This window comes from Alnus glutinosa, chromosome 9 (assembly GCF_958979055.1).
Source record: "Alnus glutinosa chromosome 9, dhAlnGlut1.1, whole genome shotgun sequence".
NCBI classification, from domain to species: Eukaryota; Viridiplantae; Streptophyta; class Magnoliopsida; order Fagales; family Betulaceae; genus Alnus; species Alnus glutinosa.
This window is the reverse complement of record NC_084894.1, coordinates 5,448,795-5,520,883: the sequence shown is the minus strand read 5'-3', so window position 1 is coordinate 5,520,883 and position 72,089 is coordinate 5,448,795. Positions and strand designations below refer to the sequence as shown.

Below are 72,089 nucleotides of genomic sequence, written 5' to 3'. Positions count from 1 at the left end.
TCTTTCAGTTGGGCTGCCCAATTATAGGTGCCCATTAATTGCTACAATTACCCTAATTAAAACTGGCTCCTTTGACCTTATCTCGATCCTCTTAATCCTTTTCTTCCTTCTTTTTTTTTTTTTTTTAAATTAAAAATAAATAAATAAATCTACATTCTCCATTTGGTCGATCTGCTAACCTTCTTCAGTTTTTCAATAATCAGTTTTCCAAATGGAATTCTAGAAAAGTATAAAAGTTGACCCCGTGAGGCATATGTTGACTTTCAGAATCTGAAAGGAGCGAAAATCAAAGGGAAAGTAAATTTTTTTTTTTTTAATAAGAAGAATGAATTCATGTGACATAAAAGTGGGTTGATTTAATAAAAAATTAGGGAAGTTTTAAATTTTTTATAAGTTAAAAATGAAAAAAGTTGTTTGTCAACGTGAGAAAAGAAATTTAACTTTTTGGAATAAAAACAAGAAAGGATAAAATAAAAAATAAAAAATAAAAAAATAAAAATAAAAAGGAGATGGTTGCCTAAATAAACATAATTTTTCATAATAAAAATTGGTTTGTAAAATTTTTTTTACAAACAAGTAAACTGATAGAGTGAGAGATGAAGGTGAAGACTTGCACGAGATGAGAGTAAGAGATTGTGCAATGTGAAGTCTGAGAGAGATGGAGAGGCATGTTTTGTTTAAAGTTTAGAGTTTGAACCCTAAACATGAAATGATGTTCTTTCATAAATATACATAAAGGCGGTTGACGGTTTTTTCAGCTCTACCACCATACTCTAACACAGTACTCATATGGAGGTGTTGGATTTATTCGATCTCTAGTGATGGAGATAATTGGAAGGAAAATATATAACTTTTACCTCACAAAATTAATATCAGAGAAAATTGATTAAGAGGGTGCTTATTTTCACATCTTGTAGACCTATATATACATATGTAGGCTTCAGAAAAATCTTGAAAGATCAAGAAATAACCTTCTAAAATCGACCATCACCGGGCAATACAATAAGATCGATATTAATTAGGATGTTTGCTTTTGGACTAAAACACCATTAAAATCTTAAAAAATAGAAAATAAGAACTGGTGCTAAAAATATTCTGATATTACTAATTATTAGAAATGATAGCAGCCGTTAACTGATGATATATATATGATATTATATATATATATATATATATATATATAAGTCAAGTTAGTTAAATTTTCAAATTCAATGAAGTACGTCATTGCATCTTTTGCAATGATGTCCGAAAATTCAGCGGGATTGTGGAACTCGTTGGTTCCAAGTTTTCCTTCAAATATGACTGCAATCAATATTGCATAATTTTTTCAACAATCTTTACCTCGTGATCTTTGTTTACATAATCATTTACATCAATCTTAATTTCCAAGCAACTATATATATACTGTACGTCTTTGACTTTATTAATTGTAAACTTCGAGCAAAAATATTATCTTCAAAACTCAATATTAATGTTCAATTGTTTTGGATTTTGTAAACCTTAAAGTTATGTTCGGTATGCAGAATGGAGATATGATACGTGCGTTTACAACTTCTATACAATTATTGTACAACTTTAACAATTTTTATTTTTATTTTTTTTTCAATCAACCATTGAATATATATGACTTATATATAGGAAAACAAATCTAATAAAGTAATGGTTAGTTTGAAAAAAGTTGTTAGAATTATACAAGAGTTGTGTCAAAAATTGTATAACAATAATTTCTCTGCAGAATAATTGTTCTATTAGAAAATATATAAGTCGTTTACAACTTTTGTACAACCTTTTTTCAAACTAATAATTGGATCTGTTTTTCTACGTGTGGATCATATATATATATTCAATGATTGATTTTAATAAAAAGCTGTTGGGGTTGTACAAAGGTTGTAAACGTATCATATCTCATGAGAAAAATGAATAGTTTTTATTGTAATTGGAAGAATATGGAATAACCATTTCCATGGGCAAAGATAATGGTTATTTCAAGTACTAGATCCTTATCATATACTTTAATAACACTGGTATTATATTTCACATTCTTTCATTCCTATTATTATTATTATTATTTTCTAATTGAATAATCATTCTGCATGTCAAAATTAACCTAAAAATATTAATTAAAAAAAAAAGGAGGTAAAGTCAACGTACCCCACTCAAACTTGACAATGACCCTGTTCACTAAACCCCTTCCCCCTCTCCTCCCCTCCCCTCCACTCATTTTTTCCTGTTTGTGTCGATACGGATGATCAGACTACTGAATGTTTGGCTTCTTCTAGAAGCCAACATTTTACTTTATTCTCATTTTACCCCCCAACATTTCAGTTTATTCCCTTTTTTGGTTCTTCATATTAAAAGGTTGAGGGTAAAATGGGAATAGGCTAAAATGTTGGCTTCTTGAAGAAGTCAACATTTATTTCTATTCCCATTTTACCCCTAACCTTTCAGTTTATTCCTATTTTTTTTTTCCTTTTTTATATTCAAAGACTGGGGTAAAATGGGAATACAAAATAAATGTCGAATTTTTTTTGCAAACTTCACACTTTTCCGTACTGACACAAACATGAAAGAATGATTGGAGGGGAGGGGAAAGGGGTTAGTGAACGGGCCAATGTCTCCCTTCAAATTTTCAATTTAGACAATGTCCCCCTAAACTATAAAAAATTGTTAATGTTCCTCCAATGACGAAAATACCCTTAATTAAATAATAAAAATTAAAAAAACTAAAACTAAAAAAAATGAAAAAAGAAATACATAAAAATCAAGGATGGCCAAATTTAAAAATTAAAAGAAAGATTAAAAAGTTTTTTTTTTCTTTCAAAAATTAAAATTTGTGTGTTTTTTTTAAGAAATTAAAAAATATATATATATATCGTTTTTTTTTTTTAAATTAAAATTCACCTTTTTTTTTCTAAATAAAAATTTCTGTTTGTTATTTTATTTTTTATTTTTTAAAACTTATATGGGTTTTTGTCATTTTTGTTTTTTGTTGGCCTTGGAGGGTACATGGACAATATTTTAATAGTTTAGAAAGGACATTGTCTCAATTAAAAATTTGAAATGACTACTAATTTAGTGATAATTTGAGGGATACGGGGACTTTTCAAGAAAAAAAAAAAAAAAGACCTCACAATTCACGTATACTCAGCCTTAAAGAATATATGTGGTGTCCTCACTTGGTCTTAATTTGGACATCAAAATTCTCATTAATTAATTATTATCTCTTTGTAAGAATCGGAAAAGAAAAGAAAAACAATTGACTCGAATAAAAGAATATTTCATCAGAATGAATAACCGTTGTCGTTTTCACACATGTTTTTTTTTATTTTTTTGAAGTCATTTTCATACATAGTTATTTGAGCAAAAGAAAAACATCCTTTGCTTACCAGATCGCGTTTATAATATTAATTGTTTATCATCCTACGTACCCTTCTAGCACTACGCGCGTCCTACTCAAGCTCGTTTGGACCTTAGAAGTTTCATTTTTCTTCTTTAAATATTTTCACATTATCAAAACAATTTCGAGAATTAGATATCTTAATTATAAACTGTTCGCTATAAGATATTCCATTGAAGAATGGAATACATATGTGTGTGCGCGCGCGCATGCAATGGAACAAAATTTCTTTTAAATCGAGTTTGAGAAAATTTCCTTCAACTGATCAGGCTGAAATTTTGCTATGTCTCTCCTAGTAAGAGAGAAATACATACTTTTTTAATTAGCATGTGAGAAGCATATTTTTTGTTTTAATAGAACTATTAAAAAAAATATGTTTTTCACATGCTCAAAAGACACATGACAATTTTATAGGTTGAATTGGAGGAATTTCCTCCAACCCAGCCAATTTGGTGTAAACTCTTGTTCGCTTAAAAATTAGATGATCTTGAGTGTTATCTCTAACACAATCATTCTTGGTGTATGTACCCAAATAATTACAAGAGGCCCGTCAGGCCAAGAAACTAGGCATGTACCCTATGGCCCAATAACGATGTATATTGGCATATTGGCCAATTTGCCATTGTGAGATTAGTAAGAGATGTTACTGTGCACAACAATGATAAATAGTATAGAATGAAAAAGAGAGAGAATAAGAAAATTAAGACAAATATACGTGGTTCGGCAATGTGTTTATGTCCACAGGAGTGCGGTTATATTCAATGATTTAAGGTTACAGCATAATATATTTATAACAAAATTTTACTATACGGGTAGATACTAAAAACCCTAAAAATATCCTGCATGTATTGTACCATTCTATGTGTACGTCCACAAGTATGTCGCAATGATCCACCAATTAACTACTGTTTTGATACTCTCGTATTACTCTTTATATTAAAAAAAATATGAACCACTTGTTTTAACATAGGCATTACAAAGATCTTCACTTCGCCCTATCAAAATAATTGTCCACAAAATGAGGAGGGTGGCAGCTGTAGAATGTTAGGGAGTAAAGGGCATTTTTGTTGTAGAGTATGGGTGATTGGCAGACGACAGGTGGCAAATAGTCTAATTACACGACACGCATCATATAACCAAAGCTTACCCAATCTTAGGGTGACACCTTGCCAAAACGATTATATGACAAGGAAGTCATGTCCGATATAAGAGGAAAGAGGCTCGAAAAGCCACACATTGCAGGTAAGGATACTCTTTGAATATCTATTCCTTTTTTTAAAAAAAAAAAAAAAAAAAAAAAAAAAAAAAAAAAAAAAAAAAGAACTCCTTTTGCTCTATACTCTACAAAAGTACCCCAAAGAATTAAGCATCAGAGACATCTCTCGCCAGCATACCCAGCAAACACCCACGCTTACCTTTGACTCTTTTTGTAGGTATATATTCTCAACTGGGGTCTCGACATGTGGTGATCTACATCAACAATTCTCATCGCTTCCAAAACTCCTACTGCCATTGAAATATTCCATGAGCATGTTTTGGATTCATTTGGATGGAATTTAACACATTTATTCATAAATAGGATAAATATCTTAAGCAAATTTGAAATGAGAGAACTAAAATATGTTGAATCACCATCATTCTAAGTTAATCTTCTAACATCGATCACTCATCCTCATACGTGGACTCAACTTCTCTCTCAATAAGTAAGGCCCGGCCAACACCTAAAATATTTAACTAAAATTAAGATAAAATGTGAAGTCAAGGTGGATCTAATAATCCTAAATTAACATTCTAATAACCCCTCACATATGAACTCAAACTCACTTAGCCACTTGTTTTATTAATTGATTTGATTTGATTCTTTCATGACTTATGCTTTGTTTGTTTCGACGTAAAATATTTTCAATGAAATAATTTTTCAGAAAAAATGATTTTCCTAAAAATATTTTCTGGTGTTTGGCTCGTAAGAAAAAAAATCACCAACGACGTAAAATGAAATTGGCAACCGTCTCCAGAATCCGAAAACATCCAGCAGCCGTGGCCAGATTCTGACAAACCAAATTTTGGCCAAACTGGCCGGAATCTAACCTATACGGTTGGATTCCAACAGAAATGTCAAGATTTCAGCCAAATTAGCCAAAATCCAGACAAAACGGCCAGAGTCTAGCTATATTGGCCGGATTCCGACCGTAATTGTCAAATTTCGGCCAGATTGGCCAGAATCTGGTCTGCCGAAATCCAGTAGAAGTTTCAAGAGTCCAGCCGTATTGGTCAAATTCCAGCCAGTCTGGCTGGAATCTAGTCTGTCGGAATTCGGCTAGTGCCGCTGGATTCCAGCGATCGGATACTAAAATTCGAGGGTCTTCAACGGTAGAGTCGAGTTACAAACAAACTCTAGTCTCCGGCGGTGACAGATTCCCACAAACGTGAGTACAAGAATGAAGAGTTTAACTTCAAAAATCGATTTATTTACGGTTTTCAGAATAGTTTATCGTTTTTCAAAAATTAAAGAGGCTTTTACGATCAAATTAAAAAATGATTTCCGTTGACCATTATTTTCGCTTTCACCAAACACTGAAAAATGTGAAAAATATTTATTTTAAAATATTTTATCCTGAAACAATTAGAGTATTATTGGATTTTCATGTAGGAGGAGTATAACTGATTATTCGTGTATAACTAATTATTATTTAAAAAAAGAAAAAAAGAAAAGGCCTATTTAAACTTTTCGCCTTTAGGCATCTTAATCTATCGAGCCGCGCGCACCCTTCACACTCGTCACATAAATCTGCAAGGAAACTTCAAAGCAACACAAACAAGCTAGTAATGGTCCTACGTACCGACTTTAATTATGATGGATTCATGTCACACTTCAACATATACAGAGAGCTCATTCACTTTCTTTCTTAAGGTAATACAAATGACTTTAAATGAAGCCTTCTTATTTCCTGTCACAACCACTTGTTATAGACGTACGATAGGATCGATGAACCATCGGAAAGTGGCTGTGTTGTTCTCCGATGGAGCAAATATATATGCATGTGATTAATTACTATGGTGACACTCTGGCGTCCACCCTCTTGAAACGTGCAAGGAATGCTAATTCCTGAAGCGCCTCCGAGATCTTCTCGATGTATGGTACAATATCCATTACAATCAAAACAACCGCAGCAGTTGGTATGGTCTCCTTGAGATTGGCATTTTCCCAAAGCCACGTCGTATTGAGCAAGGATTTCAGGTTCTCCGCGGCCATTTTTGAGTTTACAATATGGGGATTAACTGATGTTGTCTGGGTCAATTTTTTGAGCTCTGCTGCTATTTCCTTCAGTGCTTTGCCAGATTCTGAGCAAATTGTTGTGCATGGCTCTTGGATTTTGTTTTGGAACTCACTGGGTGTCTGAAAGGAAGAAAATAAAATTTTAATCCACTTGATCTGGGGAGAAAAGTGTCGTATATATACATGCTTCATGACATGTCTATGAAAGAGATGATCTATTTAGAAATGGGCATTGTTGATTTTACTTGGATCTTAGAGTTAAGGTAGCTGTTAAGAACGTCAACTTTGTAGGCACATTCCCGACTAAGGGCTCCAATTTTAAGGTACTGTTTCCAAGGATGACGAAACCCAAAACGACAGTTCCACAGCTCCCATCTCGCTAGATTAGCCTGATGAGACATTAAAATCGATCCATATCAGCAAACAAAAGAAGCTAGTTTAAATCTTTCTTTTGCATGTTTGGTACTGGAGAGATATAACGAGGATGACGATGACAACTTAATTTATACCCACCATAGTTTCTTCAGTGTCTTTTGAAGTGAGAACGCTTTTATATCCTTGAAGAAATGATTTATCATCCATATTCGACAACCCTTCTTCTGGTATGTCGAAGTATTCACTCCCAAATCCTGTAAAATATATAAAATAGAAAGGAGTTATATGGCTTGTAAAGATCTATAGGGATCGATATTATTTTGCATGGAAGTATATATATACCTTCTAAGAAATTCCCAAGCTTTTCCATGTTGGTAGCTGCCCGATTGTGAAGATTCTCACCAATCCAAACAGGGCATATACAGATGCATATAACTAGAGCAACAAAGCTACCAATGATGATTGTGGTAAGCCTCTGATGGGCCATCTCTATCACTTCATCCTCTCGGTAACTCGATATAGATATCAAGCAGAAGGTCAATATGAATATCAACAGCCCATAATCGTATCTTGCCTTCATTGCGGGTATGAATCTCACAAATGTTACTGTTGCAGCTGCATCACGTACACCTCCAACAATCAAATGAGTTTGACAAATTTTGAACTAAACATTAAGGTGAAACTACACTCACACTATTTGCAATCATGATGCCCCAATTAAACTTTAAACAGTGATAATATACCCCTTCAAATTATCAAACACTTTCAAGTTGTTCATTTTATTAGCATTTTTCTGTTAACTTGACGGAAAACGCAACATGCATGTGACCCATACCTGACTCAAATTGGCCAGATTGTGGGTCTCAATGGCCAGAGACTCATGGTCTGGCCGTGAGTCTCTATAGACAGTGCTTATTAGTTTGAGGGGATCGAGTGTCACTTAATCACATTTTGTAGTTTTGGTAGCTATGATAACTAAAAAAAAAAGTGTCAATTAGAAGAGACAAGTGTAGTTTCTCAAATATTAAATAATGCCAATGTCTTGTTACATATATATATATATATATATACCTATCATAAAGACAAAGAACCCAATTACTATGGGCTGCCCTGTCTCACCCGACAGAGTTGCTAGGTAATGGACTGCAGCACCTAGAGCACCGGCTGATAAGGTTGCCAGAATCCTGTTGAAGCCTTTTCCCAGTGTTGCTCCTTTAAAAGATAGCAAAGGAAATGCCAAAATCAGAATTGTTAGCCCCATGTCATAAGTTTTCTATTGTAAATTAGTTTTTCTCAAAGTAAATAAATTCGTCAATCAGAATTCTTGTAAACAAATTGCAAGCTTACCAACAGAAAACTCGAGGACAAGAGCGACTGTCATAACAGCCCATATTGCATTGCCACCAAAAGCATCATAGAGTGGTTTGATGTAGTTGAATAAGGAAACCAAGGTGAGAGCCAGTCCTACTTTTAGCGAATGGATAATTCTTCTTGGATCATCTTCTCCAAGTTTCTTCATCTTTTTTGCAACATCGACTGCCTTAGCCCATAACTTCTCAGGCAAGGCCTTGAGCCATCCCCATGCACGAGTGAAAGGTCCACCATTTTCATGACTTAGAGATTCAATATTCATTGCTATGCGTTGAAAGGAAACAATATTGCAGTAGTTGAGAGAGAATGATGTGGGAAGAGGCCGACAAGAGATAGTGCAAGGAGATGACGGCTTGGCAGCTATATATATATATATATATATTGTGACAAACCAGTCCTCACTCATTTGTAGGCGGAAAAATTGTTTGGTACGTCTACACTGCATGCATGTCACATACTCGCAATTGTTATGAACAACGTGTAAGAGATGGCCAAGAAAAAATAGATTCTTTTTTTCCCGGTATATCTGTGAGTTGCTTTTCTAGCGGTTTGCTAGATTGTGTAATTGGTTGGTGGTTTTATATAATTGTTAATATATCATCCAAACAAAATAAAAAAGAAAAAAAAAAAAAAAAAGGATAGAGTTTTAAGTCTAAAACTGTCTCTTGATAAGTAATTTAGGTCCAATATAAAAATATTTAATTTAAATAAGAAGTGAATTACGGAGACAATGTTCGAAGTTAAGATATTTTCTATGATACTATGATAAGTGACCATTTATTTCAAAAGATAAACCGATAGAAAATAGTAAGTTTAATCATCTTAATTAATATTCAATTCTAACGAAAGAGTGGAAGGTAGTTTTGGTGCTAGTTAGTTTTCGCGTGTCGGGATCGAGTCATATCGAGACATGGATATGAGATTATATAAGTTAACCATAATCCAACCCATTTAATTAAACGGGTTAAACCCTTCAACCCTAACATTCAAATTTTTTATTGGGTTTGCATCGGATTTACGGGTTATGTTAAAAATTTTCTGTCATTAAACTACATGTTGGATTCAAGTCATGTCAAAGCTTGTATATAAAATTAATCTGACACATTTAATTTCGTATTTAGAGTGCCAGCTGAGCTTAAGAAGAGATGGTTGTCGGCAGAAGCACGAGATCAAAATAGGTCCAATGACCAAACCAAGGACATGCATCAAAGATTTCCAACTTTAATTTGTTTGTATTTGGGAGCGTATTAGATAATTTAAATGGATTTCAGGCACAAGTTAGGCATCAGATCTAATTTCTAAATCTGTGAACTGGGACTGGACTATCAGTGAGGCGCCATCTTGGTTGTGAATTGAAGGTCAGAGTCAAACGAGAGTTTGGGTGAGAAACCATGGCCAAAGGTCAACAGCCATGAAAGGACCAGCCAAAGGTCAACAACCAGGAAATTAATAGCTAGCCAAATTCATGACATCCATGCGTCCGTTCTATTCCTTCCAATAATGACTAAACTCCACGCGCTAGAACTTAATTAGAAAAAAATTAAGAAATGCATGCTGTGTAAACACGGAAATTTCAACGCCGCCCTCCCCCCCGACTAATGGTCAATGATTATCAGTTTCTTGGCAAAAAAGAAAAAGAAAAAGAAAATAGAAGAAATGAAAAGAAAACAATTAAGTTGTCATTTAATTTCTGTATTTCGGTGGGTTCTTAACTTGTTATTAATTAATACCATTATAGCTATAATATCAATAATAATACGTCGCCTCCGGAACTCTTTGGGCTGTATATATCGGTAAATGAGAATAAAATAATAATAATAATAATAATAAATCGAAAATACCTTTTTTTTTTTAAAAAAAAAAAAAAAAAAAAAAGAATCGAAAGGAATGCAAAAAGAATAATAAAAAAAATATTATTTGAGAGAGAGAGAGAGAAAAACCAAAAAAAAAACCAAACTAAACGGTTTAGTGTTTTTTTTAGGGGTTAGGTAGCCCGACCACTCCATGCAGAGGGATCAGAATGGAGGACATCAAGCTTACATACATGAATAAGGCTGCAGCGTCGTCGTGTAAGAAGTAAGAACATAGGTGGAAGCAGTAGCAGAATTCTCCTGTCTGGTAGCTGCTTATAAAAGTATTAGCAGTAATTTCTTTTAATTTTTTTTAAAAGATTAGTAAACCTCTCATGTCCACCAGTTGTCCTCAAGGAATCTCGAGTCCATGTGCGCCCGCGCGCCTTCCACGGACATTGATATTGACATGTCATGAACGGCAGGCCTAAGAATTCTCCATGCCCTATTTGTATTCTAGCAAATGGGTCGAGTTTTCCATTCGTTTTCAATCATGTTCACTTTCCTTTTTTCCTTTTAATATATATTTGGTTTTTTTTTTAATATTTTTGTATTATAAGTGACACGTGTTGACAATATGATTAACGTTGATGTAACATATTAACGAATTTTATAAATTTTTTTAACCGCAATTTTTTTTTTTTTTTGCTTACTCCAAAGGATGTTTAGCCGCTTCTTAAACCCTCTCCCTCATGTTGACCAGTTCAATTTTTTTCAAAAATTATTAAATAAATGTAAAGTAAAATATGGTAAGAACAAAGAGAAAATATATATTTTTACATTTTTTTTTTATGTCTTTTGTACATCACCTTTGAATTTATGAGACCTAAATGTAAGTCTCACAAATTCAATGGTAGATTCAAAACTTAATTATTGAGATGTATAAAAGATGTAACTTTATCATTTTTCAAGAAAAAAATCACAATTAGTGCTACCTGGCAAAATGAAAATGACGTGGTTTAGAAATAAGACTTCTTATTTCTTATCACACCCAATTCTCTTAGACGACTTGGACTTGATAAAAAGAAAAAGGAAGTCTTATCACACCCTTTCATTTTTTTCTTCGTTTTTTTTTTAAAAAAATAATAATAATAATAATAATTCTTTAAGCTAAAACAAAAATTGCGTGTGATAAGAATAACATGCAATTCATTTTATTAACTAATTAAATGAAGCTCATCACAAAGATAAAAAAGAAAGAGAAACAGAGTAAGAAAAAAATATAGAAAAGAGAGGAGAAAAGGAAGAGTCTAGCATCTGTTTTTCAAGAATACTTACGTACAGCAATTCAGACCGTAGAGTTTTATCTTTGACTTTTTAATTTTAGAAACTTGCATATTTGATTCAAACCGTACAGCTTCCTTTTAGTTTCGTGTTGAAGGAGAAGTCGAAAAGGGTTTGGATTGGAAGAAAATGTGAGATTTGCACTGCTTTAATTTGATAACACAAAAAGCAAGTTTCATGTTCCAATTTTTTGTGCATGGCTCTTGGATTTTGCTTTGAAACTCACCTATCTGAATTTCTTTATAAATTATGTGAATTTAGATCGTTTCATGCATTGAACGGTATAAAAAATGCTACATATTAACAATAAGAATTGAGTATATTTTTATCAGGTTCTTACATTTTATGTCGTATAAAAACTTTGAGCAAAAAATTATTTTTTTTGCTTGGTAAAAAAAAAAAAAAAAAAAAAAAGGCCTCTTCAAAAGTGATAAAAAAAATAAAAAAATCCCTTTTGGAATTAATTTTTCTCACAGTTTCTGTAGTTGAGTTTCTTTTCTATCGGTTTGCTAGATTGTGTAATTGGTTGGTGGTTTTATGTTACTGTTGGATCCAAGTCATATCGAAGCATATGTATAAAATTATATAAGTTAATTCTAACTCGACGCGTTTAATTTTGTATTGAATTCAATCAAGTTCACAGATCGTACGTACCAAAAGTGCCAACTGAGCTTAAGAAGAAATGGTCGCCGGCCAGTGGTAGCACGAGATCAAAATAGGTCCAACAACCAAACCAAAGGACATCAAAGATTTCCAACTTCAATTTGTTTGTATTTCGGAGTGTATTAGATAATTTAAATGGATTGCAGGCACAAGCTAGGCATTAGATCTAATTTCTAAATCTGTGAACAGTGACTGGATTATCAGTGAGGCGCCGTCTTGGTTGTGAAGGCCAGAGCTATGTCAAACGAGAGTTGGGGTGGGAAACCATTAACCATGGCCAAAGGTCAACGACAGCCATGAAAGGGCGACCCAAAGGTCAACAACCATGAAATTAATGGCTAGCCAAATTCATGACATTCATGCGTGCGTTATATTCCTTTCAATAATATGACTGACTAAATTCCACGCCCTAGAACTTAGAAGAAATGCATGCGCGCCGCCCTCCCGATTAATAGTGACCTATTTTTAAAGTTATTATCAGTTTCTTGGCAAAAAAGAAAAGAAAAGAAAACAATTAATTAAGTTGTCATTTCTGATTTCTGTATTCCGGTAGGTTCTTAATTAACTTGTTGTTAATACCTTTATAGCTATAATATCAATAATAATACGTCACCTCCTGAACTCTTTGGGCTGTATATTAAAAAAAAAAAAAAAAAACAATTAACATAATAAAAAATACTGTCTTTTTTTTAAAAAAAAAAATAACTAAAAGAAATGCAAAAGGAATAATAAAAAAATATCATTTGAGAAAAAAAAAAACAAAAAAAGAAAACTAAATGTTTTTTTTTTTTTTAAGGGGTCGGATAGTTAGCTTATTGGGCTGTGTCTTCTCTTTTTTATATATAAAAAGCCCATTGTAACTTGTTGGATTCATTAAAGAAACTATTCCGAACATTCATTCTTTATTTCATTTCTTAATTATCTTCACACTATTTTAGTTTGTGTTGGGTTTGTAGTTAGGAAGTCTATCTTATTTTTTTTCGTTTTTATGATCTCCACTCCTTCCTTTCAAATCAGAAGTGGAAAGAATTCTCTCCATCATCCCCTTTCTTATTCAATTTAAAAATAAAAATAAAAAAATCTTCCATTCCATATTTCATTCTACTACCTCATCCATCATAAATTTCAAATATCAATCCAATTACACCTCGGTTCAAGAAAATACATTATAAATGATATCAAAATCGACCCTTCGATGGATCCTATAATTGATTGGCTGCATGAGTTGCTTCTAAAATTGAGCAAACTGGAAGATTGAATGGAGCTTTTAATAAATGATGAAGGGAGGTCAAAAAAACCAAACAGAAATTAGGCTTTTTCTCAAAATTACACAAGGGCCGAATACCTTTATTTTACAAGAGGAAAAAAAGTTTATGGGTCCATGTGTGGGATCCATTTGGTTTCACATATTTAATAGTAATTTGGTTTCACTGTACACTTCGACACATGTACAGTGAGCTCATTCACTTTCTTAAGGTAAGACTTCTTAATTATTTCTTATCACACCCAATTCTCATAGACGACTTGGACTTATTTTTTTTTATTTTTTTATTTTTTGATATGTCCACTCAAGAGGGGAAGAGGGGATTCGAACTAATGTCCTCCGCTTCATGAGGCGAGGCCCCCAACCGATTGAGCTACCCCTTGGGAACATAGACGATTGGGACTTGATAAAAAGAAAAAAGAAGTCTTATCACACAATTAGTGGAGAAAATTAAGGAAGAGTCTTGCATCTGTATTCAACTTTTTTCAGGAATGCTTACACAGCAATTCAGACCGTACGTAGAGCATCTTTGATTTTTTTAATTTTAGAAAAGTTGCATATTTGATTCAGACCGTACAGCTTCCTTTTAGTTTTGCATCTTGAAGAAGAAGATGAAAAGGGTTTGAATCGGAAGAAAATGTGAGATTTGGGTTGCTTCCGTTCCTTAACACAAAAGGCAAGTTTCATGTTCCAAGTCCAACGGCCTGGGTAATTAAGAAAGTAATATATCCTCACAATTTCTCTAAATTGCCAGGGATTTTGATCCAATTTTGTGTGCATACGGCTCTTGGATTTTGCTTTGGAACTCACCCATTAGGATCTCTTCTCAAATTATGTGAATTTAGGTCGTTTTATGTATTGAACGGTATGAAAAATGTTATATATTAAAAATCTGGCATATTAATAATGAGAATTAGGTATATTTTTATCAGGTTTTTACACTTTATGTCATATAAAAATTTTGAACAAAAAACTGTCTTTTTGTTTAGTAAAGAAAAAGCGTCTCTCTTTCTTTTTTGTTTTTTGGCCTCGATAACAGACTAATACTCTCATATTATTCTCTATATCCAACAAAATATAAGCCACTAATTCCAATAAATGCACTACAAAGAATCATCGCTCTGCCACATCAAAATAATTGTCCACGAAAGGACATGGGTGTCAGCTGTAGTATGTTAGAGAGTAGAGGGCATTTTGGTTGCCCTCTCACGAGTACGGGTGATTGGCAAATGACTAGTAACAAATTGTTTCATTACTTGATACACATCGTACAACCAACCTTACCCAATCTTAGGGTGACACTTTGCCAAAACGATTATTTAAGAAGGAAGTCATATCTTGTATAAGTGGAAAAAGTCACCCATTGCATGAAGTCATATTGTGTCATTAGGGGTGGGTCGTTACATTCCATCTCCTTAAATCAACTTTCAAAGCATTGAGCTTGTTAGCCATAATAAAACTCAAAGAGCCTTGGAACTGATATGAGTCCCACTAATGTTTCACCTTATCCACAAAACCTTCAAACTTCAACTACATATTCTCAAATTTGATGTACCTACTTCTCCTATGAAAGTCATCACAATCAAAGCGAATCAAGAAATGATACGAGAAAAGTCTAGGAAGTTTTCTCTGGGACAAACCCAGATACTGAGTTTACCAAGCTGGCGAAACAAGAAATCTATTAATCCTGAACCACGAGAGAGACTCCCAATTGTTTGATCAAGTATAAGTACCACCAATAAGAAGGAAGTCCATCAAGCCCTGATCATAAATGAAGTCAGATAACTCTATCATAGTTGAGGGCATAAGCGAGCTACTTTTGATCTCTCATCGAGGAACCAGGTGACCTAAAATCACCTCCAATGCACTAAGACATACAAGTTCCACCAATTGAGCATGCCAGCTAACTCATCCCAAAGAAGCATTTTGTCCATAATAGAATTAGGGTTATAGACACCAGCAAAGGCCCAAGTGAAATGATTTTCAATGTTGTTGAATGCAAAAGCCAGGGTAATCTCCCCCTCACACTCATCAATCTTCCTACCGCCCTTCTATCCTACATAATCACCACAAGCCCCTCTAGAATCCATACATCAATTCACATGATGGCAACCCCACAAGCTACGCACTACACTACGAGACATTACCTCCAGCTTAATTTCTTGAAAACATACAATATCAACTTTCCATTCTTTGAGTAAGTTTTTCAACCCTAGGTATTTATTCGCCTCATTCAACCCTCTCACATTCGAAGAGAAGATTTTCGACTTCATTAAAAATTGAAACGCCCTTCTCCTTTCCAATTCCATGGCTAGAAGTCTCAAATTAATTAGAATCATAATTAATAAAGCATTCCAACCTTTTCAACTCCCTATTTCCTTTGCTGCCAAGTTTAGAATTGGAACCCAACACCTTTTGAAGACGACCCGCCACAATAAATGTCAACCTGATGATAGCATCTACTACTAGAAAACCTACAAAGCCAAGTGAAGTTAACCCGATGCTAAATCAAACCAGGTTATTTACAGTTTAGAAAGAACAGTATAGAAACAAATGATAGCATCTACTACTAGAAAACCTACAAAGCCAACATAGGATATGGATTTGCAGCAAGACCTGCATTACATAACAGTTTTAATCGAGAAATAAAATCCGTATGCAGTAAATGACAATTCCCACATGACATAGACATACTTTACCGACTACTCATAGAGTCATTCAGAAAGCTAACCAAGACTTAGTAACATCCTCAGGTTGATCGTAATGACTTCTTATAAATCGTGGTTAGAATTCCGAATGACAGTAGGAGGTCCAACAGCGTTCTTTACATTGGTCCAGTTCAATATTTATCATCCTCCAAATATATGCGATATTTACTAATTAAGAGCCTACTCTGGTGGTTGAGACACACCACCCCATCCCATATATCAGTACAATACACGACCATCGTTCATAATTAGTTTGTCATAGCTAGCCAAACAAATAGGTCGATCCACCAAGCAAGGTTTTCATTCCTGCTCTGTAGATTACAATGAATTTAATTAGGGCATATATCTCCTTGTAATGACCATCATTAACAATAAAATTACTTTATGGATATACCATTTTATCTTATGATAATGAAATAATCTATCCATGAAAAGTATCCATGTCATGAAATAAAAACCTTTTTTTATTTATTCATTAAATAACAGTATAAACTGACTTTCTAGGCATATATTTCTTTCATACCCCCCTTCCCCCCCACCCAAAAAAAAAATCATATATATATAAAAGCTTTCTTTCTTTCTTGGAAAGGGCTTAAAATCTGTACATGTTGCATGAACCGATTATTTTGAAAGGCTGAACCTATTGTTTTAAAAATTGAACCGTGCCATGAACCGGTTATGTGTTTTAATGCTGACTTTTTTTTTTTTTTTTTTGTGAAATGTTTTAATGCCAACTTTTAAACAGTCATTTAGCGTCCCTCTCCCTCTCTTTCTTCCTCTTTTATGTTCTTAGCCTCTTCTTTTTCTTCTTCTCCACCATTCTCTCTTCTTTCTTCTTCTGATTTTCTATTCTTCTTTTTCTGTTGTGCCACGCGTCTGCATCCCCATCCCCTCTCTTTCTCCTCAACTGTCCTCGCTCGGGACCCCGTAGCTTGGCCCGTCTATCAAGGTCTAGGACCCCTACAATGTCCTGTGTCACAGTGCTGGGAGTGGAAGAAGGGTAAAGTTAGAGTCTTGAAGAAATGAAGAATTCAGAAGAAGCCGAAGAAGAAAGGGAGTTGCGAGAGAGACACGTGGTTCAGGAGTTATCATTAGCTAAGGAGTTGCGTTCCAGCTGGAGTCACTAATGCGGTCCAAATGGTGCGTCTAGGAGAGCAGATCTGGGCCACCGATATTAGTAAATAAGGGCCAGCTATTGGGCCTGGTGTGGGACTATGCTTATTGGGCCTGGTGCAGGTCTATTATTATCTAGGAATTAATGGGCTTAATTGTAAAGGGCTATAAATATAAGGCCTCTAGGTTGCTTGGGTTATCTTTTTGGCATTTACTACTTTTGTCTCCTGGAGGGTGGCACCTCGAATTCTACCATTACTGTTATTCTCCATTGTCATTAATACAACTACTACCAGCAGTCCTCCATTATTTTCCCCTAATACCCAGCATTATATCTACCCTGTTCCAATTTGGTATCAGAGCCCAGATCCCAGTCTATGAAAACCCGTTCTACTGCAATGGTTGAAGATTCTCAACAGTTGGCTCAGCTACAGGGACAAGTTACTAGCCTCCAAGCTGAGATGGCCACTCGAGCTGAAATTCAGAGCACCCGTGAGGCCGTGAATCGCCTAACACAAATGGTACAGCTCCTTATGAACGACCGCCCCAGAAATCCAGAAAAACAACCTATCCTAAACACTAAAACCCACTCAGACACTGACTCCCCAAACAGACACACCCACTATAACGCCCGGCCTTTTACAAAAAGATGTAAGTGAAAATTTTTCAACTTCCACGTGACATTACTACAATATCATCAAAGTTAAGATTTGGCAGCAGAATATAATATATCCAACAGACTTGGAATGAATAACACGACAGAGCTTCTAACTGATATACTTCTAGACAGCCATAAAGAAGATATTTAAAACAAATACATGAAAAAATGTGTCAATAGTGACACAAGAGAATACATGGAAATTATTAGCAATCTTGTCAACATAAAATGTTATAAACACAGAAAACTATAAACAAAATGTAAACTATGCGTCCTTAGCTTTAAAACCTCTTGAGCTCTAATCCTTGTCTATAAACCTGCACCAATATATATATATATATATAAACAAAAACATAAAACACTAAAGTGAGTCCGATGTTTCCCATAATATAATATGAATGCTGATTTATTTATGAAATGCAACATAATGAAATATAATTTCATAATCACATGTATACGCAATATATAGTCTACGGTCGCGAATCATAGACATAGATTGAATATAAATATAATTATGAAGCAGTAATATGATAAACTTAAATGCAAAGTTTAATTATCATTGTTTTTGCACTCCTCTCGTGATGGAACCAACGGTCTAGATTAGCGTGTTGTGGGAGCCAACGGTCCCAGCTGGCAATACCATCACCCCCCCCCCCCCCCGGCGCTGTATTAGCCAACTCTCACTTAAAACTTATTTGTTTGTTACTGGAATCCAAAGGTCCTAGCAGACTATGAGCCAAAGGTCATAACCCGTTTATTTATTAAGTTTCACGGAAGCCAAAGGTTCCACTGGCAGCCATTACCCCCCCCCCCCCCCCCGGCGGCTGCATACCAGCTTTGTTATTAACCATTTTAGTTAAAAAAAAAATAGAAAACATGTAAGATCACATGCGCAAGCAAATAAATAAAGCAATAAACACAATATTATGGAAAAATCTACCAGCTTCGTCTTCAGTAAGTGTAAAAATACTTACAGCTTTTTGGTGCAGTTCTCATAATAGCTCATTTTTTCTGCAATAAATATATATTTATATACAATGTGTTAACATCATTACTTGTGAATATTAATTATATTCACTTAGGAAAGCCAATTATATCCATTATCATTATGAGTTTATGGAACTCAATATAATAGTCATACACTAAACTTAAGCATCTAATTTCCATCTTTGATTAATATCATAAAATTAAGCATCTAATTTCCATCTTTGATTAATATAATAAAATTAATTGTTTACTAATTTTAAAAGCTCAACTCAGCTAACAAAAGCCATTAATAACACACAGCCAAAACAGGAAAATACCCAATATTCACAATACCCTCGGTAACAGACTGAACAAGACCCAACAATTATACACACAGCCACAATCAGTTCAAAACAGAAACTCAACCTCAAAACAATATCCCATCCGGCCAACTTCAAAGCTACAACTCAAACATTGTCTATACCAAAATAAGAAATACACTCAACTCAGTCAACATCCAACCACAAACTAGTAAACACCCAATATTTACTCATGCCCACACACTGGCCGGAACAAGATACACGAGCAAACCCACCAAGAAATTCATTCTAGTTTACCCACAAACCCAGTCGTTCAAGGGACTCAACACAGGGGAAAAATACCACACACACATACACGGGTTCTACCCAAAAATACATACAATCGGGTTAATACACATTAAATCCAAATACACAGCAGAAATCCACAATAAAACATCAGGAATTTCTGTTTAAGGTTGTAGGAATTCACCAGAAAACATATCTAGGATTCACCCGAATAACACCACTGGAAGTCGCCGGATTTCCGGCCAGAACCGCCGGAAATCGCTACTGGGACCGTCACCGGCGATGACCCATGGAGGATCGGGTCTGGGTCTCGTCGGAGGGCCGGGTCTCTGTTCCGGTTCTCCTGGGTTTCGGATCCTCCTGGGTCTGACGGGTTTTCTAGCTCCACCGGAAGCTTGGCCTCCGGTCGGGTCTTCTCCGGGCTTCTCCCGGTTTCACTCTCAGCTCCGGTCTCTCTCCCTCTCACGATCGGCGTCTCTTCTCTCTCTCTGATTCTCTTTCTCCCTCTGTCTCTCAATCTCTCTCGGTGAGAAACAGAAAAGAGGAATAAAAAGGAGAAGGAAGAAGAACAGAAAAGAAGAAGAAAGAAGGGAAAGAAGAAAGAACAATAAAGGGGAAAAAAGATCGGGTCTTTCCTTTCTCTGGCTCTAGTCTCTGCGTTTCATCTCTCTCTCTCTCCCTGATCCTCCCTTCTCCCCAACGATCATCTCCTTATCGGAGACTCGGATGGAGAAGATAAGAAATGAGTAAAGAGAAGAAGGAGAAAGGAAGAAGAAATAAAGAGAGAAAAGAAGGAAAACTCAGTGAATTAAACTGAGTGGTGCAAATTTTGTTGAAAGAGATGTGTTTAATTTATAGAAGCAATAAATTATGGTTAATTTTTATCTCAGTTAAATTAATTTGAGTTAAAAGTAAAATATCAGATTAATCTATAGTTAAATTTTACCTTAGTTAGACTAACCTTAATTAACTTTAAAAATATCTAGTTAATCCATGGTTAACTTTTATCTAGTTAGATTAACTAGAGTTAATCTTTAATAATATATATATATAATTAACCCATGGTTAACTTTTATCTAGTTAAATTAACTAGAGTTATTTTTTAATAAAAACTAATTATTATTAATCATATGTAATTTTATATAAGGTCTTTCTCATTTAATAACTCACTAGGGTATAATTTTAAACCCGTTTTGAGTCCTGTTCGTTTCATAAATAATGTTAATTTTTGAATAACATTATTACACTGATAATATTATTATATAAAATAATATCATGTACGATAAATATTTCAAAATAATATTATATATCAATAATATTATTTCACAAAATATTTGCATATAATAATATTAGGAATAATATTATCCCAACTAATTTTACCAAATATTTAGGTTTGTCTATTAATCAATTAAAATAGGTGGCGCATAAATGGGCAATTATCAGAATAATGTCGATCGAACAATTAAAAGTGTTAAAAGTGTGAATTGATCGCCATAGATCTTAAATTCTATTTAAGACACATTGTCTTAAAATCTAGGATGTTACAACCACCACCATTCTGAGTCTCCTCCTCCTCCTAACCCGCCCCCCACCAGCTTTGGCGGGGAGTCCCATTCCCTTCCAGAAAGTTCCCATTCCGGGGAAGGTCTTAAACCCAAGACCGTTAGGCTGGAATTCCCACGTTTCGATGGGGAAGATCCGAAAACTTGGTGTTACCGAGTTGAGCAATTCTTTGAAATGTATTGTACTCCGGACACTCAACGTCTCTCCATTTCCGCCTTCCACATGGATGGAAAAGCCCTGGTTTGGTTCCAGGAGCTCAAGGCCAGCAATGAGGTCTCCTCTTGGACGGATTTCATCCGTGCTATTCAAATTAGGTTCAGCCGGGGTCCCTACGACGACCCCATGGAAACCCTTTCCAAGTTAAAGCAGGAAGGTCCCTTGGAGGATTACAAGAACCAGTTCGACATTCTTGCTCTCAAGGTACACCGGCTACCGGATGAGCATAAACTCAGCTGTTTTCTTGGTGGGTTAAAAGATGAAATCCGACTACCCGTCCGGATGTTCAACCCAAAATCCTTAGTAGAGGCATACTCTCTGGCCCGCATCCAAGAGGAGTGTTTATCCAATTGGGTTAAGGGCGCCCAACCCCCGTGGCGGTCTATCCCATTTCAGCACTCCCCGTGTAGCATGAGCTCGGAGCTACCACTTGGCGGTGGACAGGGAATGTTTCCTTGGGCCAACCCAATGGGGCAATCCAAGGTTAATTCACAAGCCCCTGTGAGACAAGGGTTTAACCAGAACCGGGTCCTCACCCGAACCAGGCATTGGTTCCGGTGCAGAAAATCACTCAGGCATAGATGGAGGATCGACGCCGTCGTGCCCTTTGTTACTCGTGTGACTCCAAATGGACTCGCGGCCATGTGTGCAGCGTGCCCAAACTGTTCCTAATCGAGGGCTTGCAAAAGGAGGCGGAAGAACAAGGGAACCCGGTTGCCCCAGCTGAGGAGGACCCGGGGGAGTTCTTCTTAGAAGAATTTCCAGAGATCTCTCTGAATGCTATTACTGGCACCCCAAGCCCGAAAACCATGCAGATCGTCGGATTCATCCGCTTCCACAGGGTTATTGTCCTCATTGACTCGGGGAGTACCCATAATTTCGCGGATACGAAGTTGGCAGCCTCGTTGGAACTCCAGCCCCAACCCCAAGACGGAATCACGGTCCAAATAGCTAACGGTCAAGAAGTGGCGAGTCCTGGGCGTAGCAGGGAGGTGGAGGTCAAATTACAAGGGATCAACTTCCGGACGGATTTGTTCATCCTACCCCTGGCCGGGTGTGACGTCGTTTTGGGCATACAATGGCTCCGAACCTTTGGGCCAATTCTTTGGGACTTTTTGGCCCTCACTATGCAGTTTTCATTGGACGGAGTTCCTTGCACTCTGCAAGGCCTACGGCAAGGGCCTAGGGTTAGCCTAAAAGGTGGGGATTCCTTTAAGCTCCCTAAGTTAGAGAAAAAAGGGCTGTTGCTACATCTAGTGGGCCACTCCATAACAGAGGGCCACGAGATCCGGGAAACACAGGGTCGGTTACTAGGCCTAAGGCCAGACAAGCAGTCCCCTATTCCCGGCCCAGTAACGGGAGTTTTGCATCAGTTTGAAGGGGTCTTTCAGGAACCCAAAGGCCTTCCTCCCACACGAGCCCAAGACCATTCCATTGTGCTGGAGGCAGGAGCCTAGCCCGTTTCGGTCCAGCCCTATCGGTACCCGTATTTTCAGAAAGAAGAAATAGAGCGCATAGTCCAGGAGCTGTTGGACTCCGGTGTGATCCGGCCGAGTCACAGCCCCTTCTCATCCCCGGTCTTGCTTGTGCGAAAGGCCGACGGCACATGGAGGATGTGCATGGACTACCGGGCTCTCAACAAGGTGACGATGAAAGATAAGTTCCCAATTCCATTAGTTGATGAATTATTAGACGAATTATGGGGTTCTAGGGTCTTTTCTAAGTTGAATCTTCAATCCGGCTACCATCAAATTCGGGTAGTGGAAGCCGATATACCCAAAACAGTCTTTAGAACCTATTCGGGGCACTATGAGTTTTTGGTTATGCCTTTCGGGCTAACCAATGCCCCGTCCACTTTCCAAAGTCTAATGAATCACATTTTCCAGCCCTATCTACGTAAATTTGTGTTAGTCTTTTTTGATGATATCCTAATCTACAATAAGGATATGGACACCCACCTAGAACACCTCACAAAGGCCTTAACCCTGCTGCAACAGCACCAGCTTTTTGCCAAACTCTCTAAGTGTAAATTTGGGTGTTCGGAGGTGGAATACCCGGGCCACATCATTTCGGTTGAAGGGGTTTGTGTTGATCCGGGAAAGATCCAAGCTATGGTCGATTGGCCCCTCCCCAAAATTGCCAAGGCACTTAGGGGGTTCCTAGGGTTGACCGGTTACTACCGAAAGTTTATCAAGGGCTACGGATCCATAGCCGCACCTTTAACAGCCATGTTGCGCCACAATTCTTTTACATGGACAGATTTGGGCCGAGAAGCCTTCCAAGCCCTTAAAAAGGCAGTGTCACAAACCTTGTTCTAGCCCTCCTAAATTTCTCCCAGCCATTTTTAATTGAATGTAATGCTAGTGGGGTGGGCATAGGAGCGGTGTTAATGCAGAGTAACCGGCCAATAGCTTTTCTGAGTAAAGCCCTCGAGGGCAAGGCCTTACACATGTCAATTTACGAGAAGGAACTGTTCGCTTTGGTCACAGCAATCCAGAAATGGAGGCCATACTTATTAGGCAAGCCCTTTGTAGTGAGAACCGACCAGCAGAGTTTAAAATTCCTACTGGAACAGAAAGTTGGCACTCCATTCCAGCAAAAATGGATCACCAAGCTGTTGGGGTACGATTTTGTGGTAGAGTACAAAAAGGGAGTGAAAAACAGGGTGGCCGATGCCCTATCAAGGAAGGAGGGATGGGAAGAAGATGGTACCCTCTTCTTACTATCTATTCCTACAGCAGAATGGGTCGAGGACCTCAAGCAGCAGTACCAGAGTGATGAAGACCTACAGCCACTATGGGAGAAATGGCTGAGGAACGAGCTGGACATTCGGAAGTACTCAACTCGAGATGGGGTCTTGTTATATAAGCAGAAGATTATCTTGGGGCAATCCCCTGAAATCAAGGCCCAAGTGCTCAAATTTGTACACAGTGATCCTATGGCAGGACACTCAGGGTATGACAAAACTATCCAGAGGGCTAGGCGAGATTTTTACTGGAAGGGCATGCGGAAAGAAATCAAGAGGTTCATTAAAGAATGTGATGTCTGCCAGCAAAATAAGCATGAGAACAGTCGGCCAGCAGGGCTTCTTCAACCCTTTCCCATTCCAACCCGAGTCTGGATTGACATATCTATGGACTTAGAAGGCCTGCCTCTCTCACAAGGGCACTCCGTGGTTCTGGTAGTGGTGGATCGATTGTCTAAGTATAGTCACTTTACAGCCCTCTCTCACCCTTACACGGTGGCCAAGGTAGCCCAGCTATTCATACAAAATGTCTTTAAGCTCCATGGGATGCCCCAGTCCATAGTCTCAGACCGGGACCCCACTTTTACCAGCCTATTTTGGAGAGAGTTATTTTGGTTGCAGGGAACTTCATTGAAGCTCAGCACTAGTTATCACCCACAGACCGACGGGCAGACGGAAGTGGTGAACAAAAGCCTAGAAAATTACCTAAGGTGTTTTGCACAGGACAACCCTAAGGAGTAGAACCACTGGCTTCCCTGGGCCGAATACTGGTATAACACCAGTTGGCATTCAGCCATCAAAATGACACCCTACGAGGCGGTCTACGGGGTTCCACCACCGAGACTCCTCAGCTATGTGCCCGGCACTACTCGGGTGGAGGTAGTGGACGAGGTGCTCCGCAACCGGGAGCAAATCCTCCAACTACTCCAACATAACATCAAACAGGCCCAACAACGCATGAAAAAATATGAAGATCTAAAGAGAACAGAGCGGGAATTGAAGGTGGGCCAAGGGGTTTACCTGAGACTCTAGCCGTACCGCCAAACCACAGTCGCCCATCAACGGGCCTTGAAGCTCTCTCCTCGGTTCTATGGGCCGTTTCGGGTGCTCCGACGAGTGGGGAAGGTGGCCTATGAGATCGAGCTACCGCCGGAAGCTCGTATTCACCCAGTCTTCCACATGAGTTAGCTAAAGCCAAAAACTGGGATCCGCGGTGGTGCCCTTACCGAAACTGCCTCCCGTTGACGCACGAGGCGTTCTTCAGCCAGAACTTGTAGAGGTGCTGGACCGCCGATCTCGACCGAAGAACAACCGGGCTCTTGTCGAAATACTCGTTCGATGGGAGGGGTAGACCACCGACGACGCCATGTGGGAGGAGTACCACCATCTCAAGGACGCTTACCCACACCTTGTGGGCAAGGTGTTCTTATCGAAGGGGGGGGGGGGGTAGTTGTCACAGTGCTGGGAGTGGAAGAAGGGTAAAGTTGGAGTCTTGAAGAAATGAAGAATTCAGGAGAAGCCGAAGAAGAAAGGGAGTTGCGAGAGAGACACGTGGTTCAGGAGTTATCATTAGCTAAGGAGTTGCGTTCCAGCTGGAGTCACTAATGCGGTCCAAACGGTACATCTAGGAGAGCAGATCTGGGCCACCGATATTAGTAAATAAGGGCCAGCTATTGGGCCTAGTGTGGGACTATGCTTATTGGGCCTGGTGCGGGTCTATTATTATCTAGGAATTAATGGGCTTAATTGTAAGGGACAATAAATACAAGGCCTCTAGGTTGCTAGGGTTATCTTTTTGGCATTTACTGCTTTTGTCTCCTGGACGGTGGCACCTCAAATTCTGCCATTACTGTTATTCTCCATTGTCATTAATACAACTACTACCAGCAGTCCTCCATTATTTTCCCCTAATACCCAGCATTATATCTACCCTGTTCCATCCTGGCCCCCCCCATACCCCCCCCCCCCCCCCCCCGCATCTCCCGACGACGTTGATCGGACGATCCTGGAGGTCTTTCTGATCAGCCACGGCGAGTGCGAAGTCAACCTCAGGCCTGATTTGGTCACTGGGAGGCGCCCCGACACCGCTTTGACATTGACCGGGAAACGGCAGGCCAGGGCCTTGGTCGTGTTCCTCAAATCTCAGCGGGTGAGGTTCAACGCCGTCTACTCCTCAATGGCGGTTTCGATCTATCAGGTAATTTCAAATTGTGCCTTTAATAATGCATAAACTCTGATTTTGTAGCGCTCTACAAAGATTCACACTTTTATTTAGGATTTTGCGAATTGGGTAATGTTAAGGTTGTTGAGAAGTTTCTTTGTTAATTTAAAATAGCCGTGTGCTAACTATTTCTTTTGAGTCTTGAGCACGAAGGTCTTGATCTATGGACGTTTTGGTCTAACTATTTGTATTTGCTTTTCTTCACTCTACGTCGTTTGCTATTTTCATTCGATGAATTCTGTATCAGAGCGACAGTAATCCAACATGCCTATTGTGCTTTTTTTGGCTTATTGATTTCTACTTCTTTATGTCCACTATTATCAACATCTTTGAAATTTTTATTTATCAAAGCGGAAATTAAATCAATTTAAGGAAGCGTAGTGTACGGGTATGTTAACTGAACAATTCATTGTAAAACAATGTTCATATGTATTACCCATGTTCCCTTTTGTTTCTGCTTATAATTAAAACTACTGATGCCCATATGTGCTCTCTTTTTTTTTGTATTTATCGTTCCTTTGTGATGGAATTAAATTGAAACTATTACTGGATGTTCAGTTTTCAACATTCAACTACCTTACTGGGTGATTGTTATTCTTTTAGGACTCATCATATTTGGGTTCATTTCTGGATCCTGCCTTCATGTCTTTAATCAAAGATCCAGATGAGAGACGCAAAAAACAATGGGAAAAAACTGCTCAAGCACAAAGGGGTTGGAATTGTGCTAAAATGCTTGGATTTTGTAGAAAATTTTATTGAGAACAAAGTATGTTTTTCCAGTTTTTTTTTTTTTTTTTTTTTTCTTCTGTTTTTCTTGATTTTTCGATTTTCTATAAAATTTTCTTGATTTGTTTGTTTATTTGCTATTTTCATTGGATGAATTCTGTATCAGAGCGACAATACATATTTGGGGCGGCTTTCAGTATGTATGTGTTACGTGTGTGTGTTTACGTGTATTTATATGTATGTGTTATTGGGTCAGCGTTTTTGTTGATAAATAGGTGCTAAAGTTTGTAGATTGTTTTGAATTTGTGAAGAAGGCACGTGCCCAGTGGTTGTTTGGATTGGTTTTGTTTGATTTTGTTCAGAAATGTTCCATTTGGTTGGTGAATCATTGGAAAATAAGTGAGGATTTGGGAATGTCATATATATAGCTGGTTAAGGCTTGGAGTGGCAGTTGAACTTGAGGCTTTTATTGAGTTCTCAGAAGCACTATGGAGGAAAAGGAATAACATGGGTTTTTTTGTTTTTGTTTTTTTTTTTTTTTTTTTTTTTTTTTCTTTATACTTTCGGTTTTCAACCATGTATACTTATAAGAATAAATTTTCTTTAAAAAAATGTTTATTTTCTCTGTCTTTTTTTTTTTTTTTTTTTTTTTTTTTTTTTTTTTTTTTTTTTTTCCTAACGTTCAGAATTATAGGTGATGAGAGTATGATAGTAATTGCTTTCTTCTTCTTTTTTTTTTTTTTTTTTTTTTTTTTTCCTTTTTTGTTTTGTAGAGGTTAAATTCGGCGTTCATTCGGTCTGAGGTTTCCATTTAATCAAAAACTTGGTTGCTTTTTTTTTTTTTTTTTTTTTTTTTTAATCTTTGTTTGCTATGCAGTTTTATAATTAGAATCCAGTTATTCTTGCTCTTTTTTTATATACTTTTCGTTTTCAACCATGTATACCTATGGGAATAAATGTCATTAAAAAAAAATGTTTATTTTTCTTTGTATGATTTTTCTAATGTTAATAATTATTTGCGTTTGATTTGTATTGAAATATAATAGGTATCATACTAAAAAATTCTTACTAATTTTATATTACTAATTTTATATCAATACTTTGATATTTATATTAAACCATGTATTCTTAGTGAAGTCCATCATTATTTTTTTTTCTCTTATTATATATTTTATATAAATGATATTAATCATTTTTTTATTCTCTTCTTTTATCATTACGATGACATGACTTTTACATTAACTTCGTATTACTTATATTCAAATGACTTATTTTTCTTTTGTAAATTTTACACTAAATTCAAAGAGAGATAATGAGTTTCTTATCATTGTTTTTGTACAAGGTATAACGATTTTTTAGTTTACGCTATTACTGATGGTCATATTTGTGTTTTTTGGGTTCTCAATATTTTTGTCACTGTTTTTGTTTTTTCTTTTTTTAAAGGACAAAAATTTTCTGTAACCTAAACTTTTTATGTTCGAACACCAATATAGTTCATTTCGTTTTAAACTACATCTATGTGAACACTTATTTAACATGTTTTAATTTATAAGGATTAAATTTTATGAATTTTTAAATTTATTTAATATGTGCGGTTATACCATTAAATAAATAACTGTACAAGATAATCTTATAAACATTTATATATATATATATATATATATATATATATATATATATTTTGTAGTAATTAGTTAAATGAGTGAGAAAAGAAAATTGATTACTAATAATCTTTTGGGTTAAATACAAAATTGCATCACGTGGTTTGTAAATTTTATTTTTTACCCTCTAAATTTTTATTTTTATTATAGATAGCATCTATGTTATGGGAAAAGACGGAAATAGTACTTCTGTCTCTATTTTTTCGTTCCAAACTAACGAATTACCACGTCATCCAACCTGTGTCGGTGTACCTGTGCGACACCTGTCCCATATAACACCTCAGTCCTAAGAGAAATAATCCCTACACTCATTTCTCACAATAACCCCACAACAAGCTGACGTGGCTGGTAATATTTTATTATTTTTTTGTTTTATTTTCTTTTCTTTTTGTAAAAAAATAATAAAATATTACAAGCCACGTCAGCTTGTTGTAGAGTTGTTGTGAGAAATGAGTGTAGGGATCATTTCTCCGGTTCTAGTACATCCTACTTGTTTCAGTAATTCCACCTAATTTATTAAAAATCCACGTAAACTTATCTTGATAAACACCGTTGTCTTCTTCCCCGATTTCCTCCAAATTGCTGAAAACCATAGAACCCTAACCCTAACTAACAGCTCTGATTCGACGGATTCTCCCCAATTTAAAAAATCGTAGTATTACTAGTAACGCCGTGAAGTCCCTGTACGCCGTCATGGATTTCATGGTCGAGGAAGATTGCCTCCACGAGGCGTGCAGGCCCATCGTGGATTTCATGGTCGAGGTGCTCTATGCCTCATTTACATTCCAGATTTCGGAGTAGGTGGCTCTTTATTAGGTAAGAGTAGCCCTAGCACACACTAGGCAGTAATTTTAACCAAACAATTTATCTTCATGTTTAGCATCCCATGTTGAAAACCTTCAATTTCTTGGAATTGTGGGATTAATGAAAAGACTAATATTAGTTTGAAATGCTTGAAACATGTAGAGTCTAGCTAGAATCGCGAAGCGAGTTCACCTATAGGTGAACTCGCTTCGCGATTCACTAATTAGTAATTAGCGTAGCTCTGCTATTTTGTGGCAGTAGCAGAATGCGAAAATTGCTAGGAAGCCATTGCTGAGAGGATTGTTTATGGTTTTGTAGACTAATGGAAGCCAAACCATCAGATCTTACATCGGATGGTAGAAAAGCAATTCAGAAGACAACCTATTAAGGAGGAAATCAACGGTGAGCTTCTCATAAAGTTTGTAATGGACCTGCTGTCGTGTAGATTTTCCTTTAATATCTTTTGTTAACTTGTTGATGGTGTTGCAGCTTGGGGGACCATCAAATACAGTGGACCAAATGCAAAGAGGATCACAACAGGATTCGGAAATTGATTCACAATCACAAACTCTGAGACATTAACTTTTGATACATTAATACATACTTAACTTTTGAGACATTAACATTGGTGATTTTTTGTTTATGAAGTTGTGAAGCCAATAGTATGTGACTTTTGATGTAATTCTGTATTTTGGTGTATGTAATTTTTGATATGGACGAATTGTTGACAATGGTGAAACAGGTTATTTAGGGTTTTGGTCATTTTTTAAACAGGATTGATTGTGTTTTGTTCATTTTTTGTTTATGAAGGGTTGAATTGTTGTCAACGGGTTATTTTGATACACAACAAGCAAACATGTTATTTTGATATAAAACATGCATATCAAACATAACAATGTACCATTTGTTATACACTTAAAAAACCAAGTTACCATTTGTGATACCTAATGAAACCACAGGGTGTATATAATGGAAAAAAAAAAATTGTGTTTTAAGACATAAACATTTGGTAATTTTTTTGAGTTATTTTGGGTTGTCAACTGTTACACAAATAATTTTTGGTGGTCAATTACACAAGAATGTATCTTTTGTGATACACAATTCAAAACTAAGGTACCATTTGTGATACACTTACAAAACCAATGTATCATTTATGGTACATAATGTAACCACAATGGGCAAATCATGAAAGTTATAAAACCAAAGGACGAATATAATGAAAAAAAAAAAAAAATTGTGTTTAAGACATAAACATTTAGTAATTTATTTGGGTTATTTTGGGTTGTCAATTGTTAAACATATTATTTTGTGTAGTCAATTATACAACACGGTACCATTTGTGACACACAATTTAAAACCAAGGTACTAGTTATTATGATACTTTATAAAACCATATAGGATAAAACATGACCCATCTTTGAAATTTGAACCTTGACCCCATCTTTGGAATTTGGAAACAGAGAAGCACCTCTGTTTTACATAATGGTTTTGTAGTATAAAACTATCATAAAATGTCTCTCAATAGAAGAGATTCCCTTAATGGTTTTATTGTAACGTGAGGCTTTTATTAATGTTTGGTAAAAGAGCAGACAAATGACTCTTCATGTGCCTTGCAGTTAACCAATTCGTATGTTTCAATTGGAAAACATCTAATTTCATTTACCATGTAATCTTTGATGTTTACAACAAAAAATCGCAGCACAATTTAGAACACTCGCTCTTTCTTCTTCTTTGATAAAAACTTATTATGCAACAGGACCGTCTTGTGTCTTAATTCTACAATGCAACAGCCTTTCAAAATTTCTTTTTGATTCTCAAAATTCTGTAGGACCATCCTCCTAAAGAATGAATGCCGGGGAAAAAAAAAACAATCTTGACTAATTGACAAGATACTTCAATATAGAAAATCCTTAAAACTAAAACAAGGTTTTAATCACATATATCCAATTTTCTCTCATTTGGGCTACAAAAGAAAATTTGCATTCCTTGATGTAGAAAAAAAAAAAAAAGAAGAAAATCTGGCCTCAAAACATATTTCCATGGAAGAAAAAAAAAAAAACAGAACACAAAAATCCAAGAAAGTCAAATAAGAACAGAAACTAGAAAGGTATGCTATTCGCAATTTATGCATAAACTGTTCACGATTCTTTTCTGATTTCCACCAAAAGAAACTTAATACTTCTAAACAATCAGATCAACTAGCACTACTCATTCAGGAACGGACCTCAAACGAATCCATCAATTTTTTTATTTATTTATTTTTTTCCCGTTTATGACCCGTTTATCTTGGCTTGGCGAGTTGTGTCACGGGTCACCCGCAGGTGACCCACCAGAAACGATTATGCTTTTTTTTTTTTTTTTAATATATATATATATATATAATTTTTAATTTATTAATTTATTATTATTAGCTGAACAGTACTAAAAAGTAAAAAGTAAAAACACAACAAAAAAAACCTATCATCTTTTCTTCTTCACGCCGCCCCCCTCCTCTTCTTTCTTCTTCTCCTTCCATTTTCTTCTTCCTCTCCTTGTCTCTGCTGCGTTGTCGTCTTCATTGTCTTCGAAGCCCCACGGACCACAGTCTCCCCAATGTGTCCATCTCTGCTAACTCTCGTCATTGGTCGTGGTCTCTGTCCTCGTCGAACTCGTTCAAGCTCAGGCCCTAATCTTTGGTTCCCGCGCCTGAGTTCGATCGCAACACGAAGAGCTTGGAGGTCAGAGGCTCAGCAGCTTGTTCATCAAGACGTTGGAGACTTGGAGCTCAGGGTCCAGGGCATTGTTTGGGCTCGGTATAGTGGTACCTCTTGGTCCTCTTCATTGTCTTCAATATCTACAAGAAGCAGGTGAAGTCTCTGAATCTCTCATGGATTTTGGCATTTTGCGATTTGAATCATTTGCTTGTCGATTTAATTTTGTTTTGACTGCTGAAAGTGAAACATTTAGTTGAAATTTGAGGTGCTGATTGTTTGGTTTTGAGATAATGGCTTGCCTTACCTTTGAATGTTCAAACACGTCGTGTCGGGTCGTGCTGACCCGTTATGCTAAATGGGTTTCACGGGTCGTGTCGGATGACCTGTGAAATTACCGTGTCGTGTCGTGTCTGGAGCTCCGACCCGTTAACATAAACGGGTCGTGTTTGGGTCTAGCTTAAACGGGTCGTGGGTCTTAACGGGTCATGTCGAGTACCTGGTTTGGCAGCCCTATCGTGAACCCAATATTTTTAAACGTTGAATCGGTCTTTTAAGTAAAAAACCGATGAATTTTAAAGGTTGAACCGGTTTTATCATGATTTTAATAAATTTATTGTGCTTAAATGAAAACATCATGGGTGTGAATCTTCATGTGACCAAAATAAAGACTTTTTCGCATTAATATATATAAAAGCCAAGTTCTAACTTAGAGTTGGCCTAGAATTGTGACACGTGGCGTGAACCTATCATTTTTAAACATTGAACCTGTCTTTTAAGTAATATACCCATGTGTTTATTTCTTATAAAAAATTTCAAAGATTCAGGCATGGTATTTTTGCAAATTCCGTTAAATTCTGACCAACACCTAAATCCTAACATTTTTTTTTTCTTAAAAACAATAGGGGTATTTTGGAAATTTTGACAGGATTTAACGGAAAATCCTAACGGAGGACCTGTTATTGAAACTTTTTGAAAAGTTGATACCCTTGTACCTTATGTCAAAAATGGTGAAAATTTGGTACCCTTAAATGTTGTTCTTCCTAAAAAATAAATAATGTGATATGAAAAGTTGAATGTTTTTAAGTTAATTTTTTTAAGAAAAAAAATTAAAACATTTACCAAACAAGCCCAATGTCTCAACTCAATCTGAAAAAATAAAATAAAGAAAAGAAAACCAGTGTACTTTGAGCAAACTTTATCTATTTATTTATTGGGGGGAATATACTTTTGGATTCGGCTTCAGTGCTGTACAAAGAAAGTACAGCACATCTGCTGTTAAAAAATGGACAGTTAAGATTAAAGGACAAATTTTTTAAACAAACGACGTCGTCTACTTAAAGGAACTAACAGATTTATTTAAACGGTAGTTAACGTCCTACCTTCTTAGTCTGTCACCTCGTCACCTCCTACCGCTCAAAAAGTGGTTCCGAGATTAGGCACTATAGTTCTACTTCCAGCTCCAGCCTCCAGGCATGGCCACATAATCTCCAAGGTTGCCAAGAGCTTGGCAAGTTCATCCTTCACCCATTACGGTCACAAGTTCTCCATCACCATCCTCTTCACCACATGCTCCAATCTGGACAGCCCAAGCATCTCCCCTCCTACATCCACCATTCGTGTCCTTATCATCGACCTTTTTCTGCACCTATGCTCTTCCTATAGCCAAAGATCTCAACCTTCCTGATTATTATTTCCACTTTTGGCGCTTATTCTCTCGCTGCCTTTTTTAAACATCCCCAAGATCCACGAGCAAACCACCAGGATCTTCAAGGACCAACTCACCACCATTGAGCTTATACTGTAGGAACCAAAGAGAGAGAGAGAGAGAGAGAGTGAGTGATGCATACGCTGTACGGGGGTCACTGAACAACAGAACATCAACTGAATGGCAAAACAGGGGAAAACAGAGCAACAAACAACTAGATATATGCCGTGGCCCAGCTAGAGACTTTATCATCTTCATAAAGATTTGCATGAGCAAGTTTAATTAGCCAATAAGATTTGCATTCATTGTTGCTTTAGTCGGTTGAATTTATCATTTGCTTTCAGTCCCTTTCTTAGTTTCTTTCTTGTTATAGTGTTGCGTCAGAAAGAGAGAGAGAGTAGGAGAATTTAATTCTTGGATAAAGTCAGAAAAATAAAAATAAAACTGCCAGAGCTCTGCTATAAAACCTGCAACACTACAGCTTATCTCTCTCTCACACACACAACTTTCTCTTTCTGCATTCTTCCTTTCCTTCTCTCTTTATTACTGTATGCTATGCAATTGTGAATAATGGATGGCTTTCTCTTCGGTTTTACAGTTAGTGTATGCCAGTATGGAGGGAGGGCTGGTTAATGCAAGGTAAGATAATCCTTTTGGCTCTCTTTCTCTCTCTGGGATGGAATAAATGTTCGTGTTATAATTTTCGGTTGCTGTTTCTATTTTTACACTCTAGCCCCTCATTATTTGGTAGAAAAATAGGTTTTGAACAACTAAATGTTGAGCTAGAGGAAGCAAGGGTGCAGAGAAACGCCAAACTTTCGGTGAGAAGCCACAACAGAGACGAAGCATGGAAGAAGACGAACTTCACAAGGGGAAGGGTCTTTTGTTGTTTCACGCGATGCATCTTGTATTTTGGCTTCATAGGTCTGTCTTTAGAATCAGACGTTAACTACCGTTTAAATCAATCTGTTAGTTCATTTAAGTAGACGACGTCGTCTGTTTAAAAAATTATATCATTTAATCTCGACCATTCATTTTTTAACAGCAGATGTGCTGTACTTTCCTCTTACAGCACTGAAGCCGGATCCTATACTTTTAACCCCCTGAATTACCATCACATTTTTAATTACGTCTTCAAACTTTAAAAAGTGACATTGAGGCCTATAAACTACCATTGTGTTTCAAATTAGATATCTTTGTATTTTTCTCCCTAAAATACCCTTGAAGTTATTAAAAAATAAAAAATAACCATTTGAGGCGGCTGATATGGAAAGGGCTACCCGCTTTTGGTATTTTTAGTTTTTCCCCCTTTTTTGTATAATTATTTAATAAATTTAATTTTTAAAATGGTATTTTTTTTTTTAATAAATTTAAGGGTATTTTGAAAAAATAAAATGCAAAAGTATCTAATTTGTAATATGGTGGTAATATGGCAGCTCCCTAGGTCACTTTTCGAAGTTTGGAGGCGTATATCAAAGTGTAATGATAGTTTAGGGGACTAAAATATATTTTTCCCTAAAATTTCAAAATTTCTCACCCTCCTCGAGAATAGGAGCGTTTCCGTAACTCCACCAAATACATAATTTAGATCTTTAATTTATCCGGCTTAAAATCACCAATACTGAAATTCACGTTACACCAACTAATTTCAGGTGATAAATTGAAGACAATTTGTTAGGATTGAGGTGGCAAACCATTTGCAAGATAGAAAACGATAGAGATCGAGAGATTTTTCTTTGGTTCATATATTCTCACAATGTTGCAAGGTTTTCTATGCGCACAATCAAAACGATTTGCACACAATGATAATTATATAAATACCTCGACAACTCACATGAGTTACACATTTATGCCTAATGCTGTGGTTACTCCACCATTTATTTTCTTTCAATTGGGCTGCCCAATTATGGGCGCCCATTAATTGCTACAATTACCCTAATTAAAACAGGCTCCTTTGACCTTATCTCGATCCTCTAAATCTGCTAGAAAAGTATAAAAGTTGACCCCGCAAGGCATTAGTTGACTTTTAGAATCTAGAAGGAGCGAAAATCAAAGGGAAAGTAAATTTTGTTTTTTTTAAAGAATAATGAATTGATGTGACATAAAAGTGGGTTGATTTAATATAAATTATTAAGGAAGTTTTAATCTTTTTATTAAGTTAAAAATGAAAAAAAGTTGTTTGTTAACACTACAAAAACACCTTCATTTTGACGCGTGTCTACAGTACCCGTTACTGTAGACACGCGTCCAAATTGACACGTGTCATTTTAGACACGTGTCAATTTGTGAAGCCGTCCAAAATGGACACGTGTATGACATACACGTGTCCATTTGGACACGCATATGGAATACACGTGTCCATTTTGGACGCGTGTATATAGACACGCGTCCAATTGGACACGTGTATTCCATATGCGTGTCCAAATGGACACGTGTATTAATACACGTGTCCATTTGGACACGCATATGGAATACACGCGTCCATTTGGACACGTGTATTTCATATGCGTGTCCAAATGGACACGTGTATTAATACACGTGTCAAAAATTTATTAATTCGCCAAATATATATTAAAAAAAAAAATTCTGTGTTGTATTAATTATTTAAAAAAAAAAATCAAAAAAAAAACTCCTTACATTATTAATCATACAAATCTAATCCAAAAATACGGTGTAGATTATCCTAACCTAATTTACATATTGTACTATATGCTATATGTAAATTTGTTGGTTGGAATTTATACTTTTTAGGTTCCTTATTTATATATATATATAGTATACTATTAAGCACGTAAACCCTAACCTAATTTACATATTGTACTATATGCATAATTATACAAATTTGATGCTAAATATATAATTAAACTAAATAGTTTAAATTAGGGTTTAGTTTTGTACACCATCTACGTTTAGAAACCAAAAAAAAAAAAAAATTAAACATAACAAAGTTAAAAAACCTATAATTAATACTATATATATAGATATGCATGCATGTAAACGGTTTAGAAACTATATACAGTAACCTTTTTATTTATGTCTATATATAGTAAATGCAATTATTTTTAGAGTTCTGCGCTACATAATGAATTAAATACTTATAGTTTAGTCCCTCGTAAATTTATGGCTATATATAGTACATACCCTTAGGGTTAGGGTTTATAGCATATAGTATATACACTTAGGGCTAGGGTTTATACCTATATATAGTATATATACTTAGGATTATGGTTTATCGATATATATAGTATATACACTTAGGGTTTGGGTTTTAGGGTTTATAGGTATATATAATATATACACTTAGGGCTATGTGTTATAATTTTATTGATTTTACGTTTAATGAATAATAATGTCAATATATTTTTCACGTGTCATTATTGTACACTTTTAAGTATATATATATATATATATGTTAAATCATGAGCAGTTCAAAATTAGATTGTTCCGATATATATATATAGTTATAGTTATAGTTATAGTACATTTACTTAGGGTTTAGTTTTATAGCTATATATATATATATATATATATATATATATATATATTATATACTTTTGGATAGAGGATTAGGGTTAGGGTTTATGACTAGATATAGTACGTACCCTCATGATTAGAGTTTATAGCTATATATAGTCTAGCACTTAGGGTTAGAGTTTAATTTTATGGTTAGGTTTTAGTTTTTATTTTTTATGGTTTTAGGTTTTAGTATAGTACGTACCCTTAAGGTTATAGTTTATAGCTATATATAGTATATACACTTAGAGTTATAGTTTAATTTTTTGGACCATTAAATTATTATTTTTTAAATAATATATTTATTTCTATATATAATTATTTTTTATTATATATATAGATATATTTATTACTTTTTAAATTAAATACAATTTCTACTATGGGGGACGTGTATTTTAGGGTTAGGGTTTTTTTCTATATATAGTACATACAGTTAGGGTTATGGTTGTTTGCTATACAAAATACATACACTTATGATTAGGGTTTATATGATGAGTTATATATATATATATATATATATATGGTGTACTTATAAGTACGTTAACCCTAACCCTAAATTGACATATTGTACTATATGCATAATTAAACCAACTTTGTGAAGCATATATGTAGACCCAAAAAAATAATAATAATAATTAACATGAGTTCATGCAGTGCATGTACATGCAGTACATGCATTGCATGAACTTAGGGTTGCATGGGTTTATATAAAATAGATATAATATATATATATATATATATATATTAAATATTAAATATATATAGCATGTGGAGACGTGTATTTATAAACACGTCTCCAACTGTTTGGCCGGATGCCGCGCGGGAATTCTCCCGCGCGCCACCTGGCCAAACATTATATATTATATACGTAAAACTAATTAATAATATAAATATATATTATATTATATAAATTATATACTTATATTTATATATAAGAAATGGGTAGCTTCCAGAGGAAGCTACCCATTTCTTCTCTCTCGCTCTCTCTCTCTCTCTCTCTCTCATTTCTTCTCTCTCTCTCTCTGTCTCTCCGGCGAGCTCAGCCGGCCGGTGTGGTGAGCTCCGGCGTCGTCACGTCTCCCTCTCACCGACTGTCTCTCTCTCACCGATTCCCTCTAGCTCTCTCGCTCTCTCTCTCTCTCTCTCTCTCTCTCTCTGTCTCTCTCTCTCTGTCTCTCTCTTTCTCTCTCTTTCTCTCTCTACTGGGACGTCCCTCCGGCAGGGGTTGGCTAGGCCGTCGGTTCCCTTTCCTCCGGTCGGGTCAGTGGCTCTCTCTCTCTCTCTCTCTGTTCAGTCGCCGGTACTGCTCTTAATATATATTGCAGATAAATTTAGTGTTATATATATATACATTTGCTAACTTTTTTTTCCTTTCTCCATAATGTATATCCGAATATGCAGGTATATATATAAAGAAGGAGCCCTAAATCCACAACCTACCGTCGACAGTGAGTAATTTCCCCTTAAATTTGTATTTCATTTTTTTTTTCAACATGTAAATGAAATACTGATTGAATATATATTGTAATAATTTTTATTGTAATAATTTGGACATTTGTTCTTGATTGATAATTGTAATAATTTTTGGACTGTGTTATATTTTATTTTTTCAATTTTGCTGAATCAGTGTAAGCTTAAATTACTGTTTTTTTTTTTTTTTTTTGGGGGGGTTTTCTTGGAGTAGGTATTTCATTTTTGCTATAGTTTGTGTTTTTTTTTTTAACAATGTTGCATGTATTTTTGTGTTAGTACAGATTTGATATTTAGAAATTGTGTAGGCGTTTGTATTTTTGTGTCATTTAGTGTTATATGTATTTTTATTTTTTTGAAAGCCATGTTCTTTTTTGCCATGTTGTGTTTTTTATGTTTTTAATTTTTCCTATCCTAATTTTTTATTTGAGAGGTTATATATATATATATATATATATTTTGAATGTGTTATTATGGATTACAATGTTTTTTTGTTAGTCAAACAAAATCAAACAATGTCCGATATTAGTTTAACGTTTAAACCAACGATGACACTTTTGAAAATAATAAATGGGAACAACCAATAAAATGGGTTTGAATAAAAAAAGAAAAAATATTAAAATTGACCGTCTACTTTTTAAGAAATACTTAAACTCCAACCCTAAACTTTATATCTTCAAATCATAACCATAAAACCAACACAATAATAAACCCTTAAATAAACTTTGAATCCTACACGTTCTTAAAAAAAACCCTTACCCTAAACTCTAAACCCTAAATCGTAAACCCTAAAAAAAAAATTCCTACACTTAAAAACCCTAACCCTAAACCTTAAACCCTAAACCCTAAACCCTAACAAACCCTAAACCCTAAAGCGTAAAAAAAAATATCATACACTTTCTAAAAAAAGAAACCCTAACACTAAAAACAAAAGTCCTATCCTTAAACCCTAAACCCTAAACCTTAAAAAAAAAAAATTATCCTACACTTTCCAAAAAAAGAAACCCTAACACTAAAAACAAAAATCCTAACCTTAAACCCTTAAAAAGAAAATTTCCTACACTTTCTAAAAAAAAAATTCCTAACACTAAAAACAAAAATCCTAACCTTAAACCCTAAACCCTAAGAAACAAAAACCCTAAACCCTAAACCCTAATCCTAGATCCTTTAAAAAAAAAAAAAATTCCTACATTTTCTATAACCAAACCCTAACCTTAAACCATAACGAACCCTATATCCTAAACCCTAACAAAAAAAAAATCCTACACTTTCTAAATTTATACCCTAAACCCTAACAAACCCTAACCCTAAACCCTTTAAAAAAAAAAAAATCCTACACTTTCTAAATTTATACCCTAACCCTAAACCCTTTAAAAAATAAAAAAAAAATCCTACACTTTCTAAATTTATACCCTAACCCTAACAAACCCTAACCCTAAACCCTTTAAAAAAAAAAAAAAAAATCCTACACTTTCTAAATTTATACCCTAACCCTAACCCTAACAAACCCTAACCCTAAACCCTAACAAACCCTAACCCTAAACCCTTTAAAAAAAAAAAATCCTACACTTTCTAAATTTATACCCTAACCCTAACCCTAAACCCTAACCCTAACAAACCCTAACCCTAAACCCTAACAAACCCTAACCCTAAACCCTTTAAAAAAAAAAAAAAAAATCCTACACTTTCTAAATTTATACCCTAACCCTAAACCCTTTAAAAAATAAAAAAAAAAATCCTACACTTTCTAAATTTATACCCTAACCCTAACCCTAAACCCTAACCCTAACAAACCCTAACCCTAAACCCTAACAAACCCTAACCCTAAACCCTAACAAACCCTAACCCTAAACCCTTTAAAAAAAAAAAATCCTACACTTTCTAAATTTATACCCTAACCCTAACCCTAAACCCTAACCCTAACAAACCCTAACCCTAAACCCTAACAAACCCTAACCCTAAACCCTTTAAAAAAAAAAAATCCTACACTTTCTAAATTTATACCCTAACCCTAACCCTAACAAACCCTAACCCTAAACCCTAACAAACCCTAACCCTAAACCCTTTAAAAAAAAAAAATCCTACACTTTCTAAATTTATACCCTAACCCTAACCCTAAACCCTAACCCTAACAAACCCTAACCCTAAACCCTAACAAACCCTAACCCTAAACCCTTTAAAAAAAAAAAAATCCTACACTTTCTAAATTTATACCCTAACCCTAACCCTAACAAACCCTAACCCTAAACCCTAACAAACCCTAACCCTAAACCCTTTAAAAAAAAAAAATCCTACACTTTCTAAATTTATACCCTAACCCTAACCCTAAACCCTAACCCTAACAAACCCTAACCCTAAACCCTTTAAAAAAAAAAAAAAAAATCCTACACTTTCTAAATTTATACCCTAACCCTAACCCTAACAAACCCTAACCCTAAACCCTAACAAACCCTAACCCTAAACCCTAACAAACCCTAACCCTAAACCCTTTAAAAAAAAAAAAATTCCTACACTTTCTAAATTTATAACCTAACCCTAACCCTAAACCCTAACCCTAACAAACCCTAACCCTAAACCCTAACAAACCCTAACCCTAAACCCTTTAAAAAAAAAAAAAATCCTACACTTTCTAAATTTATACCCTAACCCTAACCCTAAACCCTAAAAAAAAAAAAAAAAACCTAAACCCTCCTAAACCCTAACAAACCCTAACCCTAAACCCTAATCCCTTACAAACCCTAACCCTAAACCCTTAAGAAAAGAAAAGAAAAAAAAAACAAAATCCTACACTTTTTTTTTTTTTTAAAAAAAAAAGCCTAACCATAAACCCTAACAAACCCTAACCCTAAACCCTTTAAAAAAAAAAAAAATCTTACACTTTATAAATTTATACCCTAACCCTAACCCTAAACCCTAAACCCTAAACCCTAACCCTAAACCCTAAAAAAAAAAAAAAAACATAAACCCTCCTAAACCCTAACAAACCCTAACCCTAAACCCTAAACCCTAAACCCTTACAAACCCTAACCCTAAACCCTAAAAAACCATAAACCCTAAACCCTAAACTCTAACAAAAAAACTAAAACCCTAAACTCTAACCATAAACCCTTTAAAAGGGAAATAAATTCGTACACCCCATGTTGCGTGACATGCTCAACTTTTTTACACGTTTATTTGTTTGACGTATGATTTGTCTTGTCCTCTTAACCCTATACAGAGGAATATGGACAAGTCTTGGATGTCAGCACCTAGGGGTACGACAACGTATAACGACGGGTGTAGGGCGTTTGTGACATTTGCCGTTCGTAACTGTACGGCCGTCGATGGAAAAATTTACTGCCCATGCAAGTATTGTCGAAATAACCAGCGTCACACTCCTGATTACGTTCTTGCCCACCTGACTGGAGGTCGGGGGATGAATCCGGGATACCATTTGTGGTATATGCACGGTGAGACTACGACTGGATCCGCTATTCCTGGTCAGTGTTCGAGTTATCACAGTGGCACAGAGGCCGCTGACCATAGCACTGAACATGGTGAAGTCACAGAACAGGAGGGTGTCGTTATGGAACAGGATGATAACATGCACGCCATGTTGCGTGACGCCTTCGGCGTGCACGATGTTCCTGAAGCCGCAAGTACTCTTCCGCAACAAGTTGATGAAGATACGTCGTGCGAGGACGCATTGAAGTACCAAGAGCTGTTAAAGACTGCCGAGAAGCCCCTTCACCCTGGTACAAAGCACAGTAAATTGAGTGCTACTGTACACATGTACAACTTGAAGTGCGTTGGAGGTATTAGTAACAAGATTTTTTCAGACATTCTGGAATTCATCAATCAGTTGTTGCCTCCTTGCGATGAGGCATTGCCAGATAACACGTACGAGGCGAAGAAGTTCCTAAGTGGCATGGGTCTGGGGTATGAGAAGATTCCGGCGTGCCGTAACGACTGTATGTTATTCTGGAAAGACAATAAAGAATTAGATTCATGTACCGTATGTGGAGAGTCTAAGTGGAGGGCTGATACACATGTAGATGATGATGGTGAGATCATATCAGCGAGAAAAAAACGCCCGGTGAAGATCTTGAGGTGGTTTCCACTCATCCCACGGTTGCAGAGGTTATTCATGTCTGAGCATACTGCGCCCCATATGAGATGGCATGCAGAAGGCCGCACTAGGGATGGCGTATTGAGGCACCCGGCCGACGGTGAGGCATGGAGATCGTTCGACATTTTACATCCAAATTTTATGGCAGAGAGTAGAAACGTCCGGCTTGGTTTGACAGCAGATGGATTTAATCCATTTGGGAACATGAGCACATCTCACAGCACATGGCCCGTAATGCTTGTGCCGTACAATTTGCCACCTTGGATGTGCATGAAACAGTCGTCCTTCATCCTTTCCTTGGTTATCCCTGGACCGAGCTCACCAGGTATGGATATTGATGTTTACCTTCAGCCATTGATTGATGAGTTGGTGGAACTGTGGAATGTAGGGGTACGAACATTCGATGCTTCAAAGAAGGAAAATTTTATTATGCGATCTCAGTTGATGTGGACGATAAACGACTTGCCAGCGTATGCAGATTTATCAGGTTGGCCTAACAGGGGTGCGAAGGCATGTCCTTGCTGTATGCAATCGACGCGTTCTATACGCTTAAAGAACGGGTGCAAATTTTGCTATATGGGGCACAGGAGATATCTGCCGCCTGAACATCTGTGGCGGCTTAACAGGAGGACATTTGACGGTACCGAAGAATTTGCCAGCGCACCGATTGTGCCATGCGGATACGAGGTTCTCCAACAGTTGGACGGAGTTGCGTTTGGAGATGAGACCGCGGGTAAGAAGAAGAAACGGAAGAAGCGGAAGAAGGGTGCAGGGAGTTCCGATGTTATATGGAAGAAGAAAAGTATATTTTTCAGATTGCCGTATTGGAAAGACAATTTGCTTCGGCACAATCTTGATGTTATGCACATAGAGAAAAATGTCATGGACAATATACTTGGCACTATTTTGGATATAAAAGGGAAAACGAAGGACAACTTGGCAGCTCGGCTGGACTTGCAGGAAATGGGGTTGAGACCTAAGTTGCATCCGTTCACGGCCGCCAACGGTAAAACGTATATTCCCGCTGCCTGTCACACAATGTCTAGAGAGGACAAAGAAAATTTTCTGAAGGTTCTTCGAAATGTTAGGGTCCCGGACGGATACGCTTCGAACATTTCACGATGTGTTCGGCTCAAGGACCGTACAATTTCTGGCTTGAAGAGCCATGATAGCCACATACTGATGCAACAGCTTCTTCCAATTGCACTGCGTAAGTCATTGCCTGATAAAGTGGTTAGACCTCTTGTGGAGATTTCTGCATTTTTTAGAGGCATATGCTCAACAAAGCTATCACAAGAAGATATGGACCGACTGCAGGGTGACGTCTGTATCACTTTGTGCAAGCTAGAACAGATATTCCCTCCAGGGTTTTTTACCAGCATGGTCCACTTGGTTGTGCATCTTGTGCGCGAGTGTAGACTAGGCGGACCCGTGCAGTATAGATGGATGTACCCGGCAGAGAGGTAAAATTCGGCGTAATATGTAAATAAATATTTTTATTTAATTGTAATCCTAATTGACGACAATTAAATTGTCGTGTATGTGTTTAAACCAGGAGTCTGGGGAATTTCAAAAATAATGTGCGCAATAAAGCAGCTCCTGAGGGGTGCATTGCGGAGGGGTACATAGCGACCGAGCTGGTAACGTTCTGTTCAAGGTATCTGAATAACGCACCAACATTCCACAACAGACCTCAGAGGAATCCTGATGGATCCAAGGGAGCGGGCACGCGTGTTACCATGAACCGGTTGATAATGCACCAGATTCATCGTTATATTGTGTTCAACTCTGAAGAGTTTCACAATTTGCGGACGTAAGTAGTCCTAACCTTATATTTAGCAGAATTCGAGTAAAAGTATTAATAACAATTATTACATAATTGTATACGCTGAATGTAGGATGCACAAAGACGCGCTTAGGCGATCATGCACTAGGGGTCGCATTACGGAGGCTCTTATTGAAGCACAACATCATGAGCAGTTCTGCGAATGGTACCGTGCATATGTAAGGAAATAGTTGTAAATTTTAAATTGGATAAATTTATGCGGGTTCAGGATTATAACCCAATGTGATGTTTACTATTTGTAATTAAAACATAGGTCGATGGCCTGGACGATCAACGTAGGGAGGAATTGGGCCACAAGTTGGTTATGCGTTGTAGAGGGCTAAAGGAGACAGCGGTGAAGTACAACAGGTACGTGGTAAATGGAAAATTATTTCGCACGCTTGCTCATGATGTGGGAAGGAGGACTCAGAATAGCGGCGTCTGTGTTCCTACCGTTGAAGGCGAAACGTACTACGGACAGTTAACCGATATATTTGAGGTCGAGTACTATGACAGGACTACGTACGTCTTATTTAAGTGCAATTGGGCAGACCCCACAATGGACAGAGGATTCACAATAGACGAGTATGGCCTAGTGTTTGTCAACTTCAATCACCTCGTCCACAGGGGAGAACAGATTCAGGACGAGCCGTACGTGCTTACATCTCAGGTGGATCAAGTATTCTACGTAGAAGATGGAAGGAACCCAAATTGGGTTTGTGCGGTTAGGACCAAACCGCGCAACGTGTACGACGTTGGACAGGGGGATGGGAGTAATGAGGATGGTACAACCTACCATGAGTGCGTACCGCTCGTACTAGCCACTGCTGACCTACCAGATACGAATGACGAATTCGAGTACGACAGGCCCGACGTAGATCCTATTGAAGCTCCCGTGATACAATGATTGATGTATTTGTTGTGAGTATAATTAGCTTGAACTCAATACACTTGACTGATATATATATTGCTTGTACAATTCGCTTGTACTGAATACAAATTTTTATTAATTGTATAAATTTCGCTGTTCTTTAGTATGTTCATTAAAAATATATTAAAAAAACATATTCTAATTAATTTGTCTGCATTTGTTCGCAGGTATTGATGGACCAGAGACCCCCTCATTATGCGTATCGGGCACCTAGCCCACCCGTGCCCCCCATGACCACGCCCACTGTTTCGACGGCATTGTATTCTGCAGCGTGGCCACACCACCCAGACGGGCCTTATAGACCATTGTTGCCGGGTACGGTGGCCGTGCCCACGTCAGATCACGGACAGAGCAGCACAGCTGGACCTTGCAGCTCTCCATTGTCGGAGCTGCCGACATTATCTCAGATAGGGTTCACCCAACCGGGTAACGCATATCGATGGTGGCTGCGAGAAGGGATGGGGTCACAGGGTTATGCGCCGTACTTTCCGTATACGTATAGTGGACCTATGACGTGTAACCCTGATAGTGAGACGCAGGATGTAGGATTTCCACTGTCACAGACCGGGGAGATGCAGATGCCGGCTATGGGGTTGGGACAGATACCGGCACAGGCGGCGATGCCTGGCCAGATTTTGGGGCCGAGACAGATGCCAGCATCGGGGGCGAGTCAGGGCCCGGGCCCGAGACAGATGCCAGCATCGGGGGCGAGTCAGGGCCCGGGGCCGAGACGGATGCCAGCATCGGGGGCGAGTCAGGGCCCGAGGCATGTAGAGAGCCAGATGCCTTTATCTGGTGAGAGCCAGATGCCACTTTCCGGTGAGAGTCAGATGCCACTTTCCGGTGAGAGTCAGATGCCACTTTCCGGTGAGAGTCAGATGCCAGATGTGGGGGGGAGCCAGAGTACCCATGAGGAGGACGTTGCGATGTTGGGTACCGATCAGTTGGCCCCCGGTAGTCCCCAGGATATGGATTCAGATGATGATCAGCAGAATCCACAAGCCGGAGGGGTTGGGGAGGAGGTTGCGGGCGACCCAGCGACCCAGCACATACGGATTGAGCAGATTCGGTTGATGGGTAAGTACATATTTAGACATCCTTAAAACTCATATTCTCTTACCAAATTTTTGTTTTTTTTGTTTTGGTTTTTAAATAAATAAATATTTGATTAGAAATTGTTTATATATATATATATATGTTCTTTAATCTTATGATTAAATTTTTAACATTAATGTTGAATATTTCTTTCATTAGGGTACAACCCAGACGGGACCATTTATTATGAGGTGATTGACGACCCAGCGAGAAACTGGGTCCTCCCGAGGGGTAAGAAGGTTGTATTGCAGTACAATGCTGCTATACAACCTGTAGGACGGGCCTGCAATCGATTTCGGCGGGCTGAGGGCAAGATGATCAGGAGTGGGTCCTACATACACATGCGGGACGAATGGGCGAAGGTAAATAGGCAGATTAAGCAGGCAATGTGGGACGCGCTGATGGTATGTCTATGAATATAATTTAATTATTTATTTGAATTAAACTTGAGATTAATGTATTTCTTGAAGTTTTTAAACCTATAAAAATGTGTTGAATGTGCAGGAGGAGTTCTATGTACCTGTATCAGTAGACGCGCGCAGGGCACAACAGGAGGCTTTATGTGATATTGGCCGTAAGCACCGCTCGTGGAAGTCGAGGTTCAAAACCAAACTACGTATTAGAGACGGTGACACGCCCGAGATTATCCGTGCGAGAATGCCAGACAATTTTTTTGGCAACTATGACGCAGAAGATGTAGAGTTCCTGCTGAGAGATTGGTGCCGTGAGCAAAAAATCGTATGTAAGCCAAGAAAATGTTGTGGTTTTTTAATAACAGTTTATTTAATTTTAGTTTTAATTTAAGTGTGTCAATGCTTACATTTTTATTTTCATGTTAAATGCGTAGGCAACCTCTGAACGGATGAAGAGGCTGCGTGAGCAGAATGACCTTCCTCATTGTACGGGATCTAAAAGTTATGCCAGATTTAATCACGAGGAGGTATGAAAATATATATGTTTATGTTATATATATTTGTTGATAATTGTTTTTATTTTTATTTATACTATTTTTATCGCTATCTGTTTCTTATATATGTCAACTGCATGACGACAGACATGTACATCTGGCACGCCCCCCACTCGCGCCGCGTCGTTCGTGAAGACCCACACAAGGAAGGACGGCACTCACGTGAACGAACGTACACGGGTCCTATGCGTATGCTACTGATTTAATTTACTATTATTTTTAAAATTATGTGTGATTTGTCATTATTCAATATATGACTTGTTCATGTTGACGACGTACAGGAGAGGATGACGCAGAGTTTATCCAGTGATCCAGCCGCCACGCAAAGCGTCTCCGCAGACACGGTGCGTTGGGCACCGAACGACGCTTACGAACAGGCGGTTGGGAGGCCTGAGTATGCAGGGAGGGTTCGGCAGGTTGGGCCGAACGTCACACCTGTTCGGGGGACATGTTTCTCATATAGGCCTCGGTCACAAGGGGGACCATCTCAGGGCACGTCTCGGGATTGGGCCGAAAACACTCGGAAGATGGAAGAGATGCAAGCGGAGCTACAGGCTGAGCGAGCGAGGAATGACCTGTTGGAGCAGCGCCTGCGACAGGTTGAGGTCTTCATGTCCTCCATGGGAGCATCAGCACCATGTCTTGGTACGCCTTCACCTGCACACGTAGGTAGTACGTCGTCTGTTAGTAGTGCATCTGCAGGTATGATTTATACTGTGTGTAGGAAAAAATTAATTTCAATTTATTTTAATTACCCCTTTAATTTTGCAAGTAATATTATATACTTTAATTGTCTATATGATTTGCAGGTAATTCGACAACGGTTGGTACGTTGTCGCCTGTTGGACGACGGCTAACCCAGCATTCCATTGTCGCTACACCTTCGCCCGCTACACCATTCCTTGCTCAGCAATCGCCGGTTGGCGATAACACGCCTGGGACGGTACCTCCTCATTTGCAGGGACGCCCTTCAGATTTGTAGATATTTTGTGTAATTAATTTTTATGTGTAAATATTTGCTTAGTTAACGAATACGTTATTAACTTATGATTTGTGTAATATTATTTTGTGTAGTTTTTCTGTAAAATCAATATTTTGTTATTTGTGGTCGGAAATAATAAAATTTGAAATAACTATTAAAATTATTATACCAAATAATTTTAAATAACCAATACCAAAACTAAATTGAAGAAAAAAAATCCAAATTGGGTTTTTTATTTAATTAAATTTTTAATTTAATTAATTAATCGTATTTTTAATTTAATTTAAAAATACAATTAAATAATTAAATTAAAATTTTATTTAAATGAAAAATTCGATTTGGATTTTTTTTAAAAAAATATAACCAATTTGACACGTGTATCTAAATACACGTGTCAAAACAAGTTGACACGTGTATTGAGATACACGTGTCAAATTTGACACGTGTATCTCAATACACGTGTCAAAGTGTTTTGACACGAGTATTTAAAATACTCGTGTCAAACGGTTTGACACGTGTATCTTAATACACGTGTCAAAACACTTTGACACGTGTATTGAGATACACGTGTCAAATTTGACACGTGTATCTCAATACACGTGTCAACTTGTACACTTAATGTCGTGCACATTTGACACGCGTCTTACGCGTGTCAAAGTGCACGTGTCTAAATGTTTGACACGTGTACAGCACTGTACACGTGTCAAAATGCACGTGTCAAAGTGCATACATTTTTGTAGTGTAACGTGAGAAAAGATATTGAACTTTTTGGTATAAAAACCAGAAATGAAAAAAAGGAGATGGTTGCCTGAACAAACATAATTTTCTGCAATTTGATTTGCAGAAAATTTCTTACAAATCAGCGGACTAAGAGAGGGAGAGATGAGGGTGAGACTCGTAAGAGATGAGGGTAAGGGATTGTGCAACGTGAAATCTGACAGAGAGGGAGAGACTTGTTTTGTTTAATGTTTAGGGTTTAAACCCTAGACATGAAATGATGTCGTTTCATATATATATATATATATATATATATATATATATATATATATATATATATATATATATATATATGTAAAAAGGTGGTTGACGGTTTTTTCAGCTCTACCACTATACTTAACACACTTATAATATAGAGGTGTTGGATTTATTCGATCTCTAGTGATGGAGATAATTGAAAGGAAAATATATAACTTCTACCTCACAAAATTAATATCAGAGAAAATTGATTAAGAGGGTGCTTATTTTCACATCTTGCATGTAGACCTATATATACATATATAGGCTTCAGAAAAATCTTGAAAGATCAAGAAATAACCTTCTAAAACCGACCATCACCGGCCAATACAATAAGATATTAGGATGTTTGTTTTTGGACTAAAACGCCATTAAAATCTTAAAAAATATAAAATAAGAACTGGTGCTAAAAAATTTCTGATATTACTAATTATTAGTAAATGATAGCAGCCGTTAATTAACTGATATATATATATATATATATATATATATATATATATATATATATATATATATATATATATGAGATTAAATATGTAGGATTAAAAGTCAAGTTAATTAAATTTTCAAATTCAATCAAGTACGTCATTGCATCATTTGCATTGATATATGCCCGAAAAATCAGTGGGATTGTGGAACTCGTTGGTTTCAAGTTTTCCATCAAATATGACTGCAATCAATATTGCATAATTTTTTCAACAATCTTTACCTCGTGATCTTTGTTTATATAATCATTTACATCAATCTTTCCAAGCAACTATATATATATATACTGTACGTCTTTGACTTTATTAATTGTAAACTTTGAGCAAAAATATATATTATCTTCAAAACTCAATATTAATGTTCAATTGTTTTGGCTTCTGTAAACCTTAAAGTTACGTTTGGTATGCAGAATAGAGATATGATACGCGCGTTTACAATTTCTATACAACTTTAACAATTTTTTTTTTAATCAACCATTGAATATGTATGACCCATATGTAGGAAAAGAAATCTAATGGTAATGGTTAGTTTGAAAAAAAGTTGTTAGAGTTGTACCACAATCATTTCTTTGCAGAATAATTGTTCTATTAGAAAATATATGATTCGTTTACAACTTTTGTACAACATTTTTTCAAACTAACCATTGAATCTATTTTTCCACATGTGTATATATATATATATATATATATATATATATATATATATATATATATATATATATATATATATATATATATATATATATATATATATAATCATTGATTTTAATAAAAGGTTGTTGGGGTTGTACAAAGGTTGTAAACATATTATATCTCATTAGGAAAATGAATAGTTTTTATTGTAATTGGAAGAATATGGAATAACTATTTCCATGGGCAAAGATAATGGCTATTTCAAGTGTTAGATCCTTATCATATACTCTAATATCAATATTATTATATATATTTCACATTCTTTCATATATTTCTAAAAAAAACTTTTTTTTTCTTTTTCTAATAGAATAGTCATTCCTCATGCCAAACTTCACCTAAAAATATTAATTAAAAAAAAAGAAAAAAAAAGAAGAAGGTAAAGCCCACATACCCTACTCAAACTACCACCCAATTGACAATGTCCCCCCAAACTTTTAATTTAGACAATGTCTTCCCAAACTACAAAAGAAAATTGTCAATGTTCCCCCAATGATGAAAATACTCTTAATTAAATAATAATAATAATAATAATTAAAAAAAATAAAACTAAAAAAAAAATTAAAAAATAAATACATAAAAACCAAGGATGGCCAAATTTAAAAATTAAAAGAAAGATTAAAAAGTTTTTCCTTTTTTTTTTTCCTGTCAAAAATTAAAATTTTTGTGTTTTTTTAAGAAATTAAAAAAAATATATATATATTTTTTTGAAAAATTAAAATTCTCTTTTTTTTCGTCAATAAAAATTTCTGTTTGTTATTTTTTTTTTTAAAAAAAAAAACTTCTATAGGTTGTTTTTTTAAAAAAAAAAAATGTAAAGCTATTTTTATCTTTTTGCTAGCCTTAGAAGGTACATTGACTATATTTTGATAGTCTAAGAGAAACATTATCCCAATTAAAAATTTGAGATGACATTTTCAATTTAGTGGTATGACTTTTCAAAAAAATAAAAATAAAAAAAGACGTCAGAATTCACATATACTCAGAGCCTTGAATATGCGGTGTCCTCACTTGGCCTTTGGCCGGACGTCAAAATTGTCATTAATTATATTATCTCTTTGTAAGAATCGGAAAAGAAAAGAAAAACAATTGACTTGAATAAAAGAATATTTCATCAGAATCAATAACCGTTTTCGTTTTTATACATGGTTATTATTATTATTATTATTATTTTATTATTATTATTATTATTTATTTATTTATTTATTTTTAAAGTCATTTCCATACATAGTTATTTGACAAAAAGAAAATTAAAACATCCTTTGCTTACCGGATCGCGTTTATAATATTAATTGTTTATCATCCTACGTAGCCTTCTAGTACTACGTCCTACTCAAGCTCGTTGGGACCTTAGAAGTTTCATTTTTCTTCTTTAAATATTTTCACATTAGCAAAATAATTTCGAGAATTAGATATCTTAATTATAAACTGTTCGTTATAAGATATTCCATTGAAGAATGGAATATATATATATATATATATATATATATGTGCTTAAATGGAACAAAAATTTCTTCCAAATTGATCGAGTTTAAGGAATTTCCTCCTACTGATCGGGCTGTAATTTTGCTATGTGTCTCTTAGTAAGAGAGAAATACATACTTTTTTTGGTTTTTTAATTAGCATATGGGAATCACAATATCACATGGTCTTTTGATAGAATTATCAAAAAAGCATGTGTCCCTTAACAGGTAAGAAATACATACTCTTCTAATTAGCATGCGAGAAGCACACTTTTTGTTTTAATAGAACTATTAAAACTATTAAAAAAATGTGCTTCTCACATACTCGAAGAACATATGACAATTTTATAGGTTGAGTTGGAGGAATTTCCTTTAACCCGGCCAATTTGGTGTAAATTCGTTCGCTTAAAAATTAATTAGATGATCTTGAGTGTTTTCTCTAATACAATTATTCTTGGTGTACGTACCCAATTACAAGAGGCCTGTTAAGCCAAGAAACAAGGCCCGAGCCTTGTGGCCCAATAACGAGGTATATTGGCCCATTTGCCATTATGAGATTAGTAAGAGATGTTACCGTGTACAACAATGATAAATAATATGGAATGAAAAAGAGAGGGAATGAGAAAATCAAGATAAATTTACGTGATTCGGCAATGTGCCTACGTCCACAGGGTTACAGCCAGGGGCGAAACCAGGATTTTTGGTAAGAGGGGACAAACTTATATAAATACATAATTGCATAAGCAGTGGCGGAGCCATGATTTTGGTTTAGATGGGTCAATTTTTATTTTTTATTTTTTTTTTTATTATTATTTTTTTTTTATTGAAGCTAGTTTAAAATTTGATTGGAATTCAATAGAATCATCGTTGTTCTCCATAATCTTATGTAACTATAATTATATATTTCATACAATTAAAATATGCAACACTAGATATATTCATAAATAATTAATTTAAAAGATCAATATTACAACACCCCGGTCTCATATTGAAAAAAAAAAAAAAAAAAAAAGGTTCACGTAAAGTTAGTGGTTTATAAATAGAGAAATGATTGTTGTATAACTTTCCTACAATTTTTGTACAACTCTGACAACTTTTTTTTTTTTTTTTTTAATGATCAACCATTAGATTTGTTTTTATACATATGAGTTCTAAATATCTAATAGTTGATTTTTTTTTAAAAAAAAAAATTGTTAAAGTTATACAAAAAATGTGCAAGAAATATTACTCTTATAAAGATACTAATGTGTAAAAAATATTACTTTTACTAGGTAAAACTGAACTTTATAAGGGGTTGTACAGAAACTCTAAATTGACTAGCTTTTGGTCTTAGGTTTAGTTTTTTTTGAAAAAAAATAAAAATTTGGTTCGTACTTTTAGGTTTAGTTAAAAGTGTGCTCTTTCAAAAAAAAAGAAATAAAAAAAAAAAGAAAGTAAAATACTGAGTAGAAAAAAAAGAAAAGAAAAGAAAAGAAAAAAATAAAGTAAAACCCTTAGCAGTCTGCGCCCCAATTTAGCCCTTAGGATTTTTATTTTTATTTTTTTAAAAAAAAAAAGAAAAAACCTTAAAAGTCTTTAGTAGGTGGTCTACTGCTTTTTTTTTTTTTTTTTTTTATAAAAAAAAAACAAAATTAAAAATTAAAAAATTAAAAGTTTATGTCGGCACGGCACACATTTAAGTTTTGTGTTGTTTCAAATTCTAAAAATGATGTGTTTTGATATTTAGTTAAACGGTGTGTTTTTAACAAAATAAAAAAGTCATCTTCTTCCCTTTTCCTTCTTCTACCTTTCTTTTAACCTAATTCTTAACCCACAAACAGTCAAATTGAAACAGAAACAAGCCGATGAAAGAGGGGTCAAAATATAAATAAAATTTTTTAGGGGGGACAAAAAAATTATTTTCGAGGGACAAATTTATAAATTTACATATTTTAAGAAAAATTTCAAAACTTTTGGAGGGACATTCGTCCCCCCACCCATGCACCTGGCTCCGCCCCTACTTACAGCATAACATATTTATAACAAAATTTTACTATATGAACAGATATGGAAAATCCTAAAAATATCCAGCATATACTGTACCATTCTATGTGTACGTCCACATATATGTCGCGAAGCTCCGCCAACTAACCACTATATTGATACTCTCGTATTACTCTTTATGTTAAAAAAAATATGAACTACTTGTTTCATTAACATATGCAATACAAAGATCATCGCTTCGCCCCATCAAAATATTTGTCCACGAAATGAGGAGGGTGGCAGCTGTAGTATGTTAGTAGGTAAAGGGCATTTTTGTTGCAGAGTACGGGTGATTGGCAGACGACTAGTGGCAAATAGTCTAATTACATGACACGCATCATATAACATACCAAAGCTTACCCAATCTTAGGGTGACACCTTGCCAAAACGATTATCTGAGAAGGAAGTAATGTCCAGTATAAGAGGAAAAAGGCTCAAAAAGCCACCCATTGCAGGTAAGGACACTCTTTGAATATCTATTACACAAAAAAAAATAATACTAAAAAAAAAAAAAACTCTCCTTTTGCTCTATACTCTAAAAATGTACCCCAAAGAATTAAGCATCAGAGACATCCCTCGCTAGCATACCCGGCAAACACTCATGCTTACCTTCGACTCTTTTTGTAGGTATATATTCTCAATTGGGGTCTCGACATGTGGTGATTGACATCAACAATTCTCATCGCTTCCAAAACTCCTACTGACATTGAAATATTCCATGAGCATGTTATGGATTCATTTGGATGGTATTTAACACATTTATTTATCAATAGGATAAATATCTTAAGCAAATTTGAAATGAGAGAACTAAAATATGTTAAATCACCATCGTTCTAAATTAATATTCTAACAATACTCATCCTCATACGTGGATTCAAATTCCCTCTCAATAAGTAAAGCCCGGCCAACACCTGAAATATTTAACTAAAATTAAGATAAAATGTGAAGTCAAGGTGGATCTAATAATCTTAAATTAACATTCTAATACTCCCCTCACAATTGACCTCAAACTCACTCAGCCACTTGCTTTATTAATTGATTTGATTATTTCATGATTTATGCTCCGTTTGTTTTGACGTAAAATATTTTTCCTTCGTAAAATATTTTCAACGAAATAACTTTTCAGAAAAAATGATTTTCCTAAAAATATTTTCCGGCGTTTGGCTCGTACGAAAAAAATCACCAACGACGTAAAATGGAATCTAGCAACCATCTCAGGAATCCGGAAACGGCCAGCAGCCGTGGCAGGATTTCGACAAACCAAATTGGCCAGAATCCAGACAAAACATTAGGAATCCAGCTAAACTGGCCAGATTCCGGCTGTAATTGTCAAATTCCAGCTAGATTGGCCGGAATCTGGTCTGCCGAAATTCGACAGAAGTTTCAAGATTCCAGCCGTACTGGTTAGATTCCTGCCAGTTTGGCTGGAATCTAGTCCGTCGGAATCCGGCTATCGAATACTAAAATTCGGGGATCTTCAGCGGTAGAGTCGAGTTACCAACAAACTCTAGTGCTCGGCGGTGGCGGATTCCCACAAATGTACGTGCAAGAATGAAGAGTTTAAATCCAGAAAACGATTTATTTATGATTTTCAAAACCGAAAATCGTTTTCCAAAAATTAAAGAGGTTTTTACGATCAAACTGAAAATGATTTCAATTTATCATTATTTTTGTCCCCACCAAACACTGACAAATGTCGAAAACATTTTTAAAAAAATATTTTACGCCGAAACAAACAGAGTATTATTGGATTTTCATGTATGAGGAGTATAACTAATTATTTGTGTATAAACGTTAGACCAATCAATATAACTAATTATTATTTAAATAAAAGAAAAAGAAAAAAAAAAAAAGGCCCATTTAAACTTTTCGCGTTTAGACATCTTAATCTATTGAGCCGCCCGCGCCCTTCATACTCCTTACATGAATCTGCAAGGAAACTTCAAAGCAACACAAACATGCTAGTAATGGTACTATACGTATACTTACCGACTTTAATTACGATGGATTCATGTCACACTTCAACATATACAGGGAGCTCATTCATTTTCTTAAGGTAATTCAGATGACTTTAAATGAAGCCTTTTTATTTCCTGTCACAACCACTTGTTATAGACGAACGGTAGGATCGATGAACCATCGGAAAGTGGCTGTGTTGTTCTCCGATGGAGCAAATTAATATATATGCATGTGATTAATTACTATGGTGACACTCGGGCGTCCACCCACTTGAAACGTGCAAGCAATGCTAATTCCTGAAGCGCCTCCGAGATCTTCTCGATGTAAGGTACAATATCCATTACAATCAAAACAACCGCAGCAGTTGGTATGGTCTCCTCGAGATTGGCATTTTCACAAAGCCACGTCGTATTGAGCAAGGATTTCAGGTTCTCCGCGGCCATTTTTGAGTTTAAAATATGGGGATTAACTGATGTTGTCTGGGTCATTTTTTTGAGCTCTAATGCTATTTCCTTCAGTGCTTTGCCAGATTCTGAGCAAATTGTTGTGCATGGCTCTTGGATTTTGCTTTGGAACTCACTGGGTGTCTGAAAGGAAGAAAATAAAATTTTAATCCACTTGATCTGTGGAGAAAGTGTCATATATATACATGCTTCATGACATGTCTATGAAAGAGATGATCTATTTAGAAATGGGCATTGCTGATTTTACTTGGATCTTAGAGTTAAGGTAGCTGTTAAGAACGTCAACTTTGTAGGCACATTCCCGACTAAGGGCTCCAATTTTAAGGTACTGCTTCCAAGGATGACGGAACCCAAAACGACAGTTCCACAGCTCCCATCTCGCTAGATTAGCCTGATGAGACATTAAAATCGATCCATATCAGCAAACAAAAGAAGCTAGTTTAAATCTTTCTTTTGCATGTTTGATACTGGCCGGAGAGATATAACGAGGATGACGATGACAACTTAATTTATACCCACCATAGTTTCTTCAGTGTCTTTTGAAGTGAGAACGCTTTTATATCCTTGAAGAAATGATTTATCATCCATATTCGACAGCCCTTCTTCTGGTATGTCGAAGTATTCACTCCCAAATCCTGTAAAATATATAAAATAGAAAGGAGTTATATGGCTTGTAAAGATCTATAGGGATCGATATTATTTTGCATGGAAGTATATATGTATATACCTTCTAAGAAATTCCCAAGCTTTTCCATGTTGGTAACTGCCCGATTGTGAAGATTCTCACCAATCCAAACAGGGCATATACAGATGCATATAACTATAGCAACAAAGCTACCAATGATGATTGTCGTAAGCCTCTGATGGGCCATCTCTATCACATCATCCTCTCGGTAACTCGATATAGATATCAAGCAGAAGGTCAATATGAATATCAACAGCCCATAATCGTATCTTGCCTTCATTGCGGGAATGAATCTCACAAATGTTACTGTTGCAGCTGCATCACGTACACCGGCCTCCAACAATCAAATGAGTTTGACAAATTTTGAACTAAACATTAAGGTAAAACTACAGTACTCATACTATTTGCAATCATGCCCCCATTAAACTTTAAACAATGATAATATACTGATGCAAGGGACCCGAGTCAGACGATGCTGAGTTGTCAAATTGCACATTGGTGGAGTTGAATTACTTGGGGTGGGCGGATCAGCGCAAGATTGACAAGAAATCGTGATCTGACTTAATTGGGGCAATTTTCGAGTGCGCTGCAATATTTTGGCCATAACTTTGGCTACGAGTATCCGATTTGCGCATATGACCCTAATTCGGAAAGCTCTCTTCGGCGGGCACGTTGTGGCCATCGAGCTATGCTCGGTGCGCCTCATTTCAAATCAAAAAATCCGCTGTTTTCCTTTCCAAAAACGTAATTTTAGATTTTTTTTTTCCCATTAATGGTAATTTTTCGTTTATTGTTTAGAGGTGATTTTGAACCTGATTTGGGCCAGATTTTTGGCATTCTACTTAATTTATTCCGTATTTCATTTTATTATGGTTATTAGGATTTTGCTATTTTTGGTAAAATTCTACTGAAGGTCGAATTTTCAGCTATATTAGCCTGGCTTGTGGGCGTTTCTCGACATTCTTGATTATTGATATTTTCATTGAAATTCAGAGATTGTTTCTGTATTCTGGGATAATTTTTCTGTTTTCTTCCTTGTAAACTACCTTTTGAAAAGCTTATAGAATAATCGATATTCTGTCCAGCATCATATACCCTTTCAAATTATCAAACACTTCCAATTTGTTCATTTTATTAGCATTTTCTGTTAACTTGACGAAAAATGCATCATGTAACCCGTACCTTACTCAAATTGGCCAGATTGTGGGTCTTAATGACCAGAGACTCATGGTCTGGCCGTGAGTCTTTATGGACGGTGCTTAACAGTTTGAGGGGGTCGATTGTCACGTAATTACATTTTATAGTTTTGGTAGCTAGGATAACTAAAAAATAAGTGTCAATTAGAAGAGACAAGTGTAGTTTCCCAAATATTAAATAATGCCAATGTCTTGTTACATATGTACGTACCTATCATAAAGACAAAGAACCCAATTACTATGGGCTGTCCTGTCTCCCCAAACAGAGTTGCTAGGTAATGGACTCCAACACCTAGAGCACCACCTGATAAGGTTGCCAGCATCCTGTTTAAGCCTTTTCCCAATGTTGCTCCTTTAAAAGATGGCAAAGGAAATGCCAAAATCAGAATTGTTAGCCCCATGTCATAAGTTTTCTATTGTATATTAGTTTTTCTCATAGTAAATAAATTCATCAATCAGAATTCTTGTAAACAAATTGCAAGCTTACCAACAGAAAACTCGAGGACAAGAGTGACTGTCAGAACAGCCCATATTGCATTGTCACCAAAACCATCATAGAGTGGTCTGATGTAGTTGAATAAGGAAACCAAGGTGAGAGCCAGTCCTACTTTTAGCGAATGGATAATTCTTCTTGGATCATCTTCTCCAAGTTTCTTCATCTTCTTTGCAACATCGACTGCCTTAGCCCATAACTTCTCAGGCAAGGCCTTGAGCCATCCCCATGCACGAGTGAAAGGTCCACCATTTTCATGACTTAGAGATTCAATATTCATTGCTATGCTTTGAAAGGAAACAATATTGCAGTAGTTGAGAGAGAATGATGCGGGAAGAGGCCGACAAGGGTGCAAGAAGATGACGGCTTGGACGCTATATATATATATATTGTGACAAACCAGTCCTCTCTAATTTGTAGGCGGGAAAATTGGTTGGCACGTCTACACTGCATGCATGTCACTGACTCGCAATTGTTATGAACAACGTGTAAGTGATGGCCAGGAAAAAAGAGACTCTTTTGTTCTCGATCTGTAGTTGAGTTGCTTTTCTAGCGGTTTGCCAGATTGTGTAATTGGTTGCTGGTTTTATATAATTGTTAATATATCATCCAAAAAAAAAAAAGAAAAAAAATGATAGAGTTTTAAGTCTAAAACTCTTTCTTGCTAAATGAGATCCAATATAAAAATATTTAATTTAAATAAGAAGTGAATTAATTACGAAGACAATGCTCGAACTTAAAACATTTTTCTATGATACTATGATAAGTGACCACTTATTCCAAAAGATAAATTGATAGAAAATAGTAATTAAGTTTAATAATTTTAATTAATATTCTAACGAAAGAGCGGAAGGTGGTTTTGGTGCCAGTTAGGAGTGGCAATTCATTCTCACACATCGGGTTCAAGTCATATCGAGGCATTGATATAAAATTATATAGGTTAACCATAACCCGACTCATTTAATTAAACGGGTTAAATCCTTCGACCCTAACATTCTTTTTTTTTTTTTTGGTTCGTATCGAGTTTACGGGTTATGTCAAAAATTGTTTGTCATTAGGCCGGGTTCGAGTCATGTCAAAGCATGTTTATAAAATTATATAGCTCAACTCTAACTCGACACGTTTAATTTCGTGTTGAATTTGTGTCGAGTTTACATATCGTATCAAAAGTGCCGGCTGAGCTGAAGAAGAGATGGTCGTCAGCGGAAGCACGGATCAAAATAGGTTCAACCAAACTTAGGACATCAAAAATTTCCAACTTTAATTTGTTTGTACTTCGGAGCGTGTTAGATAATTTAAATGGATTGCAGGCACAAGCTACGCATTAGATCTAATTTCTAAATCTGTGAACTGTGACTGGACTATCAGGGAGGCGCGGTCTTGGTTGTGAAGGTCAGAGCTATGTCAAGCGAGAGCTTGGGTGGGAAACGTAACCATGGCCAAAGGTCAACAGCCATGAAAGGGCCAAAGGTCAACAACCATGAAATAGCTAGCCAAATTCACGACCATGCCCAAAGGTCAACAGCCATGAAAGGGCCAAAAGTCAACAACCAAGAAATAGCTAGCCAAATTCATGACCATGGCCAATGGTCATCTGCCATGAAAGGGCCAAAGGTCAACAACCATGAAATAGCTAGCCAAATTCATGACATCCATGCATGCGTTCTATTCCTTCCAATAATGATTAAACTCCACGCCCTACAACTTAAAAGAAATGCATGCCGTAAACACGTGAATTTCAACGCCGCCCTCCCGACTAATGATGATTATCAATTTCTTGGCAAAAAAGAAAAAGAAAAAGAAAATAGAAGAAAAGACAAGAAAACAATTAAGTTGTCATTTCTGTATTTCGGTGGGTTCTTAACTTGTTATTAATACCATTATAGCTATAATATCAATAATAATACGTCACCTGCGGAACTCTTTGGGCTGTATATTTTGGTAAATGAGAATAAAAAAATATAAAATAACATAATCGAAAATACTGTTTTTTTTTTTGTTTTTTTGTTTTTTTTTTTTTTTTTGTTTTTTTTTTTTTAATTAACATAATCGAGAGGAATGCAAAAAGAATAAAAATATTTATATATTTGAGAAAAAAAAATGGTTTAGGTTTTTTTTCTTAGGGGTTGGATAGTTAGCTTATTGGCCGGGCTGGGTCGATCTTCTCTTTTTTATACATATAAAAGCCCATTGCAAGTTTGTTGGATTCATCGAAGAAACTATTCGGAATGAATTTAGTTCAATTTATTCGTTATTTCATTTCCTAATTATTTTCATACTGTTTTAGTTTGTGTTGGGAAGTTTATCTCATTTTTCATTCTTAGGATCATCAATTTCTTCCTTTCGGATCAAAAGTGGGAAGAATTCTCTCTTGTAACCCTTTTCTTATTCAATTAAATAAAATATAAAAAAAATCCTTCGTTCCATATTTCATTCCACTACCTCATTCATCATAAATTTCAAATATCAATCCAATTATACCTTGGTTCAAGAAAATACAGACAAATGATATCAGAATCGACCGCCATGTGGTAGATTTCCCATGTCGCGAATTCACCACGTAGATAATTACCACGTAGCAAAATGCTTTGCGTAGGTAATTAGCCACATGAATTTTTACCATATCGCCAATTAGTGACGTGAAATTTACCACATCGCCAATTAGCCACGTGGATTATTGCCACGTCGTCAGTTAGCCACGTGGCAAATAAGTCACGCGGCTAAAATAGCCACGAAACTAAAACTACAAAAAATCATGCAATTCGTCACGTGGCTACAATACCCATTATTGTAGCCACATGGCCATATCGTCACATGGTCTAGATGGCCGTGTCGCGGAATGTTTCAGCAACGTGGAACACTGACCACGTGGTATTTGTGCACATAGCCACATGGTCACGTGGAATTAACACACGTCGCCACATGGGCACATGGAATTAGGGCACGTGGCCACATCACCTCGTGCCCCGATTCCACATGGCCACATCTAGCCACGTGGCTAGAACATGTGGCCGACTGACCACGTGCACAGGTACCACGTGGCCATTCAACCACGTGCCTGAGTCACATATGGCCATCTTGCCACATGCAATATGACCACGTCGCCAAATGGCCACGTGTCATTTGGCCACGTGGCTAACTGTTGTAATTTTTAAAAAACTTATAAGTGTTTTTTTTTTTTTTTTTTTAATTAACATAATCGAGAGGAATGCAAAAAGAATAAATATATATATATATATATATATATTTGAGAAAAAAAAATGGTTTAGGTTTTTTTCGTAGGGGTTGGATAGTTAGCTTATTGGCCGGGTTGGGTCGATCTTCTCTTTTTTATACATATAAAAGCCCATTGCAAGTTTGTTGGATTCATCGAAGAAACTATTCGGAATGAATTTAGTTCAATTTATTCTTTGTTTCATTTCCTAATTATTTTCATACTGTTTTAGTTTGTGTTGGGTTTGTTGTTGGGAAGTTTATCTCATTTTTCGATCTTAGGATCATCAATTTCTTCCTTTCGGATCAAAAGTGGGAAGAATTCTCTCTTGTAACTGTTTTCTTATTCAATTAAACTAAAAAAAAAAAAAAAAAATTCCTTCGTTCCATATTTCATTCCACTACCTCATTCATCATAAATTTCAAATATCAATCCAATTATACCTTGGTTCAAGAAAATACATTACAAATGATATCAGAATCGACCGCCATGTGGTAGATTACCCATGTCGCGAATTGACCACGTGGATAATTATCACGTAGCAAAATGTTTTGCATAGGTAATTAGCCACGTGAATTTTTACCATATAGCCAATTAGTGACGTGGAATTTTCCACATCGCCAATTAGTAACGTGGATTATTGCCACGTCATCAGTTAGCCACGTGGCAAATAAGCCACGCTGCTAAAATAGCCACGAAACTAAAACTACAAAAAATCATGCAATTCGCCACGTGGCTACAATACCCATTATTGTAGCCACATGGCCATATCGTCATGTGGTCTAGATGGCCGCGTCGCTGAATGTTTCAGCAACGTGGAACACTGACCACGTGGCGAGATGGACACGTGGTATTTGTGCACATAGCCACATGGTCACGTGGAATTAACACACGTCGCCACATGGGCACATGGAATTAGGGCACGTGGCCACATCACCTCGTGCCCCGATTCCACGTGGCTAGAACATGTGGCCGACTGACCAAGTGCACGGGTACTACGTGGCCATTCGGCCACGTGCCTGAATCACATATGGCCATCTCGCCACATGGAATATGACCACGTCGCCAAATGGCCACATGTCATTTGGACACATGGTTAACTGTTGTAATTTTTAAAAAACTTACAAGTTTTTTTTTTTTTTTTTGGAAAACTAGAAAAATAATCAAATACTTTACATATGAAATAAATCATTTAAAAAATAAATACAACTTTTAATTAATACTACGTACATATTTTGGTATATTCTATGGTTTAAACTCTAACCCTAGTTTAGTATATATATATATACTATGGTTAATATTTGTGTAATATATATATATACATTAAAAATATTTACTTGTTTTAATTAATGCTATATACATATTTAATAGTATATATATATATATACACGTAGGGTTAGGGTTGTGTATTATACATATAAAACATGTACTTTAAAAAACATAACAATTTGCAATATATTAATCCTATATACATAAACCACAATTGTGCTTGCCTGGTTTGCTAAGAAAGTGAAAGCACAAGTTCATGAGGATCATTCATAGAAAAGCAAACCTCGTCAAATAGAACATGGTAATGTGTTGGCCTTCTGATCCCAAGCATTCCAGCATACCCTATAGAGATAGAAATTTGCATGCCTCTATCATTTGATCCAGTTCAAAACGATGACCATGATTGACCTACTAGATAATTACTTCTTGGCAGATCAAGATCATGTTGCCCATAAAGTCGAACATGTGACCTTATTTATATGTTCCTAGCTCGTGAGCTCCTCTTCCCCTCTATGATCAAGGTCATGTGACACATCCATCCCAATTATCTAGTAGGTGGGAGCCTTGGAAACTATACTAGTAGAGGGAGACTAGTGTTCAACTGCCGTAATGAATTCAAACCATAGGTGGTTTTTGCATTTATCTTCAAACATACCGTGAAGGAGGGTGAGTTGAATTCCCTTCAACTTTCCACGTTTACTCAAATCTTGTATAAGTTTTTGTATAGTATATATACATGTGTTAATGGCATATTTTATTTATTAAACCCTAACTCTAGACATATACTATTTATAGTATATGTACGTATAGTTAGAGTTTACATTTGTATACTATTTAAATACTTTAAAAAATATATGTCAATTAACTTCCAATTAATTGGCATATATACATAATATTGTACATATAATATTTATATACCCTAACCTTATATCTGTACTATATATAGTATGCGTACGTATATATAGTTCGAGTTTACTTTTGTGTACTATATATAAACATTTTTAAATTATTCACGTTAAAAAATTTATATTACTTTATATATTTCAACATATATACTTTTTCTGGGTATATTTAATTTATTGAACTCTAACATACCTTAGTTTAGTGCTATATATAGTATATATACTTAGGGTTAGGGTTTAGGGTTTAGTTTTAAGGTTAGGGTTAGGGTTAGGGTTTAGTTTTAAGGTTTGGGTTTTTGTTTTACGGCTTAGTACTATGTATAGTATATACACTTAGGGTTAGGGTTTGTATTTGCGTATTACAAATACATATATATATATATATATATATATATATATATATATATATAGTATTTTAAATTTATATAAAATATTATACAATGAGTGACGTGGCTAAATGACACTTTTGTGTACTATATATATACATTTTTAAATTATTCACGTTAAAAAATTTATATTACTTTATACATTTCAACATATATACTTTTTCTATGTATATTAATTTACTGAACTCTAACGTACCCTAGTTTAGTGCTATATATAGTATATATACTTAGAGTTAGGATTTGTATTTGCGTATTATATATATATATATTATAAATTTATTTAAAATATTATACAGTGAGTGACTAAATGACACGTAGCACAATAGCCACATATTTACAACCACGTCGCCCATTAGCCACGTGGCAGAATGCCACATGGCAAATATTGGGCTAGCGGCGCTGCGCGAGACAATTCCGCGTGCACCACTTGCCTTAAACAAAAAAAAAAAATTATAAAAAAAATTTACAATGGGTAGCTCTCTGAAAGCTACCCATGTCGGGACATCACCCCTCTTTTGTATCTCTCTCTCTCTCTCTCTCTCCCTCTAACCTAAAAGGCCTACCCTCTAGTCGGTGACACAGTTCCGGTTAGTGTTTTCACTCACTCTCTCTCAGCTCAGTTCCCTCTCTCTCTCTCTCTCTCTCTCTCTCTTGGTTTATACAGTTTTTTTAACGATTTTTTTTCTCTAAAAATGCAGGTACACACAGGCCAGGCAATCATCCTTACACTACAAAATCCACAGTGAGTAATTTTTAAATTTTTTTTTTTCTTGATTTTTTTGCTATAATGAACTTGGTACATTTTAATGTATTTGTTTCGATATTTTTATAATTTTCTTTCTTTTCCAATACGTGGAAATATGGAATATATACTTGTAGACATTTTTTTTTTTTTTTTCATGCAATGTTACTGATTTTGTTGTGTTTGTATATATATATATATATTGTTTTGCTGCGGTTGGTCATTATGCATGTAGATGTTGTAATTTTTTAACATGAATTTTTTTTTGGTGTTTATATTACTATCATTTTCTGTGTTGTATTTTTTTTTTTGTTTTAACTGTTGATTTGAGAAGATTTGTGATATATTTTAGTGAGCTATTATGAATTTGTGGTGCTATTATGAATTTTGGTAATTTTGGAAAGAAAAAAAAAAAAAAAAAAAAAACAAATTCGCCAATATTTTAACTTTATAAAAATATGTTCGTAACCAATAATGACAAACTAAAATTAAAATCGAAAATTGTAATCAATAATTTGTGTTATGAATATATATAAATTGTAATAAAAAAAATATTGTGCTACTAATATATATAAATTGTGCTTATTTTTTGGAAAAAAAAATTTAAGCAAATTTTCCACCGTCCTCCATTTACAATAATATTTGTAATAAAAAATTGAAAACAAAGGTCATAAATAACCAAGAGCGACGAATACGTTTTTATCTTTTATTTTTAACTTTAACTGTTCATGAGAAGAGACTACAGATTTATAAGAAGAATTTGGTATCTTCAGAGAAAAACAAAAACAGAAACAAAATTTTCCACATATGCATATATAAAAATCCTATACGGAATCCACAGTTAAAAAAAAAAAAAAAAAAACGCCAAATTCAAACACTTTAATCGGCCACGTTCTTACCTTTTTTTTATTTTTTTATTTTATAAGTTTAATTGTTGATGTGAAAAGGTTTTAAAAATTTTAAGGTGCTATGAATATAGATGAATTTTACTGTGTTCGAAAAAAAAAAAAAAATTGACAGGACCATGCATATTTAAAAAAATATATGAAATCCACAGTTTCAAACAAATGTCAAATTCAAACACTTTAATCAGCCATGTTCTTACCCCCCCCCCCCCCCCCCTTTTTTTTTTTTTTTTTTTAAGTTTAATTGTTGATGTGTGAAGGTTCTAAAAATTTTAAGGTGCTATGAATATAGATGAATTTTACTGTCTTCGAAAAAAAAAAAAAGGTTTGAACATGCGACCATGCATATTTAAAATAATATACGGAATCCATAGTTTAAAACAAACACCAAATTCAAACACTTTAATCGGCCACGTTCTTACCTTTTTTTTTTTTTTTTTTTAAGTTTAATTGTTGATGTGAGAAGGTTCTAAAAATTTAAAACAATATGCGGAATCAACAGTTTAAAACAAACATTAAATTAAAACAAGAGTGACGGCCATGTTTTTTTTTTTTTATAAGTTTTTACTTTAATAAATTTAAGCACTTTAATTGCTCAAATTAAAGTTCTTAATTTGTTTTAGTATGTTAATTCACGTACAGAGAAATATGGACAAGTCTTAGATGTCACCACATAGGGGTATGACACAGTATAATGACGGGTGTAGAGCGTTCGTAGCATTTGCAGTTTGTAATTGTACGGCTGCCGATGGTAAAATTTACTGCCCACGTAAGTCCTATTGAAATAACCAGCGCCACCCCCCAGATTACGTTCTTGCCCACCTGACAGGGAGAAGGGGAATGACCCCGGGATTCATTTTGTGGTATATGCACGGTGAGACAAGGATTAGTGGACATTTTCCTGGCCGGTATTCGATTCCTGTGGCCGCAGACGCTACGGTTAGAAGCACAAAACAGGGTGGAGGCAAAGAACCGGTTGGAAGCACAGAACAGGGTGGCGACGCACGTCATGTTGCGTGACGCCTTAAGCATGCACAATGTTAGGGAAGATGTCAATAGCCAACTGCAAGCAGTTAATGAAGGAGCGACTGGAGGGGACGCATTGAAGTACTACGAATTGCTAAGGACCGCCGAGAAGCCACTTCACCTCGGAAACAAGCATAGTAAATTGAGTGCTACTGTACACATGTACAACTTGAAGTGCGTTGGAGGTATTAGTAACCAAATTTTCTCAGATATTCTCGAGTTTATGAATCAATTGCTGCCTCCTTCTGTTGAGACTCTGCCAAGTAATACATAAGAATCAAAGAAGTTTCTCAGTGACATGGTGCTCGTGTATGAGAAGATTCTGGCGTGTCGTAATAACTGTATATTATTATGGAAATTCAACAAGGACTTAGATTTGTGTATCGTACGTGGAGAATCTAAGTGGAAGGATGACAATCAGTTAGACGAGGATGGTGAGCCCATATTATCGAGGAAAAAACGTCAAGCGAAAGTGTTGCAGTGGTTTCCACTCATCCCACGGCTACAGAGGCTTTTCATGTCGGAGCATACTACGCCCTATATGAGGTGGCATGCAGAAAGCCGCACTAGGGACAGTATTTTGAGGCATCCGGCCGACAGGGAAGCATGGATATCATTCGACAATTACATCTAGATTTTATGACAAACAGTAGGAACGTGCGGCTTGGTTTAACATCTGATGTATTTAATCCTTTTGAAAACATGAGTAAATCCCACAACACTTGGCCCGTATTGCTTGTACCGTACAATTTGCCTCCTTAGATGTGCATGAAACATACATCGTTCATACTATCACTGGTTATCCCTGGCCCGAGCTCACCTAATATAGATATCGATGTCTACCTTCAGCCATCGATAGATGAGTTACAAGAACTGTGGAATGTAGGGGTACGCACATTTGATACTTCAAAAAATGATAATTTTAATATGCGAGCTTAGTTGATGTGGACAATAAATGACTTGCCGGCATATGCAGATTTGTCTGGGTGGCCTAACAGGGGTGTGAAGGCATGTCCTTGTTGTATGCATTCAACAATGTCTAAATATTTGAAACACGGCCGGAATTTTGTTATATGAGCCACAGAAGATACTTGCCAACGGAGCATTTGTGGCGGCTAAACAGAAGAACGTTTGACGGTACTGAAGAATTAGAATGTGCTCCCAATGTGCCATACGGGGTCGAAATCATGCAACGGTAGGACGGAATTGTATTTGGGGATGAGAACGCAGGTAAGAAGAAATGGAAGAAACGAAAGACGGGTGCAACAGGCACTAATGATGTAGTGTGGAAGAAGAAAAGTATTTTCTTCAGATTGTTGTACTGGAAGGACAATTTACTTTGGCACAATCTTGATGTTATGCACATAGAAAAAAAATGTCATGGACAACATACTTGGCACTATTCTGGACATTAAAGGGAAAACGAAGGACAACCTCGAAGCCCAAAACGACTTGCAAGAAATGGGGTTGAGACCTAAATTGTATCCGTTCACAGCCGAAAAATGATAAAACATATATGCTCGCAGCTTGCCACACGATGTCTAGGGAGGACAAATCAAACTTTCTGAAGGTTCTTCGAAATGTGAGAATCCCGGACGGATATGCCTCGAACATTTCTCGGTGTGTTTGACTTAAAGAACGTACGATTTCGAGGTTGAAGAGTCATGACAGTCACGTACTGATGCATCAGCTTCTCCTAATTGTATTGTGTCTGTCACTGCCAGATAAAGTAGTTAGAACTCTTGTGGAGATGTCTGCATTTTTCAGAGGCATATACTCAACAAAATTAACACAAGATGAGATGGATCGATTGCAAAGTGACGTTTATATCACTTTGTGCAAGCTAAAACAGGTATTTTTCCTCGGGTTTTTTACCAACATGGTCCACTTGGTCGTGCATCTTGTGCGTGAATGTAGACTCGGCGGACCCGTACAGTATAGGTGGATATACTTGGTAGAGAGGTAAAATATTTTTACAATAAAATATGTTAATTATTTCGAAATTGGTTTGACAATATCTTAATAAGTTGATTGCATGTGTGTACACTAGGAGCCTTATAGGGTTTCAAGTCTAATGTATGCAATAAAACAGGCCCTAAGGGGTGCATTGCAGAGGGTTAAATAGCGACCGAGCTGGTGACGTTCTGTTCGAGGTACCTAGATAACACACCAACCTTCCACAACAGACCTCAAAGAAATCCTGATGGTTCAAAGAGGGCGGGAAGGCGAGTAAGCCTAAACCATTTGACAATGAACCAGATTAACTGTTTCATTGTGTTCAACTTTGACGACTTCCTTCAATTGCAAATTTAAGTAGGGTTTATAAGGTATGCGCTTTCTAATATGCCTCTGAATAATAATCAGTACAAAATGATATCCGTTGAATGTAGGATGCACAAGGACACGCTTAAGCGATCATGAACTAGGGGTTGTATTACGAACGATCTTATTGAAGCCCAACATCATGAGCAATTCTGGGACTGGTACCGTGCATATGTAAGAAAATAGTGGTATTTACTTATAAAAAAAAAAAAATGCGTGTTTAATGTATTTTAAATATTGATTTACCAAAATAATTAACCAGTGTGGTTTCTATTAATAGTAATAAACACATAGGTCAATAGACTGGATGATCAACGTAGGGAGGAATTGGATCACAAATTGGTAATGCATTGTAGAGGGCTGAAGGAGACAGCAGTCAAGTATAACAAGTACGTGTTTCGCACGTTTGCTCATGATGTGGGAAGGAGGACTCAGAACAGTGGCGTATGTGTGCCAACTGTTGATGGCGAAACGTATTACGGGAAGTTAACCGATATAGTTGAGGTCAAGTACTATGACAGGTCTAAGTATGTCCTATTCAAGTGCTATTTGGCGGACCCCGCGAGAGATAGAGGATTCAAGATAGACGATTATGGCCTGGTGTTTGTCAACTTCAATCACCTTGTCCACAGGGGAGAGCTTATAACTGATGACGCTTACGTGCTGACATCTCAGGTTGACCAAGTATTTTACGTCGAAGATGAAAGGAACCCAGATTGGGTTTGTGCCATGAGGACTAAACCCAAGAATGTGTACGACGTTGGTCAGGGTGAAGGGAGACATGATGCATGGGCAACCTATCATGTGTGAGCCGCTAGTATTAACTTGTGGTAACCTATATGATATGAATGATGAATTCGAGCATGACAGGCTTGATATAGATCTGATTGAAGCACCCATTGGATGAATAAATATTATTTGCTAGTACAATTCACTTAAATTCAATTTCATAATTTGTAACGTATAGAAATTAATAAGTGCGTTGACCAAAATGAATAAATCTCATTGTCTAATTTGCATATTCCTTATTAATATATATGTGGGTAATTATACGCATTAACAAGCATAATTCGTTGCCTAACTTTGTTCGCAAGTTTCAATGGGCCAAAGACCTCCTCCTTGTGCGCACTGGGCACCACGCATGCTCGTACCGTCCACTTCCATGTCCACGCCACAGGGGTCATTGTATGCTGCGCCACACCACACAGATGGAGCTTATAGGCCATTACCACCGAGTATGGCAGGGTACCAGCCAGAGCACTCGCAGCCTGGTTTCGCTGGATATTCTTCTTCTCCATATGTTATGCCGTCGACGCTCTCACAGCTAGGGATCACCTTACCGGGTCATGTGGCTCAACAATAGGCCCGAGAGGGTCATCAGGGATTCAATAGCCCTTGGTCTACTATGTCATACGAACCCCTCCCCTGGTTTGGACCCTATCCATGTGGATCTGATAGTGAGACGCAGGATTACAGGTTCCCACTGACCCAGTCGGGCAAGAGCTAGATGCCGGCTTCGAGGGAGAGACTCTGGGGGGGAGCCAGGGGCCAGATCTGGGGGAGAGTCAGATGCCCCATAAGGGCGACTTTGCGATGTTGAGTTCAGACCACTCGCCCCCCGATAGCCCCCAGGATATGCCTCCAAACAACAGTCAGCAACCACCCACGGCAAAGGATGGCAACGAGCGTGCAAATGACCCTGCGACCCATCGCCTACAGCCAGACCATATTCGGTTGATGGGTAAGTACATATTTATACAACATTAAATCCCTGAATATATATGAAATTAATATGAAGTTTGAAATAATATACGTCTATCTAAGTTTATCTTTATTTATTTTTTATTATGTTAACTTAAGTATTTTATTTTATTTGTTTAGGGTATAATCCAAATAGGAGCATCTACTATGAGGTGACCTTGAGAGAAATTGGGTGCTCCCTAGGGAGAAAAAGATTGTACTACAGTATAATGCAGCGACACAACCAGTTGGACGAGCCTGTAACCGATTTAGGAGCAGTACAGGGAATCTTGCAAGGAGCGGCTCCTACATGCATATGCGAGACGAATGGCTAAGAGTAGATAAGCAGTTAAAG

At 36.2% G+C, this 72,089-nt stretch overlaps 4 protein-coding genes across 5 annotated transcripts; 2 read left to right on the top strand and 2 right to left on the bottom strand.

Moving 5' to 3' along the window:
* Positions 1-6,449: 6,449 nt before the first annotated feature.
* On the bottom strand, positions 6,450-8,682 carry LOC133876691 (aluminum-activated malate transporter 2-like). Its single transcript, XM_062314949.1, has 6 exons — positions 8,397-8,682; positions 8,121-8,261; positions 7,392-7,664; positions 7,188-7,303; positions 6,920-7,063; positions 6,450-6,794 (listed from the first exon to the last, which is right to left on the bottom strand). The coding sequence occupies exons 1-6, from the start codon at positions 8,680-8,682 to the stop codon at positions 6,450-6,452; spliced, it is 1,305 nt and encodes a 434-aa protein (XP_062170933.1).
* A 12,277-nt stretch (positions 8,683-20,959) lies between these two features.
* LOC133876690 (uncharacterized) lies at positions 20,960-23,628 on the top strand. Its single transcript, XM_062314948.1, has 4 exons — positions 20,960-20,963; positions 21,069-21,867; positions 21,963-22,662; positions 22,807-23,628. The coding sequence occupies exons 1-4, from the start codon at positions 20,960-20,962 to the stop codon at positions 23,626-23,628; spliced, it is 2,325 nt and encodes a 774-aa protein (XP_062170932.1).
* Positions 23,629-42,428: 18,800 nt separating this feature from the next.
* LOC133877236 (uncharacterized) lies at positions 42,429-48,800 on the top strand. Of its 2 annotated transcripts, XM_062315479.1 has the most exons (8): positions 45,558-45,703; positions 45,881-46,790; positions 46,968-47,212; positions 47,313-47,546; positions 47,656-47,748; positions 47,863-47,964; positions 48,057-48,477; positions 48,585-48,800. In XM_062315479.1, the coding sequence occupies exons 1-8, from the start codon at positions 45,686-45,688 to the stop codon at positions 48,755-48,757; spliced, it is 2,196 nt and encodes a 731-aa protein (XP_062171463.1). In that variant the 5' UTR covers positions 45,558-45,685; the 3' UTR covers positions 48,758-48,800. The 2 variants fall into 2 exon arrangements, with proteins under 2 accessions (XP_062171462.1, XP_062171463.1); XM_062315478.1 differs by lacking the exons at positions 46,968-47,212; positions 47,313-47,546; positions 47,656-47,748; ... (1 more) ...; positions 48,057-48,477; positions 48,585-48,800 and adding exons at positions 42,429-44,420; positions 44,513-44,770; positions 44,856-44,961 and having other exon boundaries at positions 45,057-45,703; positions 45,881-46,019.
* Positions 48,801-56,632: 7,832 nt separating this feature from the next.
* LOC133877195 (aluminum-activated malate transporter 2-like) lies at positions 56,633-59,508 on the bottom strand. Its single transcript, XM_062315447.1, has 6 exons — positions 59,223-59,508; positions 58,947-59,087; positions 57,582-57,854; positions 57,374-57,489; positions 57,102-57,245; positions 56,633-56,977 (listed from the first exon to the last, which is right to left on the bottom strand). Exons 1-6 carry the CDS (start codon positions 59,506-59,508, stop codon positions 56,633-56,635), a joined length of 1,305 nt encoding a protein of 434 aa, XP_062171431.1.
* Between the last annotated feature and the right edge of the window lie 12,581 nt (positions 59,509-72,089).

Bases quoted from the DNA above. Each gene is read 5' to 3' on its own strand.
- LOC133877236 (XM_062315478.1), top strand. From the start codon at position 42,433: ATGCACGCCATGTTGCGTGACGCCTTCGGCGTGCACGATGTTCCTGAA. The intron at 44,421-44,512 runs GTAAAATTCGGC...TGTTTAAACCAG, and splicing joins TGGATGTACCCGGCAGAGAG to GAGTCTGGGGAATTTCAAAA. The intron at 44,771-44,855 runs GTAAGTAGTCCT...CGCTGAATGTAG, and splicing joins GAGTTTCACAATTTGCGGAC to GATGCACAAAGACGCGCTTA.
- LOC133876690 (XM_062314948.1), top strand. The intron at 21,868-21,962 runs GTGCAGAAAATC...CCATGTGTGCAG, and splicing joins CGAACCAGGCATTGGTTCCG to CGTGCCCAAACTGTTCCTAA. The intron at 22,663-22,806 runs GTAACGGGAGTT...CCGTATTTTCAG, and splicing joins AGTCCCCTATTCCCGGCCCA to AAAGAAGAAATAGAGCGCAT.
- LOC133877195 (XM_062315447.1), bottom strand. From the start codon at position 59,508: ATGAATATTGAATCTCTAAGTCATGAAAATGGTGGACCTTTCACTCGT. The intron at 57,855-58,946 runs GTACGTACATAT...TACGTGATGCAG, and splicing joins GTTCTTTGTCTTTATGATAG to CTGCAACAGTAACATTTGTG. The intron at 57,490-57,581 runs GTATATACATAT...TATATTTTACAG, and splicing joins GCTTGGGAATTTCTTAGAAG to GATTTGGGAGTGAATACTTC.
- LOC133876691 (XM_062314949.1), bottom strand. From the start codon at position 8,682: ATGAATATTGAATCTCTAAGTCATGAAAATGGTGGACCTTTCACTCGT. The intron at 7,064-7,187 runs GTGGGTATAAAT...ATGTCTCATCAG, and splicing joins AAGACACTGAAGAAACTATG to GCTAATCTAGCGAGATGGGA. The intron at 6,795-6,919 runs GTAAAATCAACA...TCTTCCTTTCAG, and splicing joins ACCTTAACTCTAAGATCCAA to ACACCCAGTGAGTTCCAAAA.